The sequence below is a fragment of the Rissa tridactyla genome, chromosome 4 (assembly GCF_028500815.1).
Source record: "Rissa tridactyla isolate bRisTri1 chromosome 4, bRisTri1.patW.cur.20221130, whole genome shotgun sequence".
In the NCBI taxonomy this organism is placed as follows: Eukaryota; Metazoa; Chordata; class Aves; order Charadriiformes; family Laridae; genus Rissa; species Rissa tridactyla.
The window spans coordinates 30337636-30398583 of NC_071469.1; the positions used below are offsets into that span (position 1 = coordinate 30337636).

General features: G+C 37.3%; 1 protein-coding gene across 1 annotated transcript; it reads right to left on the minus strand.

Moving 5' to 3' along the window:
• Positions 1–29790: 29790 nt before the first annotated feature.
• Positions 29791–60726, minus strand: TTC6 (tetratricopeptide repeat domain 6). Its single transcript, XM_054199949.1, has 21 exons — positions 60271–60726; positions 58149–58278; positions 54938–55113; positions 54383–54519; positions 51964–52133; positions 51360–51480; positions 49899–50049; positions 48397–48479; positions 47299–47380; positions 46288–46431; positions 45245–45379; positions 43830–43979; positions 43428–43568; positions 42699–42812; positions 41411–41530; positions 38890–38963; positions 36825–37035; positions 33422–33574; positions 33051–33221; positions 31419–31644; positions 29791–30025 (listed from the first exon to the last, which is right to left on the minus strand). The coding sequence occupies exons 1-21, from the start codon at positions 60577–60579 to the stop codon at positions 29889–29891; spliced, it is 3135 nt and encodes a 1044-aa protein (XP_054055924.1). The 5' UTR covers positions 60580–60726; the 3' UTR covers positions 29791–29888.
• Positions 60727–60948: the final 222 nt, after the last annotated feature.

Below are 60948 nucleotides of genomic sequence, written 5' to 3' on the forward strand. Positions count from 1 at the left end.
CGCTTATCAGTTCCGTAGTACCATCTCGTCCCCATATCTGCTATTCGTCACAAGGGAAGGCCACGGAACAAGCGTGTTCCGTTCCATCCCTCGTGTAGTTTCGCAAACAACCTTGTACAGGGAATCACAGATGTTGCATTCTTCATGTGCTAGCTGCGGCTGTATTCTACCTCAGAAGCCTCTTGATTTTATGACTTTCCTTAATGTGTGAACAATGCTGTATTTTTGTATTCTTGGCCAATTTAGTAATTATTCCACACCACTGATGGGACAGACACCACTGACAGAATAGACACTGTCACTTCACCTCCATCCCTGTCCGATAGCCTGAAATCCCATTCATCAGCTTCTCACCATTTCACCTTCATCCCATAAATCAAATACAGGGACATAAAAAATATTCATCTCACTAGTAATGCTCTGAATTGGGTTATGATCCTTGCCTCTGCAGAGGTGATGGATTATTGCGCTTTTGATTAAATGATTGGTTTTGAACGACAGAGTATGACACGCTACGCTTCCTCTGATGGACTGCATTGGAAGTGCAGGATGTGACCACATGTTTATGTCAGGCTCTCCTGAGGGCTCAGAACCTCATTTAAAAGCAAACTGGTCATTAAAAATAATTTTTTTTAAAAAAAGTATATACCATCCTGTCAGACATATCAACGCATCTTTTGTAACAATGTTCCTCTCATACAAAAATGCATGGGTGGATAGCTGAGAAAATCCTCTGCAAGACCTTGGCTTTCAAAAAACTTCCAAGAAGTCACATCCTTTTGGTCTCCTTTTCTTTTCTTTTTTTGCTTCTTTTTCTTTGCCTTTTCCCAATGTGTACAATTCCTATGAATTTAAAAGAAAGACTTTCTATACAAACACAGTCTGCTTAGAAGTCCAGAAAGTAGCCTGTTGTGCATTGTCACCTACATTTTCAGGTCCTCTAACCTGTCTTTGTGAGTCTTTCCCAAACTCAGAGGACATCTTTACAAAGGAGTCCTATAATTACAATTTAGCTCAGAACACCAGTTAATTTTTGTTTCATGTGTGGAGAACAGTTTATTATCCATCTTCATTCTTAGCGCATTTACTTAATTTGCTGAGGCAAACCAGCGAAGTGTAAAATCAAATTATTTAAGGAAGATTATAGGATAATAAGGTAGTCAGCATTAGTATAATAATCATTGTAATGTGCAGAATATTGCATATTCTGTGTTTTATTGCAGAAAATACAGCAATATGCTAGTGAGTAAACTGACTAGAATTTTCCAGTGGCAGAAATACACTGGTCATATATTTCTCTTTCTTAAGTAAGTTTCCTTTTAAACCTCATTCAGAGAAGGAAAGTTCCAACACTTGATTGCATCAAAAGGCATCGATTTACAGAACAAAGTTTAAGTGACTATCTTGTGTGATTCATTCTGAACCCAGTAAAAATCAACGCAAGCCAATGAAAAGGATTCCCACTGCATTTTTTATGCTCTGCATCATTGCCACTAGAGACTCTAATCTTGGAGTAACCCTCCAAGACATCAGTGAGCCATCATCATCAATGATGAAGTGAAAGGCTAATTTTTGAAGCTTTGCTCCACTGAAATATTCAGATTAAGGCTTTTTATAGTATCAAATGATTTTCTGAACCCATCTGCCTGCTACGTGACAGTAAGGAATAGGCTGGGACAGTATCATAGAAACAAGGTTACCTGTGTAAATCATGGAGTTGCATTGTGTCTTTTTGTGAAACTGTCTTACTTCAAAAAGCAGCTTTAAAAGTCTTCATAGGAAAATAAGTAATAAAATTAAGTTTATAAGAGGGTTTAAAACACAGCTCTCACTTAAGTTGACCTTGTAAGGTTGAACGCATATAAAATAATCCTGGATGAGAGGTATAAATTCAATTCTCACATAGATGTCTTTTTTTTCTTTTCTTTCAATTGACTGATGTGTCACTTTCAATTTTTCTATTTTAAAAGGAGGCAAAAAAAAGTGGACACAAAGAAGCAAAAATTACCACTAAGTACATCAAGACAAAATTCCCATTCCAGCAATTTGTTCCCCTGGAGATATCAAGAGATGTCTCTACTCCTGGCTTACAGAAGCGCTTCAGGATATACACGTTCATATTCACACCGCTCCAGTTAGGAATTTTTAATATAGAGGAATTTTCAGTTAGATTTGAAAGACAGGTGAAAGTTACTTTATCTTTCTCCTGGAGTCTTCTATGCAAAGTTATGGCAAAACTTGCATAGTTTTCAACCTTGGATGCCTTTGTTGTTGGAATTCTCCAGACCAAACCATTCACCTCCGGAACTTCTCCGTTTGTAATACTGAACAGAGAACTTGTATACACACATAATACCCTTCTGTTGTCATTTGATTGATTCCTCTGTTTGCGTAGATATGCCCATGTTGTTGTGCTCTCCATCTTTTCACTGTTTATCACCGGGTCAATTTTCTTAATTTTGAACAGAAAACTGGCACAAATGTTAGGAAATTTTTCACAATGTGCATTAAGGCCTCGGGAAATAGTATTGAATAACTACATTTTAGTTAATCATGTATTTAATGAGTAATACTGATACCTCTTCAAACATATTTCAATTAGGAAGCCTCCTCTCCACAGCACAATGTTGAATTTTACTGTGTTTATTCTGTGCTATAATATAATCAGAAACTGCATCATCGTTATCAGACAGATCTCACAGACTTCACAGGGACTTAGGCACAGGATTAAACCTTTCCCGAGAGGGATAGAATTACTTGTGCGAAAATACTTTGCTCTTTTGTGCTCATGGCTTAATTTCCTGATCCTACAGATGAAAAGATCTCTATGTCACTATCTAATCCTAACGGCTTGATCTACACAGTTTCCTCCCTTTGGAAAATTTTCAGAACCCAAGAAATATTTGACCTAATAAGATCTTTTAAAAATGGAACTGTATGTCAGCTTATCCTATTTATCATTATCCCTTATTGCAAATACTTTATAAATATAAATATATTATCACATACACGCATATGCATTTTATTTATACATTTATTTTATATCTGTATTTCACTTATATGTATATATATTTCCATATATATGTACATATATCCATGTTCCCTGCCTTTCTTAAAATTTGGCTCATCTGTATACCTGGAATTTTCTTTTATATACTTCACATGCCTTAACTACTGAGCAATTTCCCTCTTTTTCATCTCAATACTGAAAGTCTATGCTGAAACACCTAGAACAGTGCCTTCATTATCACGTTCCTCTCCTCCTCTCCCCTGCCTGAGCTGTGTGTGAGACAAACAGGGATGCCATGTTCTATATTTCCGTATCTTCTGTAGAAAAATACATGTAAAAGCAAGGGTGGATGCAGCGCAGCAGCAACACAGAAGCTGCTTAATCCTCTCAGAAGCATCATACCTGCCACATAGCCCAAAATAATTAGGGGATGAGAGATGGTAAGAACCAACACTGATTTTTAATAAGATGCTGTGATTCATTGGGCTACAGAAGATGTAAAGTACATTGCCCAGACAGTCAATAAGTAGAGCTAGACAAACTACAGCACAAAGCTAATTTCTAAATAGAATTTTAAGCAATCATTGTTTATCATTTTGCCAGCCACAGACTCTAATGTCTTTGGGGCCTGTCTGGAACAACTTGAGGGATCAATCAACAGCTATCCATTAAAAATTATTTGCCTTTTATTTATAAATAAAATTTACATAGATGATTCACAAGTAACAGAAAAACAGTCAATATCAGAAATTAGGTCCTGTCCTTGCCTCATGCCAGATCTTCCCAAATAACAGACTTGTTCTTTCTTGTCCTCATCTGCTTCCTGCTTGTTTCTGTTTTTTTAAGGCTATATCCTGAATGTTTGTCCTCCAAACAAATGTAAACTAAGCCAGTCAGGAAAACCTAGTGACAGGAAACCTGAATCCAGCAAAATGAGTCACGTCCATCTCTAAATTAGCAAATAGGTTGCCCTTGGTTTCATAAAATGTTCTATTATTCCCAGAAGCCACTATTACCATCCTGGCACTTCCCCTGCATGCTCACAGTTACACGGCAGTTAAATCCTGCCTTTCCTCTCCAGTTGTCCATGCACACTCCAAATTTGGATACTTATTAGTGAAATAATTCAGTGATTGATTTTCAAAGTCAGCAGCAAACATGAAGCCAAAAGAAATTAAATTACACATATTTCTATTGACTGTAACAATGAAATGCCTAACTGAAAATTCTTCCTCGAAGCAAAAAAAATCTCCAATAATACACATGAAAACACTCCTTCCATAATAAACAATTCAATAAAACTTTACTGGGTTTCCAACTACATAATTCATTGAAGCGGAAAAATAAAATACCATGAATGTTACCAAGAAGTGTACTTCAGATGTACACAGATGTTTCCGCTAAAACTCCTCCTTAGTCCAATGACAGGAGTTACACTGGTACAGAGAAATCAAAGTGATGTATGGAGGTAGGGCATCTCTCCTGAAACAAGAAACAGCATCATCCCAATGAGATTGTTGCAATACTATCTATATTGGGAAATGACAACATACTACACCAACTAAAATTAGGTCCTTCGGTTCTTTTCAAGTAACCTAAACCCTCAGAGGATTTTGTGTTTGATTTTTTGTGAAAGTGTAGTGCTCAGAAATAAAAAAATCACTCGAAATCACTAATGTCATCACAAGTGGACAGAGCTTTTCAATAATGTCTTGTATAAAATTAAATAATCTGCTGCGCAAAACATAGTTATTCCCCTTAAAAGAAAGGTAGGTGAACTGCTGTCATCAAAGATTCTCCATGAACTACATAACTGGTCCTTGTACACTGTAGGTTAAAGCACTGAACTATTGATTCTGAACTTTAGATCAAAGCACGGACACTGGCATGGAGAGCTGTTCCCTCAGAGATGATGTGTATCAAAAGATATGAAAGAGCTTCAGAAAGCCTTGCAGAACAGATGAGAACAGATGGATTTTCCAGTGAATGAGGAACAGTTTAACCATAAGAAGGCAAACAAACTACTTTTAGAAGAGAAAAAAATTCAAAGAATTCCACCTCACACATAATCAATTAAAAAATACTTGTTAGCATCGCAGCATGTAGCCATGTCTCAGCCTGCAAAAAAGCCCAAGTCTCTTAGCCTCATTAGGAAATCAGGACACATTCAAACAGGTCCAGTGAAGTCACAGTAACCTGACAGAAAGTTAAGCAAGCTGACCTGATTTTTCAACATGTGAAAGACTTACCAGAAGTACTTCTGACTGCCAGGTCACCATTTCATTTATTGACCATTCCAATGTGGAAAAAGCTTGGTAATACCTTTTGTTCACTGTTTCTATCTTATTTTCTTCCTGTAAGCAACATATGAAAAGGGAAAGAAAGGATTTATATTCTAGAGATTGATGAGGTAGAATGGGAGATGAATGGGGTTTAGTTATTTAAAAATACAATGTTTTGCAAGTTCATTTAAAAATTGATGTAATTTTCTAAAGATATAAGTGTTTTGAAAGGTCAACACTATGCCCCCAAAATAGGAGTCAGTACTGCCAAGGATTTGCTTGGACTGTTCTGAAATCAAATTTTTTTCTTAAAATAAAATAAATCCATTTTGGACCAAGACAAATATATTTTTTCCTCTTCTTTTTTTTTATTGTGACCATTATGCCAAAATAGTTATTATTCCCCCAACTCTAGCCATCTCTCTTCTAGAAATAGCCTTCTTGGAGAACAACAAACAGAACAGCATTGCTGATATTTTGGAAAATTATCCCCAAAGTAAAAAAAAAAAAATTAGAATCAAAATCTAAAACCCTCTACAAAACCTCAGTCAAATGAATCCATATTTATAAGTATTTAGGAGCCCTCAGTGACCTTCGCAGTACCCGTGTACCTCATTCCAGAGATGTTCCCATTTGAAATCCTGATCTGGTTTATCCACTTAGATGAAGTTGGATGATTCAGCATTAAGGTCAAGTTACTATCTTTCTTAGTAAATTGGAAGATGTGATAAACTGCTTGTGAATTTAATCCATGGAACTGGAATGTACTTCATATATTGGGAAAAATAAATGAATGACACAAAGCTGTCCTTTCAAGTCTCAATCCCTGGCACTGCTACCCTCTTGCTTCTCTCCAGCTCCCCACTTTTCCTTGGTCTGTGATGCGGTGTGCAGAGCACCAAAGCCCATTCCCAGCATGTGGCCCAACACATATCCCATATATCAGGACCACAGTGACATGACAGACTCATTCAGACTGTCTGTGAAAGACTATTGCAGAGAAAAAATGGTGACTTATTAGCAAAATGCAGGACGGGGTGCAACGATGTGAATCTGAAATCAGTCAGAAATAACTTCTTGGGAAACGTCAGTGCAGGAAGGGGGAGAGCTGCAGTAAATAAACTAGAAGAATGGGACGTGAGAGTTTCAAGTTGACTTTTCAGCTCAGCCACAGCTTTGGACAATATGGTTTAGTAATGGTTTTTGTCATATTAGATTGATGGTTGGACTAGATGATCTGAAAGGTCCCTTCCAACTTAGGCAATTCTGTGATTCTATAACATTTTCAAATTCAGATGCCCATATTTGTGCATTAAATTTCACAGTTTCACCAGAGTTAATGCTTCTGCATGTCTAACAGTCACTGCATTTGATACCTCACATAGACACTTAAAAGTCTAAAGTTTAAGAACCTCCACTTGGAAAGTACCATTTTAATCTTAAAGTCTCAGCTTGCACACTGAGCATCATATAGTAGATGCTAAAAGATCTGTTGTGTCAGCAGAGAAACTGATGGATTAATGATGATAATGATAGCAATGATGACAAAAAGATGAAAACCCTAAAATGAAATAATGTACAAAAACATCAGCGTTATGGCAAGCTTCACACTGAGGCCCCGAGGAAAGATCATTCCATTTGACACAGCATTAATGTGGCCATTAGAGTGTAATTTAAATTATTTGCAATACCCTATCTTCTGCTAAGTGTCTTTCAAAGTGGAAAAAATACACCAACAGATATGGCATTTTTTAGATTAACAGCTTCCACCTAGCCCTATTTGGAAAGAAATAAAAAAAAATATGTGGTCTGTAGGACCTAGGTTGCATACTTATGCCCTCACACTACACCCCAATTCCAGCATATCAGCGCATGCCCAATAGAAAATTACATAGTTGAGGTAACAATCTCGTTTTCTTACATCATCGTTGTCTATGGTACACTTTGTGGTCTCACCTAGATTGTCCAGGATGTGTCCCTTAGCCACATCCAGTGCATAACCAGCAAAGATCATCCAGGCTTCACAGCCGTTGTGATGGTGGATCTTTATAGCACCATAAAAGAGAAGTATAAGCAAAATAACAGTTTTGCAAATAAACTTCAGACTAATTACTCATGCCATTTTTTACCTAAAGAACTATTTCAGATTTTCCTCTGTCATCTCAATTTATTGAGGATGAAGTTTAAACAACCTTGCTGGCTCTAATGAAGGTCACAAACTAAAAGGTACTTTTCAGCAGGAGTAAATGGAGAGAAGGTGCAAAATAATGTAATGCTACAACTGAATATTGTGTCTTTCTTTATTTTCTGGTTATGCATTTGGAAACAAAAAGCGTATGTGAAAAGTAAGACTTCTACCCTACTGAGAGGCTCATATCCACCAGTTTCTCCTATTTCAATGTTATTTGCTATAATTAGATTTATTGTGCCTGTTTCTCCATGCTGACCACTTGCCTGCTTACACAAGGCTGGGTATGGCACAGAGAGAATTACAGGCGGCCACAGTCCTGGTCTAAACAGGTGAGAGACAGGGATTGGGGGCAGGGGTGGAGCGCAGTATGATGAAGACCAACGTCATGCTTGAGGAAATCAGTGTATTACCTAAGGCAGAGGGAGCTAAACAGGAGCAGAGAAAGGAATAGCCCAGGAACGTTCCAAAACTGAAAGGAAGGGACTGCAGAGGAAAGAAGGGCTGCAATAAACTGCCAGTCCACAAAAAGCAGGGAAAGTCCAGCAGCCTGAACAGTTGTTTTTTTGTTACCCTATCATGGGTAGGTTCATTGCAGCTGCTTCTGCTCACTAAATTCCCTAGCAGTCCTCTATCTGCAGACATTTTTGCCCACAAAGTTCATTTTGTAGGTTGTTTTGTTGGACTCGATCTCAGGGGTCCTCTCCAACCATGAGGATTCTATGATTCTATGTTTTGGGAGACTTTGAGGGATTACAAATGCCAAATCATGAGTCATAATAAATAAACAGGTTTTTATTAACTAGACTGAGAGCACAGCTCCTCACACATTTTCTGGGTTTCGACCCAAAATTTCATAGTATCCTCCATGCCCTAACTCAGGCACACTGCATCAGTAAGGAAAACCCAGATATGAAAAATTGTCATTCAATTAGTTATCAGATAGATTTGAAATGACTAGACTAGATAACAAAGATTTCTCGAGGAATGGTTTAGAAATAACACTTTGTATTCATAGTAATAGAACTAGGAACTTGGCTCCTTCTGCTATGCCTACCAGGATTTCTCACACAGGAGGTATTGGAAATCACACAGATGTTCCATTCTGGCAATTTCAATTTGCAAAATGACACTGTAACAGGTGTGCTGCCATCTATGATTTAGAGAAACCCCGGAGACACCCCCAAATTATGGTGGAGGCTGAACCAGCCTCTTGCAGTGTCAGCAATCATGAACACACATGGGGAACTAAGGTCTCCTTGCATGTCCAGCCTCTCCTTTGGTTTTCCAAGCAGAATAGCAGTTAAGCAGAGCTGACTTTACCAGCTTGTTCAGAAGACACTAATGAAAGCATACTTTAGAAATCAAAATACCATGAAAAGAAATCCTGTGGAGAAGTTTCTACGATTCTTCAAGCAATTACCCACAAATACTGCTAGCTACAGAAAATAAATGACTTGATTAGCTTCTGTTTTGAAAAGGCAGCTACCGGGTCCTGTTGTCACTGTAGCAGATAACAGAGATGCTGTGCCTGCAGGCAGGACAGAAGATAGGAAAGTTGCCTCTTACAAATGTACCAGGTTTTGAATAGGAGCCGGGATGTTTAGGCAAAAATCTGCTTCTACTGCAATGAAGGTACTAATGGATTTTAAAACCCTGAGAACACTGACATGAATAGAGCAGCACAGATGTGCACCAGCAAGAGATCGCAGTGCTTGCTTTCTTAGAGTCCTTGAGTTATAAAGAACATGAAGACAGAATTTGTCTTTACTGCTGCCTTTTCTGCAGCACACTGCTAATCCACACTCAGAGTTGTTCCAGCCACTGCTCAGCTTCTTTCTTTCACCTGTATTGACTGCCACAGCAATATGTGCATGCTTTGACAACTTTTATTCTTCTCTCTTTTAAAAAAAATCAGTCCCTTTATGCTTGGCCTTCCAAACACCACTTCTTCAGCCTGCACCTCCTTGAAGTCTCTTTTCTGAGCCTTTTTGAGCTTCTCCACTGTGAACTCTTACTTTCTTTTTCAGATCGCTACAACTCCCATATTTATTTCTCAGGCAGGCAGGCAGCAGGCTGAGAGCGCTGCTATGTACCCACCACTTCTTTTTGCTTCCATTTCTGCTTTGAAAAAACTGCAGTTCTAGTAGGGCATGCAAATAATATCTTGGCCTTTCTCTAGACCAGGATTCTGCTGTCCCCATTCCCATTCTAATTATTCCCAATTATTCTAATTTAGAGATCCCACACACTGACTTAACACTTCTTCATAGATAACAGTTTCCCCTCTTCCTAACCTCACTTAGGAAGTGCAGTAACTGAAATGTGAACCACATTCTTTCCTTCTACTCAAATTCTTAAGAATCCTTTCCAAGTTTTGGAAAACACCGATTAGGATATAAGCAGTCTTGTCAGAAGAGAATACGGGTCTCTGCCATTGCCCTTTATTAGAAAACCTTTTATCATTTACATACTAAAGATTCACTGCATATCACTAAATATGCATAGATTTATGGATGAATATTAGAAAAGACCCAACAACATTGTATCAGGTAGGTTTATTCCCTTGTCCGTGCGGGACATCTCCCTGTAGTTCAGTCTCAAAGCACTCACCCACTATAAAGTTTTAAGTAGTTCAGAAAGCAGATATTCCATCCATTATTTCTTAAGTGTGTCTCATCTTCAAGCAGCCATTACTGATACAATACTATTCACTAACAGTTTCTCCAAATTTCTTTTGAGGATTGTTGTCAGGGTTTTTTGTGGTTATTTTTAATGTTCTCCTCCATTGATTTAGACAATGAATTTATGCTTACGTGCACCAAGTTGGTTGCCATCACACAGAGAGATAGTCGCAAATGCTAGGGAAGATAGATGTTTCCCCTAGTGAATGAAGATAAACTTCCCCGGCCAAGAAGTCACCGCATGAGTCTAATTTGACTGGGTTCTGTAAAAGCTCATCGCCTCCATTTGATGACAGTAAGATCCTTAGGCTTTCTAAGTTAAACATGTTCCATGAATACAGTCCACGTTTCCTAGAAACCTTCACAGTCAGCTTATGTGCAATTGCCTTTTTGAAAAATAATTTTCTATATAAAAGAGTTCTGCCCGACCTTTGATCTTTTCCTGTTATTGTTCCACAGGTTTCAACTGTATCTAAAACCTCTTCATTGCCGAGCAATACAGGTAATACTGCCTGTGTTGGAAGAAGATAGGGTGTTTCGGTATTTAGATTTTCCACTGCTTTTCGTTTTACTTATATTCACTGCTAAATTATCAGGCATTATGAATTCTGGTTTTACTTTTAGCATAGCTGCCTTCCAAGGTGCTGCTATTTCAATGTGCATCCTGATATTTGTCAGTGGGTACGTTTTCCAAGAAATGCATTCCTCCATTTGCCATTTCTATTTCTGTACAAGACTTTACATAATTGCTTTAACTTACTAGGTGTTTTTACATTAGGCATATCTGTGATTTAACCCTTAAAGAAAAAGACAAATGAGCCTATCTAAAAATGAGTATCTAGGAACATGCCAATTTAGCTCCTAGATAGGTCCCTAATCTATCTTTGAATGGCCCAGGACATTTACAAGGCACAGCACAGCCACAGTGAAAGGGGAAATCCCAGTGAGGTGGAGGCCAGCTATAAGGCTGACACAAGAGACAAGAAAGGTGGCACTTGGTGCTAAGTGAGAAACGGGTCAAACTAGGAAGCTGAGAGCCATACTGTCCAAAGGTGACTAATGGATACAATGAAAAGCTTATGGAGAAAATGCTGAGCTGTTCATTAAAAAAGCTCCAGATGAAGAATGGCGTATCAGTAAGCATGCAGCTGCAATGAGGATAGTGTGTTATCACTTCTTGACCAGGGTGGTTCAGGGGACATCAGCAAGTCAATGTGAGAATGCAGAACAATTCAAACACTTGCTGTTCGTTGCTGGTTATACACAAGAGATTATCTCAAAGTAGTTCACGTGCTAAATTTATCTGATAGCTTATCTCCCAATAAAGTATTAGTTTTTCACTACTCTGAGCTGGATTTGCTTACTGAGTTTCAAAACGCCTGCTTATTTATGTTTTCCCTCAATTTCTGTCTTTTTTTCTCAGCCAAAACCATCTCTGATCTAGTTACATCTATTGAAGGCCCAATTGATTTGCTACTCTGTTACGTCAAATAATAGTTCTGTTCTATTAAAAGATGCTTGTTTGTTATGTTTTACTAATAACACTTGTAGGGAGTAACTGTCAAAACAATTTGATCGGTTTAAATAATTAAGGACATGAGCGAAGGCAATTCTACTGCACTACTCCTCGCACTATTATGGGTAGATGATCACCAAGAAAAAGCCTTCACTCGAAGCACAGTTTAGGTCCCTGTTTTAGAAATGCAAATAAAATGGAAAAAATGTGTTAATTTGTAGAGTATTGAGGCAGTCTACCAGCTCCATAGCAACCCTTTTCCTAGGTCCTGTGCAGGAAAAAAGGATCTGTTTAGCATGAATCTGTACAAAGGATTAAATCAGTCTTTAGCTGGCTGTAACACGCTGGAGCCAAAAATCTGCCTGAGGTACGTTCCACGCTTTCCAAAAGCGGCACCTTTAGATGTGCAGTTATAAGTGCCCATGGCTGCTTATACTTTTTTATTGAACATCTATAGCTTATGTTACAGAAGAGGATAAATTAACTGATGGCACGGTCAGTTTTGGTGTTAAAAATTGAAAAATCTCTGTTAACAAACTAGCTTAGAAAAGACAGTTACTAGCCTCCCAAGAAGGATAACTAATGACATAAAATCAAGTAAAAGACAGGTTCCCTTATAGTGGGAGTTGTTCTAGTTATACTGATGGCAAATAATCAATAATCAGAAGACAAAGATATACAGAAACAACTATTCATTCAATATCAAGTAAATCTGTTGCACTTAACTCTGAGGAACATAAAGCATTTTCCTGGAGAACTAAAAAGTTTAATTTGAGACTACCATCATTCTTGTATGCTACATGATTATCTGAAGTACGTTCGTGGAACAGTAAGGCTTTCAAATTCTTGATTAAGTCTTGCTTGTGTATTTTTAATTACTCCAGACTTCTTTCTCTCCTGTCAAAGGGTGATTACATTAACTTTTACTTATATATTAACTTATTATTTATATTAGTTCAATATCCTGTACGGATTCTGTACAAATCCAGGAAAAACTGTAACCATTTTAAATCTGAAGTATTAAAATGGTTATAAAGTTGGCCACCTCCATCTGTCTGTCCTAACCTCCCAGTTGAGTCAGAGACAGATATACATCATTAGTTTCCTTTTATAGTTTATAATCATTAAGGATTGGGCAAATACAACCATTTCCAAACTCCATTATAAAAATTATTCCAGGAGACTGATCCTGTGAGGACACCTAGCGAGCAATTCCATATAAAAGCAAAATAGTAATTATTCCTACAACATACACTATGAACAAACATTTTCATCAAATCTTTTCTCGCAGACAAATATTATTACTGTTTGTATTACGGCAGCTTCTAAAGCCAGGCAGTAGTTGCAACAGGCTCCCTGTATGCTTTTTCTACAAGCATACAGAAAAAAGAAATCTGTGTCCCAAAAGTTTACACTCTAAGGGAAAATTAGCTCACATATTTTCACAAGCACTTGTACAGTCTCTAGTAACATAACTTTTAGAGCCTGTTTTAAATATTTATCCTGATACTATTCCTGTGACTACCACGGGGCCGTGACTGAAGGCTTTTGCTGGAGCAGGAGCCTTCTGGAGGGGCTCTCCAGAGAGGGAGCCTTCAGCAATGGCTCTCCTTCCCCAAGACAGCTATTCCGCGCTCTCCTCCATTGGATGCAGTGAGACGGCTTCCAACCAGGTGCATCTGGCACTGGAAGCACTGCACGGAGATACTCTGGACTGGCAGGGAAAACACCTGAGATGCAGGAGAAGGGATAAGGAGCGTGTGGCAAGTATTTCACACGACTGCGCAAGACTTGACAAGTCTTTATTTACAGAGGGAAAGAAAATGACACTGAGACACAGAGCTTAATCCAGTAACCCTCTGGATTCAGTTAAGAACAAGACATGGTATAAAGGCAGACTTTCTCTCCCTTGTTTTCTCATTTTTTTTCCCAGGCAGCGTGATTCTCCAGGTCACTGCCATACTTTAATCTGCACAAAGTATTTGACTGGGATTGCCATCACTGTTTTGTTTATTAGACTGAAAAAAAAGGGGCAGAAACAAAACTCTCAAAGTTTACTGAGTTTCGATAAATCATTCTGGTGTTTGACCCTCTCTAGCCACAAGATATGCAAGCTTTGCATCAGAAGAGCAGCAATAATCAACAAATGATCAGCTGCAGAGTACCTTAGCTACAAAATATGCCATAAGGTCTTAATGCAATTTTAAAGGACAGAAATATTTCAAAGGAAGTGTGTTACATTGTGTCTATTTGTAACATCTTAAAATTTAGATTTGGAAGAATACCACATTCAGCCTCCAAAGACAAAATTTCATTTTGTACAGTACATAAATCACGTTTGTTTAATTGTGTATACTACTGCGCTTCCCTAAGGTTGTTTTTGTTCTCTGCAAAGGCAGTAACTCTCTCATTGAAAGGCTGCATAGAAGAGATTCTGAGAGTCTTCTAAATTAGTAACGCCCCAAACACTGTTTGTGGCAGAATTATTAATTTATAATGCCTCCAATTTCCATCGAATTAGTGCACTAGCCAATTTCTCCAAATCCTTGCTAATATTTAAGACGTTGCAAGGTAATGCAACAAGCTTAATGAAAAACAGAAATTAGCTACAGAAGGAATTTTTGCTACATCTCGTGGCATGAGCGTAGGGAATCCAAAATACCTGAAAATCCTGTGAAAGGAAGAGCACAAGTAGATAAATGTTTAGGTAAATTCATTAATTCTGACCCATGCTAAGGTTTGGCACGCCTGCCCTTTTTGGGTCATCCAGACAGTCTTACACTTCCAAGAAACTTCCAGTCTAGAAATGGTAGCTCTGTCATTACATTGAAAAACACCCTCTTACGTTAGTGGAACTAGTGGAGAACAAAGGAGTTAGTTTGATGTATTTGCAAAAGCTAATTAGGTATCGTTAGAGAAATATCTTTCTTAATCTTTTGTGAAAGCCATTCACAGAATGAACGTACCATGTGTATGTGCAAATAAGCGGGATTTAAGAATGGGTATGGAAATTCTGAAAACATACATTATTTTTTTCCTAGCGTATAAGCATTGAATATTAAAGACTACTTACTGAAAGGATTGTCTGAAAATATTTTTACAAACTTCAGGAAAAGAAACTTGACGCTGATTTATTTTATGCAATTATGTTAAACATCTGAAAGACAATTGCCATGTTATGTTATTTGATGAGTTATTCTGTTAAGAGCAACCTAAAATAAGCTTATTATCTGGTATTGTTTCTGCTCTGAGACTTTTTAAAGTTATTCATGGACATTCATAGTTACTTGAAAAAATTAACGCTTGGGAAATGAAAACATTTATAAAAATTGTTGCAGAGGTACTTTTGGCGTGAATCTTCATGCCAGTAGTCATGAACAGTCGGAACCACCCAGAAATGGTAATATCATAAATCTACAATGAAATGAAAAGCGAATATTAGAAAGAATGGCAGAGAAAAATTTAAATAATTCTGATATCAACTCCAACATCCAGTGCCTGCACGCAGTTTACTAAAGGAAGAAAAATCCCTGTTGATCACCAAAGCATCGTTGATTCTGCCCCTCACAAACTCCATAGCACCTAAACGGGACCTGACATTTAAACAGCTATCTAGGGCAAAAGCTACTCACTCATCAAAATTAATGCCTCCTAAATGGCTTTGAAAAACTCACCCTTGACAATCATTATACAGAATGCATAACATCCATAGAGCTGCACATAAAAATGGCAATGCCTTATTTTGTTCTAAGGGAAAGGTTAGAACATGACCTCTCATTTTACATAACATCATTTACAAAACTGTTATTTGATTAGAAGACTACTTAACATCATCTGTGTCTAATTTAGTGTGTTTTAAATTTCCCAGAACAATAAATATGAAGATCAAATAAAACTGAATAATCAAGGAGTGCTTTCTGTCAGAACAGCCAAGCCACCCTTACTGCCTCAGCCAATGTAGCTCAGGCTCTCATTTTTCTTATTGTTTCTGATTTCATAGCACGGCCAGACATTCTCACCCAGACCCAGCCAACCTGGATTAAACCACTCCCGCCCTCTATAACATATGTCCTCAGCTCTGTTTGAAAAGGGGACGTGGTGTGCCACCCTTAGCTGTGCAAGTCAGAGTGGTATAGCTGAAATGACTATGTTTACCTGAAGTAATGGAGAAAGTGCCCTACTAGCAAAGCTATGAAAGCTTCCAATGCACCGCACAGGGTGAGGAGGGATGGTATCATTTTTAAGCAGCATGCCACCTTGGAAATGAAGCAGTTAGTGAGTGGAGCTTAACTCAGGCATGCTGTTTTGCAAACACACCTTTGCTGCTTCCACAGTAGACTCAGATCCCTTTGCACGAGGCAAAACCAGCGGGGACCCAAGGCACCTTATGCAGACTTCTGCACCCCATTCTTACCACCAAAAGTGCCGGGGAGCACAGTGAGTGGAGGCTCTGCATGGGGTGACTGAGGTCAGCTGGGATTTCTAATGTCAGCCATGCCATCTCTCAGGTGGTGGTTTCAAAAGCCTCCCTGAAGCCTGTTTCTTCAACTTCCTCCCTCGCAACTGCGGGTCCAAGAGTTGACTAAAGCAGGTGCAGTCACACAACAGTGCAAAGATCCAGCTCATGTTCGTCGCTTCATCTCCCTGCACACTTCTCTTCGAGAGCGTGAAGGAGCAGAGAAAAAGGAGATACTTGATATGGCTGTACAGGAGCAAGCCTGCATCTAGCACAGCTTATGTTGCACTGGATCCGAACCAAGCTGTTGGGACACCACCTTTGTAGGAGGGTTTATTTGCTTGACTCAAGGGTGGGCCTGAGTCGGCCGTTTCTGTTTGCTCCAGTAACACTCCTAAGTAAATCCACACCTGGAACTTTTTATGAGAACTTTTATATTCATGCTCTGTCTGCATCAAACTACTCACTTCTGTATGGCCATTTTTACACATCTGACATCCTACTTCCATTTTGTTTGCCATTTCCCCGGTTCTCCCTACAGCTGAAACACCTGAGTATTCACCGTCACAGTACTATAGACAAATGACTCCCTTTTACAGCAACCATACGCACACCTTAATGCCAAACATCAGAAGGGGAAGAATAAAGCCACAATCCTTCCCTTGGTTGTTTCCAAAGCTGAATGCATTACCTCCTCATTAGGAATCATACTAAATTATGGCATAAAAAGATGGGATGCAAACACCGGCCTTCAGTGCAACCTACATGTGTGCAATGACATTGGTGGTTTTTTGCAGTTGCTATTTATGAATGTATTGATCTTAGACCTTCATTAATTTCCATGAAAATGTCTTGCATTCAAGAAATGAAAGCTACATAAAGGCTTTAATTTGCTCAGTGCCAATGAACTTTATCAAATCATAATACCAACTGCAACTGAAGAAATGCATGCAAAATTCAATTACCAGGGAAAATAATCATGCTAGATTCCAAAGATGTTTTATTTGCTAATGCCCATAAATAAAAATATTTTCATCAACATAAAAAACCAATGGGTTTATCCCAACTCAATTGGTGTGTTTTTATACCCCCATAGATATTTCCCCCATGAAGTGAGATTCTTACTGTTTTATTTGTTCTTGTCACTATATCTTTTTTTTTTTTCAGATAAATTCAATTAGGAATTCTTTTCCTACTCATTATAGTTAATTTGCTTTGTTAGCTTAGAATTTCAGCTCATGCTTGAATCTGAAGAGAACCATCTGGATCAGACGCCTGGAGAACTGAAGCATAAGGATGAGAGGGGAAAAAGGAAGGAACTTTCTCAAACTCAGGCAGTGTTTTGCTTTAATTTCTCTCTTTCACCACAGCTATGTTCTGTTGCAGTAAAACGAAATACTCACAGGAAAACAGAAATGCTAAAGTAATTTACTTCTAAAAATTACTAATAGTTTCTAGATACAACTCCAAGCACAACACACACGCACACAAACATATTCAGAATACCAAGCCAGGAAAACTAAAGCATTCATCACTTACTGGCAATACGGCACAAGAAAAATCACAAGTTTGAGTAAAATTTTCAAAAGAGAGTAGTCCCACATTGACTGACAGGGGAATTGGACTTTTTCTTTTTACAGAGAATAAAATTAATCTGAAAGCTTTCTACAGTTCCGAGAGCCAACAGGATACTTAAACACCCTTGAGAAGTGGTATTCCAAATGAAATTTTGTTTTCAATGGACTAAGATTTTATATTAAAGTAATTAAAATGTTATTACCTCATTTAAACTCCTTTCAACTTTTTGAATAAAGTAAAACACAACTTCTCAAAACAGAAAAGAGCTGTTTCAAAGCAAAGTCAAAGTATTCTGTTCTGTAAACATCAAAATAGAATGCAAATGAATTGTTTTATTTTGCTGGGCTTTTGTCTAAACAAGAATTCACTGACATGGGCATACTTCCACAAAATATCTGGGTTTAACAAAAGCAACATTTTGGACAGAAAAACCTTCTGTCCGAAAATTTCTGATTAACACTGATCATATTGTCTTTAAATGAAATAAATTAGCAAGCAGCTACATCCCAGATTTTCAGATTTATGTAGACACCTAAATACACAGATAGGCCCCCACTGGAATATTTTAAAGTACATAAATGTGTACATTGCTTTTGGAAATGAGAATTAGCCTTCTAATCCTTTCAGATACTTTTGAGAAATTAATTTAAATCTGAATCTGCTATCACATTTTGAACTATCCTTGTTTCCTTCTTTCTCAGAGAATATGCAGAAAATTCTCACTTTAAGCTCAACAGTTTAATTTTTTAATTATATTTTGTTTAAAGAAAAATTGTTTTGGGAAATCTTGGCAACTATTTCCCAGAACAGAAGGTAGGAAAGCTTCACCATTCATGTTGGACTGTGTTTTGTCATTCCTACTTGACAACACAGAGTCACATCAGTAGCTGGACTAATGGATCATTAGGGAAGGATTGGGATATCAGCACAGTTGGCTCTGCTCTGCTCTTGGCTGCCTTGTTTGTTCTAAACAAGTAATCCATCTGTTGTTATTTTCCCAAACTTAGAGGAGGGACTAATAGCCAGAGCTAGAGAGCTGCAGTTGCCACAAACCCCCTGGCTGGACTAAGCTGGCTGCTCTACATGGCATCCCAATTCCTGGCAACTGACAGAAAATACGGCCAACGTTTCTAAAATAGCCATTCTCTCTTCGTCTGTCTAGGTCTAGCTTTCATTTCTGCAATATTCCAGACCACCTCAATACTTTTGAATGCAGCGAGAGTATGTTATTCTACACTTTGCTGTAGTATAACAAATACCAGAGAAATCGAAACAAAACAAGAAAGCAGAGGAAAGAGACAGAGGGTGTGTATATAACTATTATAGCCAAGTTTCGGGAAGAGATAGCCACCTGCATCTGGACAGACCTGATTTACCTCACTGACCTGTATATCTTAGTACATAAATCAGCCATATTGATCGTGTTTTTTTTTCATTCTGCTAGTCTACCCAGCTCCACCATTCAGAGTTTCCAATCTTGTTTTGGACAGTCAAACCTGTACACCTGATGTTGCAACCCAACATTTATGCACACAGCCTGCACAGTCTCACCAGAGACATGTTATCACCTCTTCAAGACAGCAAGATATTTGTGCTCTTTCATTTGCATTCACTTGCCTTTCTCAAAATAAGAGTTATATGGTCACAAGCAACTGGAACAAATCTTGAGTTGGCTCTGTGCCTCCCTTCTATCTGGGGGAGAACCTCTGAGCTGCCACGTGGAGGATGCCGTGCCAGAAATGCTTTCGTTCACCAAGCTGGTGGCTTAAGAGCATCTCTGCACGTGGTCCAGGAATGGACAGATGTTCTCCCCGAACACACTCTGAAGTGCTTCACAGAGAAGGGCTGCTAAGAGAAGTACTAAGGGTTCAAGGTTTCAAGTGCTGAAATAGTGCCTGACTGCAGTTCCTTTATGAATGCAACTACATGGGTATGGCTCAACATTGTAGATGTTCACACTCCCAAAACACAGAAAAAAAACCCAGAGTTTGCAGTTTGTCAGACAAAGATGGTAAGGTACAACTTAGGTGTTACAAGCCATCAATACCACAGTAACCACTAGGAGGAAGGAAGTGGCACAGTGTCATTGGGATCTCAGCAGTGCTGCAGACCACAGCCTTATCTATGACACTGCAACCACCTCCAGCCCTGCCTTAGCACAGTAGCTACACCAAAAGTTGCAGTTCTTGTAGGCCTTCAGAAGACAGTTACCTGCAACATCTACAACATCTGCTGCAAAGGATAACCTCCCCTTAGGGGGCTGTTAGGTCTCCTTTTCACCGATCCAGCCCTTTTACGCAAACCTCTGCAAAGCCATGGGACCAAGAACCCCATCCTGAGTTGGAGACCAACAGCTGAAAAAAGTTGACTGTGTAAATACAGCGTAGTCATACCCACATTGCTTGGATTTATATCTCCAATCCTCTGTCTCCTGCCCTTTTCTTATATAGATGTGCCATTTACTTTTTTTTAAATACATGCACCATAAGTTTCACATTTACATTTCAAAATCTGCCAGACTATTTGCAGTGTCCCTTGATACAGAAATAAACACTGTAATACTTAATGAGATTAGGGGAGTCAGCAAGTCTTCAATATTGCTGGAAAATAAAATGTACTTTTTCCCTGCGAGCTCATGAAAACAACCAGCAGAGAAGGATGGAGTATTAGATAATGCTATTATTAGAAAACAAGGCTAATGGTTCTTGTACTAATTAGCTCCCTATTGAGATTACCTTATCACATTTGTTCTTCTTGATACACAGTTTATTTACAAAAGAGCTAGTCTTCAGTGATACAGGTTTTCTTTCTTTACTTCATAGCTTCTGAATAGCTTTAATTAGAATTAAAGTACTATTTGGAAAGCCTCTAGCTAAAGAACTTTTCAATTTTCTGAGATAACTGGTTATTTAAAGACTAGTGTATGGATTTCTCATTAAATCGAGTTTATAGCTGAAAACTGCACGGACACCAAGCTTGTCAGAGTTAGCAGCATGTTAACTAGGGCTAGGCAATAGGTTTAAAAAGCACAAATAAGATACCATTTGTGTTTTTTAAGTACAAATGGTTTCTTTATACTTTTGAACTCTGTCCTAATGGAGACTTGTTATGAAGATTATGCAGAACATGAAGATTATACAGAACAACACCTCCTACAGCTGTAGTTAATATTACACATTTGCTGCCATAATTCCATAAAATAAGAACACGAAGTCATGGAAGAGTGTATTCTGAGTTTCATTTTTGCAAACAAGAAATTGAAATTTATCTCACAATGAGCAAGCCAATCAGTAAAGGCAATGTTCAATAGATAAAGCAGATGTTAGAAGAATTTCTCATCAAGATTTATGAGTTAAAAAATGAGTTACAGCGTCTGGGAAAATGCAACCAAATGAGCTACGCTAAACATGTCTACTGTTTTCTATATGGATTTTAAAAGAAACAGCATCAACCTAAAAGATAATTTTTTAAAAGCTTTATCACTTATCGTATTACTGGTTTATCCAGTTAGGATGGAGGAAGACCATACCAAAAGGATCAGTGACTAGAGACAGGGATGAGGAATGCATCTGTTTCTGCCGTTCAGTAATGTTCCCCTTCTAACCAAGCCGCTCTTACGGCTGCTTGCATCAGGTGGACCCCAGGGCCAGCTGGGGGCAGTAAGACCTGGAGGTGCCATCAAGGCCCTGACAATAGGAGCTCAAGGGACAGCTGGTCTGGAGCGACCATGGTCCAGCCTGGCACAGCTCTTGGGCCATTCCCCTCGCCTTTAGGCGTGGTGGGAGGGAAAAAGGAACCTACATGCCAGGTACGAGAGTATTCACATGCATCATTTTGGGAATAAATATCTCCTTGTACTGGGAACAGGCAAAAAGGCTCATCCCTACCTAGAGAGCTTTTCCCTGCAGAAGATAGTATAACAGTGTGAGCAGGACACAGCTGCAGGGCACACCACATCCATGAGAAGTGGGAGAGGGAAGGGCCTCCTACCTGGATGCAGCTGTGGTCGGAAGCAGGCACGCTTGCAGGAGGGGCATACCATGGTGGTTTAGGATGTCTTGTTCTCCGCCAGCTCCATGAAGATGATGCATGTGTTATCCTCCTCCTGAAGCACCTCCATGGTCTCCTCCCTTGACCTGGGGGCCTTCCTCCTCATAGCAGCCACACTGTGGACTGGTGCCAACAGCTCCTCTGCCAATCCTGGGGGAAAAGCAGGAGCAGGGGGTGGCTCCAGCACCTCTTGAGGAGCCTGGGAAAGTCTCCTCGAGGGACTCTCCAGGGCTGCGATAAGCAGGAGATGGGGCTGGCTGGGGAAGGGTGTCCCTGGGCATCACAAGTCAAAGTGCCTCTGCACAGCCCTTGAGGCTTTGCCGTCGCAGCCAGTGCCCATCCACCCCACCACGCATCCCACTCCTGCCGAAATGCCCTCACCGGGCCAACTCTAGCCCCACACTGGCCCAAGGCAAGGCTCCCTCCAGCGCCCCCAGCCTGCATGGCTCCCACTCTCTCCCTGTCCTCATCTTCCCCCGCCCTCCCCAGTCTCCTTGCCCTCACCAAGCGCTGGGCAGCACCTGGGTGAGCCGGAGGAGGTTGAACAGGGAGCAGGGGCTCATTCTGCTCCATCCCCAAGGGCTTTTCCTGGCATTCAAGCTTGTCCCAGGACAGCCCACGAGCAAACTGATGTGCCAGAGCCCAGCAGAATTAGCCCAAGCCCTGTTCCCCACCCAGGTGCCACACGCAGCCACTCGGGCACCAGCAATCTGCTCTCCCTTTGTCATCTGCAGGCTGCAGCTCCCAGGACATCAGCTCTCACCTCTGACTCAGACCATGCAGCCTCCTGGGAGCCAACATTACCAGGACATGTGCCAGGGCTGGGCAGCAGCATCATTGTCAGAGGTCTTCATAGCCAGCTGTATGGGTTGTGACTCCCAGAGTCCTTTGCTGAGATGAATGGGCCTGGGCAGAGCATCCTCCTTCTCCTCTTGGAGGAGCCCTTGGTCAGAGCCATCACATCTGGGGCATCCCTCCTCCCCTGGAAGCTCAGTGTTCTCCTAGGAGAGCTCTGCCCCTCCCCTCAACACCCTGCCTCCACCTCTTTGCAACGCTTTCAGAGACCTGGGCAGACCCTGCCCAGGCATTCAACTTCACCAAGCATGTGGGCAATTGCTCTTTTGGAAACTTACCCTCCTCCTCCCACTGCTCCCTGCCTCCCCAGTACAGGCACCAGCTGGCATCACAGCCTGGATGTATGTTTGCTGCAGTGCTTTCTCCTCCTCCCAAGATGGCTTCCTGCAAGAGAAGGAAGGAAAAGACATGAGCCTCTCCGAGCCGTGCCCTTGCTCAGCAAGCACTCCTCCTGGAGCTGGGACAGGGTTTGTGGCGCTGCTGCAAGCAGGTCTCCTCCTCTCCTCCAGGCAGTCCCTCTCCTTAGGGACAGCCTGGCTGCAGGGACCATGGTCCCTTGAGCCATTCCCCTCTCTTTTAGGTGTGGTGAGAGAAAAGAAAGGAACCAATGTGTCAAGTACAAGGACCCCCATGTGTATCATCTCAGGAAGAAACATCTCATGGCCTTTGCAGCGGGGACAAGTAAAAAGGTTCATCCCCACCTGAAGAACTTAAAGTATCTCTCCAACATCCATAGCCACCTGATGTTTTTGGAGAAGAGGGACAACTGAGAGGAGCAGAACCCCGCTCTGCCGTGCCCTTGAGACACATTTTCCTTCCCTTTGTACCAGACGTTTCTGTTCAAAAATAGGACAGTCAATGTCATCTAATAGAGGTGAACCTCTGTAGATGGAGAGCTCGTCTACACCACACAGGTCTACTTGGGGAAGTTACTCTCAAGTAAAACATCACACGAGTCTGCAGTGCATTTTTTTGTTTCATGTTACCTCCCCGTGAGAACAGCCCTAGTAAATAGTACGCTGAAGAGACCACTAAAGGAAGTTGCACATACTACTTGAAAAAAACACTTCTCTGCAAAGTTATTCATATGTTATAAATTTACATCTTAGGAATGGTAAATGAGCTCTTTGTCACACTGCATCACTGTCAAACAGAACAGGAAAAGCTGATAAATAACACCATCTTTTCCAATAACAGGTCAGTCACACTAGTCCGGTGTTCACAAGCATGGGAAAAAGCAATGGCAAGGGAGCGAGCATTTGTCGTTCTTCTGTAGCCTTGACTCAAAACCAAGCTCCTTTCATTGAATTTTATGAATTCTGAATTAGGATTTTAATGACCATTACATGCATATATACATGTAGTCACTAAAAAAATAGAAGACTGCAATTCAATTAAGAGTCTCAACAGCAGTGAAAGCAGGCTTGCAGCTCTGACAATGCCCGATGCTCGCTTTCCTTTTACAGAGCTGACAAAGACCTGCTCTGGAAGGTCACAACCTCTGTGTGCTACTCTGTGCTTGGGGTCTGTTTGGTTTTTTTCCCTCAGAGAGAAAGCACTTTGCGTTTTTCACTCTCTGCAAACAAAGCATTGTGTCCACTTTGAGAACGGAGCCAAAAAAAAAAAGCCAGAGAGAAGGAATGTTTCATGGAGCGAGGTGTGGCCACTTTTTAGCTTTTCTTTTTGAATTCCAACAGATAGCAGTGATAAGCCTTTTCCTTTTGCAACAAAAAGAATTTACTGACCCTGCAGAGTGAATAAAAAGAAACATGCTGTAAAATATAACTGCTGGGAGCAGTTAGAAGGTTCCACACTGTTTGCCTTCCTTTTCTGAATGCCTCATTTTGTAGAAAAGTACCTCAAAACCAGGAGAGAAAAAAATCAGGACAGGAAAAGAGCTGCTATTCAGGGCTTGTGCTACTTATTACTTGTATTATTGCGTGTGTGTATACATATATACAGGAGTGTGCTTGTGCACATGTTCATATACACATATGTTTACATGATAATATTACAGTTTTCTGTTCCAGAAGTGCTTGTGAGGTATGATAATCTCACTTAGCATTTTATTATAAAAGAATTGTGTATAGCATATCAAAAAGGAAGCGAGAGAACAATACTGTTAATTAAACCAGAGGCATTAGAAAACAGCAGATACCGTAATACCTCCTCTCAACAGTTATCAGAGCCAGAGGCTGCTGCTGTAGCCTTGGAGTTTGTTAGGAGTAGAGCTGTTCCACTCAAGATTGCAGACTGCCATCTTCTGGTGGTCTTACTTAAAGCCACACTCAGTAAGAGTCGTCTTTTGAATAAGCTTACTTAAAACATCACCTTTATTCACATTGACTCTTTCAGAGCATGTTTTGCAAACACCTTTATTCCAGTATATTGTTGCAAAATGGCTCAGGTTGCATCCATATTGCTTTTCAAGGTTTTGTCCATTGCCAACTTAAATCCAAATTCAATTTGTGTCCACACGAGCCCATGCTCAAGCACTGGCTTGAGGCTTGGGTTGGACTGGGATGGAAGACATAAGAGGTAACTTGAGCCAATATTCTTTCTACCTTCAGCAGAGTAGATGACCCAGGTATACCATGGCTCACCATACCAGCCTAGACCATCTGGTGTTCCATCAGCCCTTGTGGCAATGGGATGCAGACTGCGTTACAAAAAGAAGGCAGTCAGTGTCCCATAGTAAGAAACATCTTCTGCGTTGAGTCACAGGCAGCCTTTGCTCAGTAATGTCTACATGCACTGTCCTGCATCTCGCTCCTCACAGTGTGCTCATACAAAGTTCAGGCATGTTTAAGGTTGAGCTGGAACTTGGTTTTGGCTCAGCCTTATAAAATGCAGTAAAGGTGTAGCATACACATAAATAATGTGAAAAAAAATGGCATATGTCTCATTGAAATTAGAAGAACATTACCCACAGTTTCCTTATTTCCACCCACAGTTTTCTTATTTCCTTCCACTAGGGTGTATTGATTTTGTTTTAACTTCTTGAAAATGACAAATCTGCTATCATTTGTCACAGTCTTCAAAACAAAATATGTTTCTGAGACATGTTTCTTAAGGAAAAAACTGTTGAGATAAAAATAATACAGAAACTAAGATTTGATTCATCTCCTTAACCACACAAAAAGAAAATTCACTTTCAACATGCACACCTCCAAAGGCAAGACTAAAACCTGATTGCTTGGCTCTAAAACTACTCTCTAGTGAGAATCCCATAGTAGCAGCCATAAGATTGTCCTTCTCTATGCAATAGAGTTGCCAGTCTTCCCCCACCTAAATGAACAAAGCCAGCAGTACATTATAATGTACCGCATTCTTTCAGGCCAAAGAAAAGTAAACTGAAAACACTACAAGCTCAGATACAGTGACAGACCACTTGCGTTCATTACATTTTGAGAAAGAGGTTTCCCAAACTATCTTTTAAAACTTCCAGGTTTTCTTCTAAAGAGTAGCATCTTTCCTGCAAGGCTTGTTTTCTACTATAGCAGTGCAGCGCTTGGTTCACTTTCATGCATATTCCACTTTCATTGGTACGGCGGTCTTGTACAGCAATCTTGTCAATCACTATCTCAGCCACACAGTCACCAGCTACAAATTTATATTCTGAATTGCCTGCATTTCTGGTATATGTGGCCAGTTGGGAAGGACTTGTATTTTTTGTCAGATACCCTGTCCCAAAGCTCTGCTTCTCAATAAAAAACAACCCCACCCATACACCCAAACTACCTGGAATTCAGAAGAACGGCTGACGCTGGAGTTCAGCCTAGAACACAACTTCTTCATTTGCTTTTGTTCTGTTGTATTTACTGACACTGAAGTTTTCGGTCTGTGACTTTGATGTCAACTTTATTATTGTCCTTCTCTGTAAACTACAAACAGCTATGTACATCTTGCTTACACTAACTCCAAGGTGAACGTAAATATTTTCCAGCAATGACTTTAAAAGTAAATTTTAACTACTTATTTTACAAAGGTGGATATCTTCAAGACATGGGAAAAATCGCTGGCATTTGTCATTTACAATTTGTGAAATAGCAAACTGCAAAATTTGAGTTCCTTAGTTTTCTGTCACTGGCTACCCACCTCACTGCCACTGGTTCTCAGGTTCTCTCTCAAACTGGATTATTAAACTAGAGATATACTACTGATACGCAAATGTATTTGAGACTTGAATGGTAAATAAATTAGATTTAGTCTGATAAAAACTAAGGCAAAACTTTAGGTAAAGGTCTGCTGCAAAACAACTACAAAAATCGAAACAACTTCCCCAAACTTATAAATAAACCAGTTCGTTTATAAACCGCTTTATTTCAAAAACTACCGCTTTCCTTTGCTTTTCAATGGAGGTAACAAAAGATCTGCTTCATCATCGCTTTGGTGGTGTACCCATCCAAAAAGTCTAAATTATAAAATATTGAAAGAAAATGCTTTAATGTTCAGTTGATAGACATATGTATGTAACTTACTATTCTGTGAAAGATTATTCATAACTTCCTGTTCCTTTATTGGGCTTCACACAGAAGTATTTGCTTTGGCCCTTTTTTAATAACAAGTCAGCTACTGCATTCTCTATTAATCAAACGATATTACCTGTTTCCCCGTAATGCATATACTATCAGTATTTTGAAGAGGGAGGAAAAACCTGAATGCAACTGAGGTTCCTTAGTAACTCTTTTTGTAACTGTGGTCTATCGAAAGGATTTTCTACAAAAAGAGAATGAAAGGAAATAAATGCAGTAAAAATAAAGCTCAGATTATCAGATTTTAAATCAAAATAGAACTAATACCATCACACAGCAAGGGACAAGAGCTTCTCTTAAACTGCATTTAGGAAGCGAAATCACTTTGATAATCCCCAGTATGAAAATTTACTGGATCTATTATTAGCAATGGAAGTAACCTCAGAGTGTAACACCTGTCCCATACTGGTTTGGGCAAAATTCAGAATGCCACAAATCTATCATAGTCCCTCCCAACAGGGAAGTTCAAATGCTACTGTTCAGCCTGCAAAATACAATTGCAATTTATTAGTGGAATGGTGATTCTTAGAGTCACTAATGACTCTAGTAATTTAATTTTTTTTTAAAAAGACATGAAAGAAGTGCTATTATAGAAAATATTTCCATATACTTTTAAAAACCTTTAGAAAATATAAAATCTCTCTTAGGTCAGAAAGGAAATTTAGAAGAGAGATTTGAAGAAAAAAAGGAGCTGATAATCTATTTTTCAAAGAATGCAGTAAGTTTTGATCATGCAACTTGACATTTTCATGTTCTATTGTGTAAATAAATTCTCCATTCACTTCCCATTTTCTTTAAAAAGCACCTAACATGGTCCCTGAATTGTGAATGAGAGCAATGCTAAATGATGAAATTGGAAATACAGTGGGACACCAGCCATTTCTGAAGGATTGTGTAATAGATAAAAAGCTCCAAAAATTTAACTCCACTCAGTCAACCATAGAATTAATAAATATTCAATTTTTAAGGATTAAAAAAATAGATCTACACCATCCAGAATAAAAAAAAATTACAAGCAGAAGACAGTTTACAATATTATTTAAGTCAAGTCACTCTTCAATAGTTAATAATAACTAATTGCATCTGGTTTCAGTTTTTAAATGTGAAGATAAAAATCTTTTAAGTGTCCATTCCTGTTTGATGTTCAAGAGAGGTTAAACTAAAGAAAATCTACAGTGAACATCACAAGGAAAGGATCCAAGGGAAAGGTTTGACCTCTCTTCATTCTGATTTAAGTTTGATGATGCACTGTACATGATGAGGATACCACTATCTCACAACCCATCAGCAGGTAATTCATAAAGAGGTCAAAGAAAGGAAAAGGCCATAGGATCATGCATAATTTAGCAATTTCATCAATAAAAAATTCTTCAGATAATAATAAAGAGCACTGAAAGAGGCATGTGGAGAAGGAGAAAGGGAACAAAAATACCCCCAACACCATCTTGCAAGCAAACTTCGACTTTGAGTGCATGCAGGAAAGTAGGCAAATAATTCCCCAATTTGCATCAACAATCATGATTATCATGCAAGGAAGTACAGACACACATATATTTATACTTTGTACATTACACTTGATCCACTTGGGTTGGTGATGATACTGCAAAAATAAACAAGGTAAATAAATAAGAAAAAAGAACAAGGGAAAAAGCAGTAAATAATTATTCAGTCACCTTGGACTTCACAAACTGAGTTTTAATAACAGAACAGTCAATATTAAAGGCACAAAAGCAAAACCTCTGAAGAGTAAAACTCTTTACAGAAACATGTAGCTACAATGGTTTAATCAGACCTGACACAGTTATTCTGATTCTTGAATTCTATAATGGTTACAAAGAATCTCTCCCTATTGTGTGTTGCAGTCTACCATATTTTTTTTTTGTAGTGTGGTAAAACTAATACTTCTAAAAGCTATTACTATTTCAAATTACTGGAGAAGAGAAAAGCAGATATTGGGTTTTGATCATCCCATGGTCACATATTTTAATTTCATTTTAAGAAAAACTTAAATAGATCATAGATAAAACTTAAATAGATATCTATTCTAGTAAGTAATGCTCTAATGTATAATACTAGAAATATTAACATGCAACCTCCTACAACGTCTAGAAATATTCTAATTTATTGCTTATATCTATAAACATTCATTTTTAAACATCAGAGACACTAATCATGAATAAACAAAAATTAAATCCAGAAATTTTTGAACCTGTTTTAACTTTTAGACATGTTAACTATGAGGCATCCAGTCAACCTCACCACCACAGATCTTGCAAGTGCAAAGTCTCATCACTCTTGATATTAAACAAGATAACAGGATAGTCAAGGAGAGTAGGGATGGAGTCAAATTCTTTACTGAGTTAACTGCTCTTAGCTGTGATAGTCTGAATTTCCTTTCCACAGTAATTTTTTTTCCACCCAAATATCATAAAAATGACAAGCATAGGAATTTTTACAATGTAATGTAATACTACAAATGCAAAAATTTATGATATCAAAACGAAGCTAAAAGTCCAGTCACTGTCTATCAGATTGGCTAAACATACACTGCATTCTTAAATAACTTTTGTTAGTTTTTCACAATCAAGCTAATTACATTATTTAGGAGAATAAAATGTGTGTAGAATATATAAAAAAGAAAAATTATAAATTTGTCTTGCATGTTGGACTTTTTTGATTATAGGTCTGGGAAATCTGTAAATAGAACCCAAGTGGTATGAGAACTGGTATCTTTTCATATGGAATCAACATGTTCTTGAATGCTGATTGCTTGTTTGTAGTCTTCTACAGCTTTTTTGTTGAAACCCAATTTAGCACGAATATCAGCTCTAAATTTATACATCAAGGCATCATTAGGCTGAATGGACAATGCTGTAAAAATAAGAAATAGAATGTTAGGCAATTTTTTTGTTTGTTTGTTTTTTAACATCACATAATTATGAATAAAAGCATCATCCAAAAATTTTTGTCAGTGCTCAAATTCTTCTCCAGACATGCTTTCACAAGAGAAAACATATTACATACATTAATTTTACATCAAAAAGTAGGCAACTTTTATGTTATTTATACTTGAGATTTTTTTGCTATTTTTGTTGCTATTTATAAATCCCACTTTAATTTTGCACTGACAGCAGAAACCATGCTTTCCTAAGAAACAGAAGCAAAATCTTTGAGAAGAAAACTACCACCATCCAACTTCTGGAACATGGCAATGAACCCAATATTTTATTCAGTTTCCCCATCGTACAAATAGGATTTAGGTACTTGTTGGAAAGCTTAATCTGCTGTTTTAAAATTCTCCTTTAAAGAGAAATTTTTTTAAAAATCAATCATCTCCCTGGTCTAGTCAATCTTCACTATCTAACACTATGAAAACATTAGTCATGAAAGTCATGAAGTAAAAACACTATTTTGACAAATTCCACTGTAAAAGTAAACTAATTTCTAAAAAAAACCCAACCAACCAAACAAAAAAACTAAAGAGAGTTATCCTTTCAGGAAGATCATTACCTGTGCAATCAAGTGTTGTCAAATCGAAGTGACATTACTAAATTTCATTTCAATAACATTAATACAAACTAAACATAGCTTTAGATATGGGAAGAATTTTGCCTGCGTATCCAGCCAGAGCTGCTGAACGTTAGTAGCAATGACAAAAGCAGCAATGGAGTAATATAGCTCAGCTGCTTTGAAACTGACCAAAGATCAAAATCAAGATAAAAGTTTGATTCAGTTCCTCTTCTCTATGAACCATGTCTATTCCCAAAAGAAAAGCTTATGGAAACCAAATGCTGTTTTCAAAACTTGTCCTACAAAGAGCATGTTCATTAAATTCATGTCTATATATCAAATAAGCTACCCGAATGGTGTTTTCTAGACACATAGATATCTCAACACATATACACACACACAAACACTCACAAAATTTTTTTCAGACTTCATAAGTATAGTATTTTCCCATGACTTCTTGCCACAATTTCATTTAGAATGGGGCTCTGTTCAGCTGCTAATGACATGCAATATATGAAAGTTTATCTTTTAATTTACATATTTTTTCAATTTTGAAAATGGAAAAAAACAATTAATTAGCATGATTACTTTAACTTCTTGTTTTTAATCACATAATATCTGATAAAATTAGGTAGAAAATATACTAGCAAAAATACACACATCCTTTCTGAATCATTAAATAAAGCCAAGCAATTTGTTATCATAGTTGTTAGTATGCTACCAAACAGTAACATGACAGGTAAATAAAGATTACCTGTTGAAATGTCTTTCTCAGCTAGTTCATATTGCTTCAATCCATTATAGAAGTTTGCCCTGTTAAAATACACTGCTGCAGAGAATGGACAGAGACAAACTGCCCTCTCAAAGTCTTCTTTTGCTTCTTCAATATTATTTAGTAATGTATTTGTAATAGCACGATTCATAACAGCTGATTCATTTCTTGGGTCAAGTTGTAATACCTTGGAATAATAGCAATAGGCCTACAAAACACACGAATTGGAGACAAAGTACACTGTTTTGAGGAAATGGCTTATGTACAACTTGTAAATTCCAGTTTCTTTCTTTAAGCTATTAGTATTCTTAAGTCTTTACTCCTTCTGTTTAGAGTTCTTTGGGCACAGAAGAGAGACATAGCACCAGCATGTTTATCCACAAATAGGTCCACCACCACCCAGTCAGATTTTTGAAAAATAACAGCTGTTTATGCTAAATTGTAATTACAGCAGAAGTAGTAAGCTACAAACTAAGGCCAATTTGAATTAACATAGAAAATATTTTATAATGCAACACCTATTCTTGAACTTCTGTCTTCATAGCTAGGCAGCCTCTGTGAGACAGTAAGGAGTTACAGAAACACAGTAAAGAGGAAGAGGAAGAACAGCCTATGCAAGAAGAGTCATGGAATAATGACACCAGATGTATAAGAAAACAGATTACATGATCACAGAAGAAGCCACATACAGGGAACTGACCTTGGACTCCTAAAGAATTTCTGATCCAAGTCTAACTTACGTTCGAGAGCAACAAGGACTCTAACTCGGAGCACATACTGTGCTATATGAAGTATAATCTAGGTTTAAAATCATATGCCAAGGCTGTAATATACATGATGAATTCCTTAACAAGTGAAATGCAAGCTGAAGTGTTTACAGATGCAACTCTAGGAGAGAATTAATTCAAGTAGGTGAAATGTGCTGAAGCATCCATGCTGGTTCTGGGCTTCCACAGCTGTCGGACCACAAAGCTCCAATCAAATAAAAGCCTGAGCCTATGCCTAGGAAATGCGACTGGAAGACCAAAGGAAAAATCATTGCAGGGGCCTCCTCACATGGAGAAAAATAAATTGTCCTTGCCTTCAAGCAGATTTCAAATTCTCTTAACAAGAGGAATTTCAGTATGCAACTCTTCTGTATTTCAAGATACCCACCATATTTAAGCAGAATTAGGTGATTTAAAACTTCAAAGTTACTGTGGTAACTGACCGATCTGACTTCTTGATTGAAGTTAATCAACAGGAGATTCTTTTCATTCTCATTGTCATGGTGCTATAGCGAATCTGGGCAAGTTATTTAATATATGGGAGTTAGGCTGGGGGGGATGTTACTGAACATTAGTGGGATTTTGGTATCTCAATTATTAACAAATTTTTGTGATGTGTATCCTAGCTGTCATGAATCTTAGTTCACTCATATCAACGATAAAATACATAGTAGTAGGGCAATTATTTATTGTTAATTACTGCAGATTAATTCATCTCCTGGTAGAGGACTATGAAATTCAATATAAGAAAGCTTCATGTCAATTACACTTAAAAACAGCTTCATACCAACAGTACATTGAAGGAAAAAATTTCTGAAGACAGTATAAGGGCAAATTGTAGACTTACCTGGGAAAACTGTCGATTATGGAAGTAGATATTTGCTACATTGAAATAGGCTAATGCATAGTTTGGGTCAACAGAAATTGCTTGTTGATAGTCCTTCATGGCACAGGGTAGATACCCCATTAACTGATTGATGACACCCCGATTTGTTAGCAGCGGGGCAGTGGTAGCGAGCTGAAAGGAAAATGTAGATGCATTCTTACTCAGGGAAAATTTACACTTCTATAGTAATTAATTCTGATTTTCAAAGATACATTTACTTTCCAAAAAAAAATTGAATTGGATTACCACACTGGCAACTATTAATGTACAGTATTGTCTGGCTTCATAGCAACAGGTTGATTTTATTAAAATCACTTTAAGCTAACATCTACCTTTAGTGCGGCATTTGCATCTTGAAACGCAGCAAAAGTTTCACCCACTTGAAGACAGACTGAAGCTCTTCCATCGTATGCAGCATGGCATTTTGGGTCAATGCAAATGGCAACTGTAAATTGGCTCCATGCCTTCTGAAGCTTTCCAAGGGCCTAAAAATGAATTGCAGTATGTCCATAATAAGAAAAATAAGAAATGACAAACATACTAATGGTCCCACTTAAAAAATTACAGCAGAGAATGGAAGCATGCTTGTATTTACAAACGCAGTTAACTAAATTACAGAAAAGATGAATTCAAATATCTTGTTAATTATGCAACACTCATTGTCCTTGGAACTATGCAATGTATCTGTCACAGCTGTTTTATCTGCGAGTATTACCTTTTCTACATCATAGAAGGATAGAATGGTTAAGTTTGGAAGGGATCTCTGGAGACCGTCTAGGCCAACCCACTACTCAAAGAAGGGTCAGCTGGAGCAGGTTGCCCAGGACCATGTAGAGTCAGGACCAAGGATGAAGACTCCACAATCTCTCTGTAAAATCCGTTCCAGTGTTGCGTATCATTGTCACAGTAAAAAAAAATAAAATAAAAAATTCTGATGTTTAAATGGAATTTCCTGTATTGCAATCTTTGTCCATTGCTACCTGTCCTGTCACTGTGCACCATTAAGAAGAGCCTGGCTCCACTTTATTTATACTCCTGCATCAGATATTTATCTATATCCCTATCTATAAGATTCCCCCTTTAGCCTTCATCTCTCTTTCCCTTCTCTTTATACGACAGATGCTTCAAGCCCTTAATCATCTTAGTGGCCCTTTGCTGGATGACTGCCAGTATGTTCATGTTTCTCTTGTACTGGAGCGCCTAGAACTGGACACAGTACTACAGATGTGGCCTCACCAGTACTGAATAGAGGAGAAGGATCATCTTCCTCGACCTTCTGGCAGTGTTGCAGCTAACATAGCCCTGCGTATCATTGGCCTTTACTGCAAGGGCACAGCACTGACAATTTCAGCTTGTCCATCATGATCCCCAAGTCCTTTTCTGCAAAGCTGCTTTTGAGACAGTCAGTTCCCAGCTTGTAGTGGCGCATCAGATTATTCCTCCTCAGATGCAGAACTTCTCACTTTCCTTTGTTGTACTTCATGAGGTTCCTGCCTGCCATTTCTCCAGACTGTCCAGTCCACCATCCCTCTAAATGGCGGTAAAACCATTTGGTGTATCAGCCACTCCTCCCAATTTTGTATCATTTGCAAACTTGCTGAAGGTGCACTCTACTCCATCATCCAGGTCATTAATTAAAGTGTTAAACAGTATTGGACCCATTACTGACCCCTAAGGGTACTTCACTTGTGACTGGCCTCCAGCTAGACTTTATGGCACTAATAATGACCCTTTGAGCCTGACAGTTCATCCAGTTTTCATTTCACTGTGCACTTATTTAGACCGTACTTCACCAGGTTTTCTAAAAAGACCTTATGAAAGACTACTGAAAGCTTTGCTAAAGTGGAGCTAAACAACATTCACTGCTCCCCTCTCATCCGCCAAGTTAGTCACCTCATCATATAAGGCTATCAGGTTGATTAGCATAATTTCTCCTTCATAAACCCACGTTTCTCATGAAAATCAGTCACCTTCTTGTCCTTCATGTGTTTAAAAATAATTTCCAGAATTATTTGCTTCATCATCCTTCCCAGGACAGAAGTGAGGACAGAAGTGAGGCTGACCTGCCTGTAGTTCCCCAGATCCTACTTCTTGCCACTCTTGAAGATAGGAGTGACATTTACTTTCTTCCAGTCTTCAAGAACTTCTACCAATTACTTACGACCTTTCACAGATAATTGAGAGTGACCTCACAGTGACGTTGGGTGGCTCCTCAGAACTTGTTGGTGTATTCCATTAGGTCCCATGGACTTGTGTGTGTCCATTTTGCTTAAATGTTCTGTAACCTAATCCTCCTCCACCAAGAGTAAGTCTTCCTTGCTCTGGACTTTTCCATTGGTCATAGGGACTTGGGATTTCTGAAAGCCAGTCTTACCAGTAAAGACCAAGGTGAAGAAAGCATTGAGTACCTCTTCATGTCCTTTGTCACTGCATCCCCAGTCACATTCAGCAGCAGGCCCATATTTTCCCAAATTTTCCTTTTGCTACTGATGTACTTGTAGAAGCCTTTCTTGTTGACCTTCATACCCCTCACCAGATTCAACTCTTCCTGGGCTCATGACTTGTGACTTAAATACCGGACTTCACATGGCAATAAAATTAAACCACTAGGTAGTTCAGCAAAAGTACCTCCCCTGGATGGTCAGATGCAACTCTAGTATACCGTACCTTGTGAAGGACTTAGCACAGTCAAGGAAGTGCTTAATTCTGGGCAAGTAGATAAACATTTTACCTAATATACGTATTAATTAAGCAAAGGTGGAAGGCGAATAATCTAGTTCCCCACATCAAAATACTTCTCCACATGTGGCTATGTTTAAGTCCCAAATAAGAGAAGGCATCTAGTGAGATTTAGGCCTCTCAGAAATTAAGCACCTGCCACTATGTGAACTTTCTGGGTTGCCTCCTGCACCTAAGATGTCTTATTCCTACCTACTCACCAATGTAGTCACTCCAGGTTTTTCTCTCACACAGTACTTCCCAAAGCACTGTGAAAGCGTTAGTTAGAATTTAAGTGAATTGGCAAAGCTGTAAAAGGAAATTTGCATTACACCTATGCAAGACAACGTGGCACAGGCTACTAACATTAGTCCCTCGTTTACGCTGGCAAAAAATAATTCACAACAAGATTCATGACAATTCAAGATACTTCAGACAAGTGGATATAATAAAGGACAGTAACTAAACAACAGAAATTAGACACAGATAGAAACTTTCAAGTCATATCATATATCGCTTTACTAATATAGAAATTCGTTTTCTATGTAGGTAAGTAGTTTTCAGAGATCATTATACATATGGCCTTTAGCAAGGGATTTTAGCAGATTTGCTAACAGTGTAGTTTCAACAATTACAACATACAAGACTTTGTTTTACACTGATTTGTCAACACTTTGGCTGTTTTTTACTTCAGTAAACAGCTCATTACCACAAAACGTGCCAGTTCTTAATGTTGGCTTATCAGAGAACCATACATGCAAAACAAACGAGCATAAGGTTACTTGATATTCCATTATTCAAGAGCAGAACTCCAACAAGATTGGGCATAAAAGCGAAAAGAAAATCATGGTCTATCCATTTACTTAAAAAGAAAGAAGACACCATAAGGCTTGTTGAAAGTACATGGATTTTATGTTTATTATGATTACTTTATGCCTTACGTAAATGTATACATATAAGATTGATGGTATTTCGTTTGATTAAACATAGCATTGAGAATGAATTTTGATGTGTTACCTGCAAGTTGTATCCTAAGCAAATTCTGGCTTTTATACACTTTGGATTCAGATGAATTGCTCTCAAGAAATCTTTCTGTGCTTGTTTACAACCAGCTTCATGTCCGTTTTCCATGTACGAGTTTCCTCGTCCAACATAGGCATCCACAGAAACAGGATCTAGTTTGAGAACCTGGTCAAATGATCTCACAGCTTCTTCAAACTCATGAAGTCTAAAAAAAGATATATTAATGTCTGATGTTTAAAAATTCTATGAATAAAAATCTCAATTTATGGATGATCAGAAAATACTACCCCATAATCCCCACCAGAAGTAGTTCAATTCTGACTGAAAGGGACACTATTTTTATTTCCTTAAGTTTGCATTCTGTATGTGCAGCCTTATGGTTATAACAGTGAAGGCAGTCAGTGTAAGACCTTGCGGACTTCAGTTGGAATTCCTTAGACTGAGGAAGAAAACAGCAAAACTCTCATTAAGTTTTTCTGGGCCAAGATTTCACCTTTTCAACAGTTGTTCTCAACAGAGAGACTTTATCCGAGTCATTCATGCTGTCCAAATGTCATGACCAAACACGCTTTTGGTAGTGTGTTCAGGCACAGATGTTTCAGGCATAAATAATTTCCTTCTTATACAAGCCTTCTCTCTGTTTTTTCTCATACGAATTCTTGAACTTATCCAATCTATGCTAAACTTGCAGAGTAAAAAGAGGCGATATTCAAGGTTCTGAGCGCAGACCATTCTGGTCTTAGAGTAAGCCAAATGTGGAACTCCATCCTTAGATAAAACTAGATGCATCTGAGGTATATTGAATATGAATAAAAAGGATTAAATACCTGAAATGTCAATGAATGCTAATAAGTATCTTTACACATAAAGCAAAAACTTTAACATGTCAAAGTACAAAATCGTTTTACCAAGATGACACTGAAACATAAGATACTATTTGAATATAAGCTACCTGAAGCACAGCCTGACTTCTTTATCAAAAGAGGAAAGATTAAGTATATTTAGCTAACAAATAACTTTAAGGGTTGTAAACCAAATGCTTTTTAAAAGCACAACACTTGTTGCAAAAACAAATTAAGGCTTCATTCTAACCCTGTTGATAGGCAGTCATGAGGTTAGAGACTGCAGGATGGATCCCAAATGCATCTTAAAATGGGTTATACAGCTGAGTTATATAGTTACTAGTGACTCCTTTTGAGAGTTGGATACAGACATGGGCACCAAATTCACATGCTCAGTTCTTAGAAGCAGGATTCAGCGTTCCTGTGTGAGTTCTACATCATCCAGACACTGTGAAAGATGGAGCCAGTTATGCACTAATTACAGGTATAGTAACACAAGAAGTTTTGATGCTACAGTCCTGAATATGTCCACTTCCACACTGTCTCACCAGCAACACGTTTAAGCAGTGATAGATGGCAGAATAACTGTAGACTAAAATAGATTGGACTAAACTAATAGGCAGACAGCTATTAAAATTTCCTTTTTATCATAGGTGATATTTGCGTGAAATAAGAGCTACCAAGTGCCAGTATGATAAACAGACTAAGATACTAAGGAATATCTTATTTCTTCCAATTTATATCTATTTTAAGTGATTAACAGATTTAATTTAGTCTTTCTAAATAAATCTTATCTCGATGAAACTACACCTTAGAATTTCCAAATAAAAAATTCAGGCAAGGAAGACCAGTGAGGCTTTTGCTTTTCTTTAAAGGACAAAGTATATATTTAAACAGAAATTGTATTCCAACTAATTCTGACCAAACCAACCCAACTCTGTTCATCTCATAATTCTTTATTCTTCTTCTTGGTTCTATTTTATCATCCTAATATTTCCTCCTGATGCTGTCATGAATACATAGTTGCTTGATACCAGAAGATTTTAATACCAGTTGTTAAACTTGAAAAATATCTAATTTTCTTTTTTCCATTCCTCTTTTCCATTTTCCCCTCCCTCAGTTCTCAGTGTACTCAATATGTAAAGGTGAACAGGAATACAAAGCTCAGGAATTATTTCATTTTTCTATTCTCCATCAAACAAAACTACATATCTTACCTATGATAGCAGATTCCAATAGCTTGAAAGATCTGACTATCACCTGGACTAAGCAACGTTGCTTCTTTAAAGTCCTGAAAAGAATAGACATTAAACTATGTAAACTGATATTTTTTCACTTTAGCTAAAATCACAGCTGAACAATTTTATACTTCCATATAAAAAGGGAGATGACTTCTGACAAAGGCATTATACGTTCAGAAGTACTGGAGATGCATTCAACTGTTTTCACGCTTCTTGTCCCAGACTTTGATAGAATAAAATCTCCAAAGTTATGTGATATCATGGTATTTCCCACAAAATTGGAAGCAACATTTGCAGAAACAAAACCTTCCAGAAAGGTTTTTTTTGTTGGCTTTTAATAGAAATACTGTACCTCAGCTGCTATTATTAGAGACATATATATTGAAAATATATTTTGTTATATGCCATTTCAATAGAATTCTTCCAGTAATAAAACTATCTAGTTACTTTCTGTTATTACTTTGACAAACGTACTAAACCAATCTCATATTTGCATTGGGAGACTCTATGCACAATGTCCCAGTGAAAGACTTCATAGGGCTTTTGACTTTTGCCTTTTACTTACATTCAGAATATTTTTCAAAATGCTTGTGTTTTTGATATATGTGGTTCAATTGTAAAAACTGTACAGGTGCTTTTAAAATCAAATACAATCATTTCAATTATGATGTAAGGAAGCACTTTAGGCTTCTGCATGGGAAAGCAATCAGTATGTAGTAAGAATGGTTTAGCTGATGCATCCACTGAACTACAAATTAGAAAGCGTTTTTTACTTATTCAAATTGTAAAAACAAAAATATGTGGAAGATTTTACTACTGTTGGAATTACAAAAGTGGTAAAATAATGATGTGCTGATATATATATATATATATTTGTATTTTGTTGAAATCTGTCTCCTGGTGAACATGCTGTCATAAAATTATAGGTCTGTTTTTAAAAAACTACTGAGACACACCGTTCCCATCCAGCAAAGCCTTTCAAAGAATACGCAGCAAAGCTAATGGGATTCTTCATGTGCACAATTTGGAATATACACTCTGCTCTGTGTGTGGAGCAGAGTAAAAGCAGGATCAAAGTTCCAAGGACAAGCTTTGGTTTACTTAAACCAAAGGTGCTATCCCCACACTTCACAGAATTAACAGGAAAAAACACCTCTATATAGCAATTGAGATCTTTTATAGACAGAATTGTAACTTTTCCTTTTTCTTCCAGTGTATCCAATTCAAGAATACTTTCACTTCAAGCAGTATGTATCTGTGCTTAAATAATTATATCCTAATTCCACCAGCACTATACACGTAATACAGACATACTCCTTGCAACAAAATATTATCAGAACTGAAACATAAGAAGGTCTCAAGCATCACTGATGATTTTCTTAAATTAGCTGTTATATTTTTGTGTCTGTTGTTCAATTACCATTTTGTAAATTTGTCTTCACCAAAATTCATTCAAAGAACTTTTTGCTCATCCTGCTGGTTCTGTCCCAGTCTTTCTACTGGCCTTAAATATTAGTTTGTACCAATCTCAATCCCTTTTCTGAACTATTCTTATCAACTGCATCTTGAAGCATGAAACCAATAACACAATATTTCTACTTAAATTATTTCTATGCAAGGTCTACCAACTGTAAAGAGCTTTTGTTGTGCACTTCCAATAAGAGATTTCTGGGTCATTGGAATGAGATGCACATTTGGTCTTCATTGTCTAATTGCAAATAAGAAATATTACTAAATTTTTAGAATGCCTATGCTAAAATTGTTGCTATGACATAAAGAAGATAACACATTTTAAAGTTACTAGTCCACAATGGAAGCAATGAATGCACTAGTTGTACTGAAAATTAATATCCCTGCTTTAAAAAAAAAAATAAAACTTTTAAAAAACTCAAGAACTATTTAAAATTCAAAACCAGAAACCCATCTGTATGAAAGAGTAATGTTTAACACTGTTAGGTTTCAAGCCTGCTATTGCTATACCAGATAGTGTCAGATGGAATGAGAGTCATCTGCACAGTGAGTCAGTGTCAGAAATACATACTATTTTCTTATATTTAAGAAAATTATCTTGAGGTGAGACCCTTCCTGCCCTTTCAACAGAAATAGTAATTTACACATACACGCATGCACACCCAGAGGGAAAAAACAAGCCCACTCAATCAGAATCTCCATTTACTTAGGCTTCTGCAATAAATTAGTACTCATCTGGATCCAACATAAATTACTTCAAGATTAAAAAAGAAGGAAAAATCAGGTTCTTGCTTATTAAATTTTGCGCCAGTCCTATGTTTAACTCTAGCAGCATAAAACCGTAAACGAAGAAAAACTGCATTTTATTTGCATCCTCCAGCCAGACTGGTATCAGGTACTGAGCAAATGAGATCTGGGCACAAACTATTTCAGAATATAAAAACTGTCAAGATGGTCTTTATGTCAACAATGGCTTACATTTAACAGAAAACTCTAAATTTCCTTTACTGAAAGAAGAATTTCATACCTCACATGCATTAGCATAATCACAAAGTTCCATGTAGAGTAGTCCACGATTAATTAACACTTTAAAAGCTATTTCCTTACTCAATTCAAGGAGAAGAAGAATTCCATAGTCTTTCAAAGCCTACAAAAACATAAAATGCATTTTAAACTATAATTCATTCAGAGGGATACAATGATACTTCAAAATTTAAAAGACGTGCTTTCAAATTCCTATAAATTGTGTGCATACACACAGACTTCAGTGTGGCTATTCCAGTATTTTACTGTTTACTGTTTACAGACTGAATTTAACTTAATGTGGAACTTTTTGATAGTTATAGATACCCATTCCTAGAGTACAGAAGAAAGACAATGCAAATACATTAGATATAATTAAAATTTATTTTTTCATTATATAAATTTCAGATTTAGAAATAAATCTTAATTAGTTCTACTAGTAAATTTTATGTCCAAACTCTTATTAAAAACCCAACAAATTATTCTATATTAGTCATTGATTAATGTCAAAATAATGTACTTTTAAAATTAAGTATCTTCAAATATAATTTATTGTTACTGTAAAATCTAAGCACTAGTATTAACTAAATTTGTATGTAAATTTTGCAAAAGAGTAAATAGTGACACAATAGCATAATAGAAGAAGCTTCAATTCTCAATTTATCAAAACTGAACAGCATTTCAACAATGCTTGATCTGAAGAAGTTGTAGACAAACTATTTTTTTCACCTGAAGAATGAACTTATATAGTATACTTAAGAATAACTAGACACTTTAGACCTAATATGACAAAAATACTTATACAAAAAAACTTTTACCTTCAGTTACTGTAATCACCTAGTTTTCTTCATCATTCTTGGCGAATTAACCTCTAAGCACAAATGGCGTTTGCCCAAGGTCGATTTGATTTGAGACATGCAAGCTCAAATATTTATGAACGATTCCTGTCTCAGAAAATCGGCCTCATCAAAAAGACAGTTCAACATGATTGCGTTCCCAGTGCGAAGCTACATGGTGCCTTTGCGTGCCCTGTTGTGCCTTTGCTTTATAACAAAGTAGAACGCAGAATCACTTAGAGGTAGCTCACAGGCAAGTAAACAGAACTATAAACACATACAGAAATACAGAGCTGTGAATGAGTGTTGGATGTAGTCCAAATTTCCTGAAGATCACAATCATCCAGGAAGACATTGCAAGAGGTCAGAAATTTTGACTAATTGTAAAAAACAGGTTACTAGCTAATATGAAGTGAGTGCTCGTGTGATGTTGAAGAAAAAAATAAATACCAATACCTTTCTGAAGTCCTTTATTTGATGATAACAGACAGCTCTGTTATAATATGCCAAAATGCAGGTTTTGTTGAGGTCAATAGTTTTTGAAAAATCTTCAATTGCAGCTTTAAATGTCTACAAATGAAAAAACACTATGTATAAATCATAATTCAAAGTTCATGGCACTACATGTTTTTCCTCAAATAATAGCCTATTGTAAAATTTTATTTCATAGTTTTACATTTTGGTTCTTCATCAGTACTGGAAAGCATCCAATCATTTCACTGTGTCCTCTGTGGACTACTTACTGTAGTGGGAGCCCTCCTTCAAAAGCTCTATTTGTGGGTAAACAAGCATTCTTTGTGTTTTCTTACATCATATCCATACACTGTAATACATAATCAATCTTTAATTTTACTATCTTCCATTTTATACCTTAAACTAACATAGAAAGTATCTTCTGTGGAGTTTTGGTACTTCTGCCAGTCACTAGGTAAGATCCTATTCTGTAGAACTTCAGACAAGAACCAGAGAGATGCTCAGTAGCTTCTCCAACTCATCAATCATTTTCGGTTACATAGAACAACTAGAGAATAGCTTCATCAGGGAATGGAAAGTACAAAAATCAAGTTGAACTCCTGGTTTTCATCAGTAACACTTCCACCATTATTTCAACAATATAAAGTGTCAAGTAAGATACATTAAGTTTTAAGGAAGAACGCAAAAGTACAATGATAAAGACAGTCCCACCTTATTTTGATACTTTAAAGTTCCTCGGTAAAAATAAGCTCGCACACTGTTAGGAAGAATTTTGATCGCCTCATTGCAATTCAGAATTGCCTTAGAGTACCTGCCTTTACTTCCATAGTAAGCAGCACGACTCATATATGCCTGTAGAGATTCAGACAGAACAATGACATGGTAAAAAACCAGCTTTGTTTAGCATTATAAAACAAGGGTTAAATAGAAGACAGAAATGACAAGTTTATAAAAACATACATCTTACGAAGCTTGTCATTTATTTTATTTAATGCTTGCCATGTGCTACTGGCAGATTACAAGGCAATACACCCATAAATGCAAAACCTGTCAGTCTTTGAACCTATCCAAAAGTGCCTCACAGAAACAAACTATCAGGAATCTTTATATTACCTGGAAATGTGATGGACAAAGGGCAAGTGCTTGATTGAAATCTCGGATGCACTTAGCTTGTCTGAGTTGCATTCTACACAGTCCTCGCTGATAAAAAGCATCAGGGTAACTTGAATGTAGTCTGATAGCCATACTAAAAGCATGACAGGCCTAAAAGGATGACATATCATCTGGGTTAAATACCGTCTGTTTGTTCTCTGAAACCATAGGCTGCTTCTTTTGTACAGCTAATTATGAGCTATTTTTGCAGTTGGAACCCACCATGTTCCTTCATTGTTTTTTATCACTTTCATTTATTTACTGTTGCTCAAAATTTTGTAATGTTTAGCACTCTACCTAATGCAATCATAACCTCAAGGAGGCACAATCTAATTCATTTAATAATCTCATTTCTTCGGTGAGACTCAAAAGTGTAACCAAGCACATGGTCTTCTGTCTGTAAGAGCTGAAATAGTGAAGCTGTTTATTATAATGGATGATGGATTAACATGGCTAGTATGCAGCTCCTTTAAAATCCATCCAGATAGCTTTTTCCTCTACATTGTACATTGTCCTCATCTTAACCCACGAGCCTTTAATTACATTTCCTCTTCTCTGTCCAGCTGAGGAGGGGACTGACAGAGTGGCTTTGGTGGGCACCTGGCATCCAGCCAGGGTCAACCCATCACAGAAGCAGACAAGGCAAGAAATTTTTCTCTTCCCTGTGAAATTCTGCTATTTCTAATGTTTCTAGTTTCTGCCTTGAGTCTTTTAGCAAATCAACAACTGAAACATATTTACTAAAATATCATATCAATAACATAGAAAACATTTGCATGAACTCACACTAGGCCTGCCACAAATCTCACTGATAAGCTTTCAATAGTTTTCAACAAAAAAATGTCTAACATAGTTAGAAGTATTGATTTTGTTGAAAGAAGGAAAACATATTTTTCTTAGGTAATGCAGTTTATTTAAGTATCATATATAAGTGCCAAAGAGAACCAACTAGGGGTGTCGTGAGCTATAGTAACACAGAAAACAATTAACAAATTACAACCAACTCCATAACACAATAATCTAGGAATTCTTTTGTCCAAGTTTACTACCAATTCACTAAACCATCGATACTCCTACGAGTGTTGTTTGTCTATAAGATCTGTGAAGACATTGATAAACAGATAAGAAATTAATGTACCTTTTTATCCCATCGGAACGGCAATTAATGACATACATTAAAAAAATCATAACATTAGCAACGGAAAAATAACTCACAAACTTGCAAGACAGTCTAACGTAAATCATGAATTCAAAAGAAAATTGCTTACAGCAGTGCAGGCCATTTAAAATATTGAAATCAGTCACTCGGTTATCATAGTTGTTGTTTACAAGCAGAGGAGTCAAAAGCTAATATATTCTATATAATTAATACCAACCTGTAATAAACTTTTTTGCTCCATGTGACACAGGCCTGTGAGATAATGTATTTCTGCAGCCTCAAACGTATTAGGCAGGATTTTTGCTGAAGTCATCAGGAGCTTCATAGCTTTTTTAAAACTTCTCACAGCATCCTGCAATAAAGAGGATATTAATAGTTGTAAAGCACTTAACTGAAAATCTGCAAGATTTGTTAGACCTTTTAAATTACTTTTCAGTGGTTTTTTTCTTGGTCTTTGGAACATTATGGTAAAAATTACTAGCCTAGTGTTCCTTTAAGTCACTGGAGTTAGACACACTCTTGATCTCTGAATGGTTCATATTAATAACTGATTAGAAAACCAGTGAAATATTCCTGAGTTTTATGTATGACAAAGTAGCTAACGTACATGATCTAGAAATAACATACGGTTCTTAATAGATAGGCAGATTCAAGGTCTTATGAATCTACCTGTTGCTTGCTACTATTGTGTTTAGGGCAACAGGACTCTCTACATTTTGTATAAATAAACAGGACTGTACAAAAAGAAACAGCTAATCCAAACGGCCAATTTCAAGAATTCTGCAGGCCTAAAATATTGGCTAACTGCAGGACTCAGAGGAGTGACAATATTAGTTAAACCCTATGACACATGAATATTCACAAAGTTGAGAAAATACCTATAATTATACATTATATATTCAGTTCACATACACAAATTGAATTTTTGTACTGCATTTTATTAGACAAAAAACACTAGACATACTTCTATATTATTTTATTTCAAAAGAAGCAATATTATGACATATAATGGACCTCAATCTATTTAATTGTATCTTTTAATTGATCATCTCAAGTGTCTTAAAACTAAAACTGCCTAGTTTATGCCGAACTATTAGTGCTGCTGTTGTTGAAAATTCTTACTCAGGTCTCCTTATAATTTACAGAATCAGGTACTCCGAAGGTTTATTTATATACTAGCACCTTTCATAAAATATTAAAGGGATATAGAAAAAAAAACATTGTCTTGCTTGGCATATATATAATGTAAACTTTTCTAACCTTAGTTTTCTTGGCTTTCATTTGTATTTTTCCTAAAATAACAAACATTGAAGGCTCAGGCTGAATTTCAGTAGCTTCACGTAAGCACTCTATGGCATTATCGTGATTTTGACAAAATGACTGAATGAGCGCTCGCTGAACAGGCTGAGACGTAAAGGATTCTGGAAGGAAACCACCATGAAAAACAATAATCTCTTTTACTTTAATGTCATGTTTTCCAATATAAAATAGCTTTAAATTATATGCAAACTTTAAAATGCTATTAAAATATTTGGAGGATCAAAGCTTGTTTTAACATCCATAAAAATACACATGTAAACTAAATTCCTACAAAAGTCTGAAGTTGAACAGTTATTTATCAATGACTGTAGTTTGAATGCTAAACATCTGCAAATATTTACTTTCCTCTCCCCACATGTAAGAAGGCTTTGCTCTGTGGAAGTATCACCATATGCCTGCTTTGTTTTTATATTCTTGTGCCCTGTGTATCCACACTTGGTCACTACTAGAGACAGGAAATTAATCTCATACAGTGTGGCTATTCATATAGATTCACCAAGAGCTTCAGGATTGCCATTTTATGCCCAGCACATAACAAGGAACTACTATACTGCAACATTTTTACTGTTCAAACACATTGGGAAGGTTCAGTTCTAAAGCTGTTTGATATTTTGTTTGGGAAGACTGTACATAAGTACAGAACAGAATCCTTACTCAATATTGCTTTAAAGCAGAAATTACTAATACTGAAAGGCAGAATTAAAAAGCAAACTCAAAAGATAAAGGAAGTTCTGAAATCATAGTTGATAGTACAGGCAATAGCGTACACCACTATTACATTTAAAGGCTTCAGACATGCAAACAAAATACACTAGTAATAACTTCCTATATTTTAGCTCATTCATGGTAACTAACCTGTTTGCATGCCTGAACTTAATTTTTTTAACAATTCCTTGGTTACAGACTGTTGCCATGGTTCACAACTACCTAGGAAAATTGATGGAAATTGACATTACCTTCATCCATTTCTGCAAGTTGGTGAATACATAAACTTGCCAGCTCATGTTTCTTCAACTCCATTAAGTACTGTCCCCTGTAATGACGTAATTAGTAAAACTAATTCCAGGCATTTCTTTCAAAGGGCAAATACTACTGAAATATGCCTTCCAATAAAAACAACCAAAGTTTTTTCCTTTTTTTTTTTTCATCAGAAATATCTGTCAAATTTTTAATTTTTTCTCTCACATCACAGTACCAAGAAATTATATGCTTACATCTCTTCACATTGTAGGAGTTACTAAAAAACATTTTCTTTGGATTCCAAGGATAGTAATCCTTACAACCTCAAGAACTGCAGCAATAATCTTAGTAACAGTGTTTCTAAAATCCACCACAGACTGATAGCTAATAGATACATTCTGTTTTAAAGGACAATTTTTTGCTTCTTCAGGTATCAGTGTCGGTATAGGAGGTCATGCTAGCCAAGCCACACTCTGAGAGACAAGTTGAGCAAACCCACTCTTAAAACTGGGAAAATACAGTATTATTAACTGGAACACAGTAACTAATTCTCCTAATACACCTGAGGAGTAATATCTTAGCATTTCCTCCTTAGTTTTTATGGCTTTTCAGGGGAGGAAACAGCTTTATCCAGTAATTTATTTTTTAGTCTTGGTAAAAGTCAATACTTCTCACTGGGCTGAATATGAGGAAGAAGAATAGTTGAAATCTAAATTGGCCTGGACTCAATCCTTCACATTTTTGCATTATGTGGATTCTGCAGACAAATCATTGAAGGACCCATCTGCTTGGGGAAAACATTTAAAATTATTAATTTTTTAAAAGTTCAGACTTGCCTTTTTGTCATGGCACCTATTTTTCTTTTTCCCCAGCAACTCTATGTACCTCAAAGAGCAGAATCCTGTATATGAAACAAAGTTCATATCCAAGGTAACAATAACAATAGTTGGGTGACGCTATGCAGATAAAGTTCTTCAGGTTTTAAAATGCTATGAAAATATTGCAGTTTTTTAAAACCCATTCAGAGCAGGTTTCAAAGAATATAAGGGTATTTACCAACAGCATGTTGTTGACTAATCACTTTCCTACCTTAATATGTAAAGTTGTGATTTATTTGGATAAACATGAATGGCTCGGTTTATATCCTTCACAGCATTTGGTAAATTATGAATCTGTAATTTATAAAGACAAAAACAGCAATTTAATTGCTAATATGAACACAATTTGGAGACACTATTTCTGTAAATGTGGATCTCCAGGATGTAATGCCACATGGCAACAACTCACAAGGCGCATACACCCTCTGTAAAGGAGGTCAACATATTTTTAATAAAGGTCCGAAACATTTACCCTACATATTTCCATACTCTCCCATAGGGCAGATCGAAACTCCAAACAGTTTCTTTACTTTTCCAAAATCCAAAGAAGAGTCTGGACTATGGGGAAGGAGATTAGGTCATGAAATCCACATGCACATATGTCTTGATGAATCTTCATTGCTGTAATGAATTTGGATTTATTTTTCAAGTGTCTGTGCATGTGGTCCCATTCAGCGTGCTTCAGATGCTGAGGAGAAAGGAGACCATTACAGTGACTGATCATTACAAGGACTGATTCATCCAGCTGGGACAGCTGCTAACTTGAACTCATTAAGGAGCAGCATTGATCGAATGCATGTACTGAACTTTATTTTACAGCTTTAGATTGAAATTCAAAAAAAGAAAAAAAAAAAGCCAAAAAATTCTCCCAAAAAAATTCTCAATGAAAAAAAGGAGAAAAGTAACCTGACCATTAGTGGATGACCTCCGATATAAACTATCAGGCACAAGTTCTTAAAAACAGTATCAAAAAAAAGTATATCAACAATCCCACAATCCCTTAGATGGACTCTGAGTTAAAAGCCATTTCCTTTAGTTGTGGAAGAAAATGAACAGTGTAAGCAATTTCTCAAATCATTTTGAAAACAAACTAAGCACTGTAAGACACAACAGTTGTTTGAATTCCGCTAATGAAATCTACAGGAATTGGGTCGCACTGAATACATTCCTTGTACTCCTGGGAGGGTTTCAAAACAACTGCTAGCAGAAACTATTCTCAAATCCAGTGAAGTAGAAGAACACATTCTATTTCACAGTAAATTAAAATATCAAAAGTGTTTTCACTCCCATTTGTGGGAAAGAAAATTTGAGTTTGACTTTCCAGAAAAATTAGTATTGTTAGGAAAATTCTGTTTAGAAGACACTGTATTTAAAAACTTTTTTTTTATATATTTAAAAAATACATATTTTCCAAAAAATTTTTTTGAAATATATTTAAAAAAATATTAAAGCTCAGATTATATATAGACTGATAAAGAAAAGATAAAATGACACTTGAAATATTTTGTGTCATTGCATTAGATGCCAACAATATTTTACAATTGCAATGTATACAATTCTATCATGGTGACATGGACTACTTGAAACGTATAGCTATAAACAGGTTCTAACATCTGTAAAACACAAAGGCATGTGTATTAAAATACTGACAACAATCACCATTATAAATAAAGCTATATTAAGTGGCAAACAAAAACAAAAGGAATTTATTACCTTATGATATGCTTGTGCTCTGCATATGTAGGCTCTAACATTGAGAGGATCAATTTCAATGGCATTAGTAAACCATCGAATAGCTTCATAGTATTGATCGAGATGCAACAGCAGAATCAAACCAATATTTAGGTATGCAAAGATGACAGAGCTAAAAAGAGATTATTTTTTTCCTTTTGTTATTGCATGAAATATGTCATTGTATTAACCACAACTTATACAGGTTTCATCTACTTTTATGACATTCACCACACATCTATTTTGTGTTTGCACTGAGATAAAGAACTGTAATTGCCAGCAGAGGAGATAGCTCATTAAAAAACACCATTTCAGTAGCTTGTGATGTTTGGCTGCACACCAGAGGCTCTCTTATCACCAAAAACAGCACTCCAAATGTGAATTGTGAAGAAATTATGACAAGTCTCTGTTATAGAAGCTGGGTTAGAAATAGAGCTAGCTGGTAATTTTCTATATACTGAATATACCAAGAAATACTGAATCCCTCAACACTAAAACTACATTGTGGTTTCAAGACACTAAAAAACTTACACTTTTTCTATCTAGCCTGTTCCCCTATTTTCTGTCATTTCACTTGGCTAGCTGCTAGGGAGACCAGGGTTTCCAAGATCTGCAATATCTTGCACAGCCCACTCTTACAGACTGTTTTTAGTCAAAGTTCAAGACCTTCTATAGCAGAGCTAAGACAAAGGAAGAGCTGAGGGGTCTTTAGGCCTGCCACAGACTGGAATGGGAGCCTTTGCTCAAGACAGGACTGTTGAGGTTGCCTGAGGCTGAACAAGAACTCAATACCTTTAGAGTAAGGTAATTAATGCAGCTAACTGGTATGGAGGCTTGTTGCATATTGTAAGACCGTTTGCACGGCAGGGCCGCTACAGAGATAATCTGTTTCTGCAGCGTTTTCAAGTGGTAGGAAAAAATGCAATTTGAAGAAGTCACATCAGCTTCAGTCACCAACTACCAAGGACCACAAACAGCTTTTTCTTTTTTTAATTTTATTTCAGGGACACCGTTGACTGGCTTTTGCTAAAGAAAACATTGTGGTATTTTCTTTTGGGAAAAAAAATAGTTTGACTTTCTATCTGCGTTGTGGACAGATTCCCTTGCAAAAGACTAATGACATTATTATGGCATGAGTAGTCAAATTAGGACTTCAGTTTCATCTTTCGTCTGCCAAACTGGAATAATTTATTTGCCAAGTTCCCATGTAAGGCAAAATAAAATTTAATTTTGAAATACATAAATAATTATTTTTCTTATACTCAGACTATAGTAAAAGAGGCAAAAGATACTAAAAAAAAACAATGTTATGTTTTTGTGTGGTTTAATTCCAGTATATTTGCTAAATAACAGTTCTGATTCTACTTTCCTTTATTAGTACTTTTATGCCCTCAGGTAATCAGAATATAAACAACATATATTAAAATTCTCAAGTCCAATCACCTGTCCAAAGCCAGGACACTTTCAAAGTCAGAGATTGCAAGTGACCATTGACTCTGTTCTGAGTAAACAATCCCACGATGAAGAAAAGAACGGAAATTTTCCTGAGTGTCATTGATGAGTACTGTGGAAGAGGGAGAACAAAAGTCAACTGTTCAGATATTCACGTATATTTCAGTTACCCCAAGCAACTTATTTGCACATTACTTTTTACTCTAATTTTCTTAAGAGTTTTATAAAATATCATAGATAAAGCATAACATAACATATTAGATCATGACAGAAACTGTTCATTGTGGCACAAAATACCTTCAGGACGCATTTATAATAAACACCCACTCAAATTCTTAAAAGTGAAGCAGAAAAGCTTAAGAAGCAGAGGCAAAACAACTGAATAAAAACAACAGCACAGCAAGTGACAGTGTCTAATAGCAAACTTAATAGAAATGAAAAGGAGCAAATTATTACCAAACACTGAATGACCACCGCACATTTCAATATTTGCAACATGAAATTTCTGTGTTATATTGCAGTATAGTAATTACTGGTGAACGGTCATTCCTTTTTAATGATAAACATACACACCACTAAAAGAAAGCAACAATACCAGAAACACTGAAGTCCTGCATAGCTCTTTTTGGATCAATCTGTCGTAGTATGCAGCCTCTATAGTAGAATGCTAACCAACAAGAGGGGTCTAGATAAATGGCTGTTGCTAAGTCTTGTATTGCATTTCTATACTGCTGCTGCTTAGCATAGGCTCTTCCTCGATACAGCCTAATAAGGAAGAAAATTTCTCATTAAATGTAATTTCCCTTAGAAAATTATACCTACAGCATGAAGTCATAGGCTATTATTTATAATATTAACAGGTTGAGTCAACTTAATATCAAGAGTTCCTCCACTGTTTTTGTCATGCAACCTTGAAGTAATTATTCAGGAAAAATGTTGAAAAACAGAATAAACATTGAATTTTATTTCTGAATTTAACAAAGCAAGTTTGAAGGAACAAACTCCTTCAAACTTGGTAATCTATACCATATAGGCAGATCACCACACTTGCATGGATCAAGTTCAATATAATAGAAACCTGTACCAGCTTTGGGCATCACTGAGTTGAATGGAACTCTCTCCAAGTTCCATAGTCTATTGGTGCAGTGGTTTCTGTATGGGAAATACCAGATTTTGTTAAATCTGATTTAAAAGACAAAATATAAAACTTCCCTCATTACTATTAAAGCTTTCTAAAAACATCCATTATATTTAATACTTTTTTCAAACAGACAAGTTTACAAAATCAGATCCTACTATTTTACACTATTCCTCCCTTAAATTCAGGAAGCTAGCAATATATTTAATCAAGATAAATCATAAGCACAGGTGGAAAAGTGTGAATAGAGAGCAATGGCTGTAAAATTATTTTATCATAGAATCATTCATGTTGGAAAAGACCTTTAAGATCATCGAGTCCAACAATAAACCTAACACTGCCAAGTCCACTACTAAACTGTGTCCCGAAGTGCCATCTTAGTGTACTTCAAATAGGGAAACAAGACAACACATAATACATAAAACTTATATTTTTGTATTACTGAAGATAGCTTTCACTTATGAAGCGGGTCTTATGCCACATCCCACTTCTATGCAGAGCTATCATACAAAATACATACTATTCCTTTTTCAATCTAACATAGTAAAGTCAGTTCCTCAAGAATTTAAATCACATGCTTAACACTACACATACATAAGGCGCTGATACTAATCATACTTAGCAGGACTATTCACAGAGCCTACACATCAACACGTGAGCCTCAACGAACTAGTGGATTTCAGGAAGCCAAATGCAGCTTTACGTTGCTTCAAGATTTTATTTCACAGTCAGAGTTTTAGAGAGCATCTGTCAATTACTTTAGTAGCACAGAAACCTAATGTCATAAGAAAGCTTTGCATGATTCTGTGGTCCCCTGTGATGAAGTAAATGGATTGACAGGTAGAAGATACACATAGGGGAATCCTTCCCAAGCCATTTCTATTCAGTTTGGATGGGAATCAGTTCCAGAATAAGATATCTGAACTTAGGTGTCTATTTGTAGATGTCTACAACGTAAGTTAGGTGTCTGACTTTCCATTACAGTTGATGAAGGTCTAGTCAATATAATCCAAGGAGACGAGAGCAATGCAGTTCATCCAAAAATGTATACTTACTGGATGTTTAGCTGAACAGCTCCGCAGGCTTTATAGAAAAGTCTATATTCAGTTTACCTAGAGTCCACTAACTGTATTGATTAGAGTCCTTGGTGATAATGGCTGCTCAGACACCTATATCCCATGGATACAGCAAGCTGACACCTAAATTCAGCTATCATAATCTTGTATTGAATATCTGCTTTTATTTTTATTTTACATCTATTTTCATGAATCTAGAATAGTGTATAAAAACAATGCAAATCTTTGCAAGAATTAAAAAGAAGTCACATTTTCTACTAGGGAAATAATATAATTTTTTTCAGTCTTTGTAAGCCAAACCTCAAAATCATTGTTATAATTCAAAAATAAAGATGCTTCTCATTCATAATTCACATTTTTCACAAAAAACATTAATTCAGCATAACACTAAAACTAGAAGTGTCAAGGCAACCAATGGAAATTAGGCATAGAACTATGTAATCCTTAAAGACATTCTTCACTTTGAACATGTATTTAAATCCAGCTCTTTAGAGCAAAGCACATACTCATGTGCTTAAGTCCAACTGACTCTATATCTGCATTACTCCAGTGGGATCTTAGCACATGGTTCTGTGCTTAGCTAAATTAAGGTCTAGGGACTAATCCAAAGTCATTAAAGCAATACAAAGATTCCCCCAATGAATATCATGGCCTAGAAGTCTTATTATATTTCTATTAGACACCTCTGTGGAAATGCAATTGCTTTATTATTGTTTAATGCATATTCAGTCTTTTATGTATTAATATTATTTTAATAATCCACTTAAAATTCAAATACTTTTGTCAACTATATATTCTACCTCGCTTGAGCATTGCTGGGGTCTTCCTTGATCACAGCTGTAAAATCCTGAATAGCTGTAGTCAAAACTGAATGATCAAAGAAATGTATTCCATGTTTCATAAGTGCATCTGTTCTTTTCGGATTATACTGAAAACACTATAATGAAAACAATATAGTACATGGTGTTATACCTCATTCTTACTATTTCTAATGATTAAAAGTCTTAACCAAGCATATAAATAATATATTCTTTTATTCTTATATTTTCTTTTTTGTTCCTTTGTCCTTTAATGTCTGCTGTAATTTCCACTAAGTGTAAAGTGAAATAAAAGAGTAGTGATGCAAGCTTATTAGTGGCTGATAATTTGTAGACATTCAGTAATTTATTGAATTAGCCAGCAGGAGTAACAGAAATTACTTATTTATTTCCATAGCACTTTTTTTTAAACATCATTTTTTTGGGAGGATATCTGTTCTCCAACCTACTTACCAGATATATCCAAATACAGTTTACTTTTACTAAAGTTACACAAAGTTACTACATTATTGTAACAGTACAAAAAAGTGAACTTACTTTGGCGTAATCATCCATAGCCAATAACAATTGATTTTCCTCAAAATACAACTCAGCTCTCCTAAAGTAAATGTCATCATCTGTAGGGCAGCATTGTATTGCAGAGCTATAATTGATGATTGCCAAGGTATTATCACCTTGTTTCCTGTAAATTTCAGCCATTGACAGGTATGTATCTGAAACAACCACCCAAAATACAAAAGGCACTATTTAGCAGCCCAAAACAATAAGTCATGTCCTCCTTACAGGGTAATTAACACAAGCAGTAGAAATAAAACAGCAGATCATACAAAAAGTTGTTCTAATCTGAGCAACAGAACTCAAAAGTTTAGAGCTATAGCTATGTGCCCAACCGTGGAGACCACGCAGATATAAACTGATAGCTCTTGCTGGATTCACAGGTACTAAAAAACTTTGCTCTCTGTAGAGCTCTGTAGAAATGGCCCATCAAGCCATTTAGTGTAGATTTGTTGATCACAAACAAATATAAAGAGATTTAGTTTAAATGGGCCCACACGATATTTATCCCACTGTATTAGATCTGGTCAGAATAAACTTTCTTTATAACCACCCCTTTGGTGCTCTGATTCAGATTTGTGGCTAAAACAGTGTTGATTACGCAACAATGTTTTAGCTCTTGCTGAACAATGCTTGCACAGGATCAAGGCTTTTTTATTATTTTTTTCCTCCCTCTTCTGCCCTCTCCCCAGTGAGTAAGCTGGGGGTGGGCAAGAAGTTGGGAGAGGACACAGCTGGGACAGCTGACTTTAGCAGGCCAAAGGGACATGCCATACCATGAACATCATGCTCAGCAACAAAATAAAAATAGGGGTAGAGGAAGAAGGGGTTGGGGGTGTATCTTCCAACTCCATAGAATCACAGAATCATAGAATCATTTAGATTGGAAAAGACCCTTGGGATCATCGAGTCCAACCATCAACCCCACTCTACAAAGCTCTCCCCTACACCATATCCCCTAATACCACAGCTAAACAACTCTCAAACTCATTCAGGGATGCTGACTCCACCACCTCCCTGGGCAGCCTATTCCACTGTCTGACCACTCTTTCTGTGAAGAATTTTTTCCTAATGTCCAGTCTAAACCTGTTGCAAATGTCCAGTCTAAACCTACCCTGCTGCAGCTTAACGCCATTCCCTCTTGTTCTATCGCTAAGTACCTGTGAGAAGAGACCAGCACCAACCTACAACATCCTTTCAAGTAGTTGTAGAGAGTGATGAGGTCTCCCCTCAGCCTCCTCTTCCTCAAACTAAACAGTCCCAGCTCCTTCAATCGCTCCTCATAAGATTTATTCTGCAGGCCCTTCACCAGCTTCATTGCCCTCCTCTGCACTCACTCCAGCACCTCGATACCTCTCTCGTATTGAGGTGCCCAGAACTGGACACTATACTCAAGGTGTGGCCTCACCACTGTTGAGTACAGGGGGACAATCACCTCCCTACTTTTGCTGGTCACACTATTTCTAATACAAGCCAGGATGCCATTGGCTTTCTTGGCCACCTGGGCACACTGCTGGCTCACATTCAGCTGCTTGTCAATTAGAACCCTCAGGTCCTTTTCTGCCAGGCATCTCTCCAGCCACACTTCCCCAAGCCTGTAGCGATGCAGGGGGTTGTTGTGGCCCAAGTGCAGGACCCGGCACTTGGCCTTGTTGAAGCTCATACTGTTAGTGTTGTCCCATCGATCCAATCTATCCAAGTCTCTCTGTAGAGCCTCCCTATCCTCATGCAGATCAACACCTCCACTTAACTTGGTGTCATCTGCAAACTTACTGATGATACACTCTATGTCCTTATCAAGATCATCAATAAAGTCATTAAACAGGAATGATCCCAACACTGAGCCCTGAGGGACACCACTTGTGACCAGCCACCAGCTGGATTTAACTCCATTGACCACCACTCTTTGGGATCGTCCATCCAGCCAGTGCTTGATCCAGCAGATCGTATGCTGATCTAAGCCATGAGCAGCCAGTTTTTCCATAAGAATTCTATGGGGAACAGTGTCAAATGCTTTTTAAAAGTCTGGGTAGACGATATCCACAGCCCTTCCCTCATCCAATAATCGAGTCATCTTGTCATAGAAGGAGATCAGGTTCATCAGGCAGGACCTGCCTTTCATATACCCATGCTGACTAGGCCTGATCTCCTGGTTGTCCATTATATGACTTGTAATGGCAGTCAAGATGATCTGCTCCATGACCTTTCCTGGTACTGAGGTTGGACTGACAAGTCTATAGTTTCCAGGATCCTCCTTTCTGCCTTTCTTGTAGATGGGCGCTACATTTGCTACCCTCCAGTCCATTGGGACCTCCCCAGTTAGCCATGACTTCAGGTAAATAACGGAAAGCGGCTTGGTGAGCATGTCTGCCAACTCTTTCAGCACTCTTGGATGTAACCCATCCGGTCCCATAGACTTCTGTGCATCCAAGCGGTGTAGCATGTCACTGATCACTTCCTCTTTAAATTAAAATTTCCTTTGTTGCAACCTGTGACCATCGCCTCCTGTTTTGCTGCACATCTCTCAGAAGAGTCTGACTCTTGTCTTCTCTGTTACAACCCGTTATGTAGCTGAGAGCAGATTTCCTTCTTACCTTCTCCAGGCTAACTCATCTCCCTCAGCCTGTCCTTACACAACTTAGGTTCCACACCCCTAACCATCTTAAAAGCTTTCCAATGGACTTTCTCCAGCTTGTCTCTCTCAAACCAGGGGTGCAGCACCACAACCTGGCAGAGAGGAATCACTTTCCCTGACCTGCAGGGCCTGGTCTGTCAACCAGGTGATATCTTTCCCTTTTAAGCTCCTCCTTCACAGTTTAAACAGTATGGCTGAACAGGGCTGCCTGAAGTACAATAGCACAGTCTCCATTACAGGGTTGTTATCAGCTTTCCCCATTAAATTAATGGATACGATTTCCATCAGTCCTCCTTTTTTTCTTCTTTCCTTTTTTTTTTTTTTGCATTTTTTAAAAACAAACTAAAAATTAAGTACTTATTTTTGCCTTAGAAACCCAGCTTCTGTCCCAAGCCTTTGAATGTTCATGTCTGCTTTATAATCTTTTTATAATATGGATAAAACAACCGATGTAAGGTGAAAAACATACAAAAACATTTGCACAACTACGGCCAAAGTCAACTAGAGAAAAACACTATGAAAAATTAACTATTAAGTTACACTTTGATAGATACTTACCAGCTTTATTTTTGCTCCATTTAGTCATAAAATTCAGGTCATCCAAAGCAGCAGAAATTCTGTCTTGAAAGAGGTAAATCAAATGTCTATGCCAGTAAGCATTAAGCAGTAGTGGTTCTAAGCTTATAGCCTATAAAAAAAATAAGTAAATAATTTACATTGCAGAAGGAACTTCTTAAATGTGCTAACAATATTACATAGGAAATGAGAACATTTTTTACACTGAAATTATTTTATAAAGAAAATTCCTAGACTAACAAACTTTTATTTTACCTAAAAATCTGAAAAATTTTATTAATGTCAATGGTTTATTTAAAAGCGTCATATACTTACACATATGCACAGAGTTCACGCTACCAGAATATTCAGCACAAACTATTAATCAGCTGGGATATTACCACATTTGATGATTTCTTTAAAATAGCTATCTGAACTTCTTCTAGAAGTCGGAATTCTTCTTGAAAATAAGAAATAATTAACCTGTCTCTGTGAAAAAGGAATCAGCTTTTCAAACCATCTTGTTTCCTATAGAAAGTACTTAACATTCTCTAACAAAAAAATCACTTGACAGATATTATCAGTCAAATAAGATATTTCACATATGTTCGTTATGCCTATTACATATGCCTACAGCCGTATGGAAATAAATATAAAGACTGATAGAAATCTGAGACTGTTCTGCTACAACAGTAATTCTCAAATTTTGGTCTATAAACTATTTCTGGGATCCTTAAACTACACAGGAATTGTGTTCTTGTATCTTAAAGAGAAAAGTCAATGATTTTTTCACTAAAATATGCAATGGCAATGACGCAATTTTGACAGTTGATATCGGTCAATGAACCACTTTTCCAGGGTGCGGAATTTTTAGCATTTCACATCCTTGACAGTCTGTTTCTAAAGTTTGGGGTGAATAAAAAACACAGAAGATAATAATTGAGTTTCTATGAATATAGTCAATTTTCAGATAATTTATGAAGTTTGGAAGGTAATATGTACAGATTGCAGGTGCATAAAATAGGTACCTATGTCCCATTAAAAATAAAAATTATAGATTTATCCCCAAGAGAAGCATTAACAGAAATAGTGTTATAAAAGTAAATTTCACCCTAAGACAACGTGCATTTTGGTAAAGGCAAACTCTAGAAACAGAGTAAAAACTGAAGGGTGGATCTCACTGCAGGACACACTGTCAGCCTCCTTAAAATTTATTTTGGCTTGAGACTGTTAGCTGAAAGCAATGCAGAAAACAACATGAAGCCAAGCTCTTTTATACTTCATTGTTGTGTTCCTCTGCACATTTCCAAATATTTCAACTGACTAAGCTTCACATTTTAGCAAAATAAATGCTATTTACATTATTCAAAGGTGCCTGTTGTTAAGATTGTTTTCAGGGATCCTGGCAGATTGATGGTGTTCTATTCCCACAAAGCAATATCAACACAAAAGTTATCAATCTTGCATTCTCAAGTACTCCAGTACAAGAATTATGAACCCCAAAGCAGCTGCTTCTCTGAACACCAAATGCTGCGTTAAGAACTGAGATGTTGGTTGAGGAAAGAAGAACATCTTTTGCTGTATGATGTTATATATAGGATGAAGTACTTTGGGGTCTCAAACTGGTTATGACTAGCTGTGTGTAATATAAACGTCAAATGACAAAGAAAATATCATACCAAAAGCACAACACATAACTTCTCTACACAGGTTTCACAAACATACAGAACTATACCATTGATCAAAGAATGCCTTTGAAAGCTTTTACAGCTTCCACATGTATGTTTTTATTCTGTTTGGTTGTTTCTTTATAGTTGTGCAGGGTCTTGGGCAGAAGTAATAGCAGGTTTGTAGCACTATAAAGGGAACTTAGATGTGTTGAAAAAATAAACGTACATAGAAAAACACTAGTATTATTGCATAAAATCTTAGTGCCAAATGACAGCTTATAAACAGGAAATACATGACTTTTCAATTTATTTGCTTACTATCCTTTAGTCAAAAGTGGTAGCATTCAGCTAGTTATCAGCTCTCCTGATTCTAGTTTTTCACCTGTTGAAGAACTCAGACATTCAGGCAAAAAAAAAAAGTATTTGATAGAAGAAAAACTTGGCATTAAACTTACTTTTTCCAAGTCATCCATAGCTGACTTTAACTTGCCTAACTTTCTTTGTATTGCTCCACGTCTGCAGTAGTGAAAAGCTGAAGGATGCTCTTCCTTTTCTATTAGCTCAGTTAGTCGTCTTACTTCTTTTTCTAAATCTTCAACACTAACTGTTGCATCTTCAAGAAGAACAGGCTGCATTGAGTCAACTAGTTGAGAGTCCACCATCTCAGTTCCTTTTCGTAATTCGATATCCTTGTCCTCAGAAGCAGTCCCTCTGGGAGGAAAAGTTTCATCAAACCAGCAGTTCCATATTCCATGGGCCCACATGCGAGCAGAAGTTTCTTTTGGAATTCCACCCCTCACTTTTGCAAACTTTTCAAAATCTAGCAAACAAGGGATGCTGTGGCTCTGATATTGTTTGATTGCTGAAGAAACCTTGATACCAAATTTATCGTTAATAGGAAGCCTTCCCAGAGACACAGACCTAAGGAAAAATATATTAAAATTAACTAAAGGTTCCCAGATATATTAACAAAATCAAATTGCAATCTGCCAGTCAACAACTATTCAAAAACCTATTGTTAACTCTCTTGTTAACGATAATTTTTTAACTTATCAGCCATTTATCAAAAACCGTTACTGAAGCTGCTGGTAAGCAGAATTGTTCTGAATGACTCATGTTCCCAGAAGGTTCAG

Excerpts from the sequence above, each read along its gene's own strand:
- TTC6 (XM_054199949.1), bottom strand. The coding sequence starts at position 60,579 with ATGTGGGCCCATGGAATATGGAACTGCTGGTTTGATGAAACTTTTCCT. Across the intron at positions 48,480-49,898 it reads GAGCACAAGCATATCATAAG|ATTCATAATTTACCAAATGC; the intron begins GTAATAAATTCC and ends TATAAATTACAG. Across the intron at positions 37,036-38,889 it reads ATTGGAATCTGCTATCATAG|ACTTCATGAGTTTGAAGAAG; the intron begins GTAAGATATGTA and ends ATCTTTTTTTAG.